The following is a 72,089-nucleotide window of genomic DNA, read 5'->3' on the forward strand; positions in this document are numbered from 1 at the left end:
CTGTCTGCCCCTTTGTCAGCGGGAGGAAAGGGGAAGGAACAGGACTGGCTATTTGGAAGACAAGTCTCAGCTCAGGTCTGGGGCTCCCCGGAGCCTCAGGATGAAGGCAGCAGTGGATCTGGGTTTGAGCCCCAGCTGTCTCCTCCTCTCTGCCAAGTTGGTGTTGCAGAGGCTCTAAACCAGGCGTCCTCAAACTATGACCCGCGGGCCACATGCGGCCCGCTGAGGACATTTATCCGGCCCGCCAGGTGTTTTTGCGCCGTTTTGTTTTTTCACTTCAAAATAAGATATGTGCAGTGTGCATAGGAATCTGTTCATAGTTTTTTTTTAAGGTATAGTCCCGCCCTCCAACGGGTCTGAGGGACAGTGAACTGGCCCCCTGTTTAAAAAGTTTGAGGACCCCTGCTCTAAACCTATGAAAAACAAAAGTTCCCAAACTTACGTGGCATACTCTCCCCTTTTCAGGGAAGGGGGTGGGGGTGGGAAGAAGTTTATTCAATGTCCCCTGACAATTAAAATATTTTGTACTGTAGCCCGTATTCCAGGATCAAGTGCAGGTATCTGCTTTCACAGACACCGTGGATCACTCTGGTGGCCCCCAGGACATGGTCTTGCCTACTTAGGAAAATATTGCAGTGTAAACCTTTATGGAAGCAAAGAGCCTTAACTTTCTCCCAAGTAGCAGCTGGTGGGCTTGAACTGTCAAAACTGTAGTTAGCTACTCAATGGGACAGTGCAGCCAGAGAGATGGGCTCCCATTGCCCGGTAAACAAAAGTTGAGGAGCCAGCTCCACCCCCACCCCCATAAAGTCCATTGGGATTCCTAAGGACCCTACAGGATAGAGTGGAACTGCTTCATAGGGTTTTTGAGGCTGTAGATCAGTGGTTCCCAAAGTGGGCAATATTGCATCTGGGGGTGCACTGGATCAATTGGTGGGACGGGGTGCGGGGGAGGCTGCAAAAGCAAGCACCTAGTTTTATCCTGGATTATGGACTACAGTACAAACATTTTTAATTACCAGGGGGTGTTGAGCAATTTTTTTTTTTTGAAAAGGGGGCAATTTAGGAAGCTCAGCTGTTAGTTTTGAAAGGCGCAGACAGCCTTGCCTCCCACAGAAGTGCTGATGGCTTTGAACCATCAATGGCCTTATGATTAGCAGCCCACTGCTTAACTCACTGTGCTGCCCTGTAAAGCCTTTTTTTTTTTTTTGTGAATCAAAGTACATTTCTTAGTATCAAATGGTTCTTACTATCAAACGGGTATGATTTTACCACTCGCAGCATCAAAACATTATTATTTTTATTACCATATTATCATGTTAAAGATGTTTTAGTGTGTCTGGAAATGTTCCCGGAGTGCTTTTTTCATGCATAGAAAGGTACATTACATAAGAAGCCAAACATCTGACTAACTGACATTCGAGCCACAGCTAGCTTTTCTGACTTACATACAAACTCGACTTAAAGATTTAGAAACAACCAAACAGAAGCCAATTTGTCCCCCAGGGAATGCCTATAATTTACAGAGCTCAGACCCGGGACTGTGTGAGCAAGCAGAAACTCAACTGTGGTAAATACATCCTGGCCCCTGCTGAGACAGACCTGGCAACCTGGGATGGCTTGTCCACGTCTGGCTGAGACTCACTTGGTGAAGGCAGACCCTGGTTCCGGCGCTCTCCCAGCACACCAGTGCCCTTGCCCCATCTCAGATCTGGCCCCTGCCAGCCCGCACACTTCAGCTCCCAGGCTGACCAGCTAGCAATTCTGTTTCATGGTGACCCTACAGGACAGGGTAGAGAATTGCCCTAGTGGGTTTCCAGCACTGTAAATTTTCATGGGAGTGGAAAGTCTCGTCTCTCTCCTGAACAGTAGCTGGTAGTTTTGAACTAATGACCCTGAAGTTAGCAGCCTGACATGTAACCTAATCCACCACCAGGGCTCCTGGGTGGCCAGGCCCAAATGAACCAAACTCTCTGTCATCGACTCAATGTTGACCCACAGTGACCTTTAGGACAGGGTAAAACTGCCCTGTGGGTTTCTGAGGCTTTTTAGAGAGTCACATCTTTTTCCCTCATAACTGGCTTGTGGTTTCAAACCGCCGACCTTACAGTTAGGGCCGCTAGAGCTCCTGGCAGGCAGGGTGTCCCATAGACAGCTCAGTAGCCATGGTGCCCAGCACCCAGCTCAACCCTTGTTTTCTGACTGCACTGGTTTGCTCCAGCTCAGCCCACTCTCTGGACCAAAGCCCAAACATAAGGGCCACTGGCTGCAAGCTTGGCACAACCCTATGGGCATCCAGGGCACCTGCCAGGGGTCCAACTGTGCAGTGAGCTCTAGGCAGGTACTTCCCTCATCCCCTCCAGTGTCTGCATCCCACAGCCTTCCCAAGATGATCCCTCAAGGCAGCAAAACAGTTTGGGGGAAATGGGATTCCCAGAGGCCTGCCGCCACAGCCCCACAGCCTACTTTCCGGCCTGCCTGGTCAAGGTGCCCAGCAGCTACCATCCAAGGGGAGACAGGGGGAGGGAAAACCTCACCTTTCTAGCGCCAAATATTGTGCTACCTGCAGGCCTTTAATACCAAAAGGGAGCGTTGGAAAGATAGCTCACCTGGGATGCAGCTCTAAACAAGAGGAAATAAAGGACCTTACAACCAAGTTGGTTTTCCCGCAGAGCCTGAGGGTGAGCGTGGGTAGCAGCCTTGCTGCAGCCCAGCCTCAGGGTCACGTCCAGCCAAAGCAATGAGGGTCAAATAGGGGGTGAGGGGTGGTGAATGGTGGGCTTTTTCTAAGAGGTTTTTCTAAATAGAACTCCCAGAAAGCTTGCCTTTCTTCCTTCCCTGTGTGTATCTTGCCACCCCTGCCCCTTCTTGGTTTTACATTTTAAAAGATTTTAGTATGTCTACGGGTGGGGATAGGTATCTATCCTATCTCATTGTCTAAATGCTCATTCGTCATGTGGCCTTCTGCACTGAGAATTGCCTCTTCACAGTGCGGCTCCTTGCTTTTCAGCAAAAGCACAAGGAAATACAATGGAAGATGACAGAGGGGCGCAGAGAGACCCCTGCACGGGGCCAAGGCTGGGCTGTGAGTGAGCCGGTGAGGAGACAACGACCCGGGACTGATTACTGCTAGTCCACGCCGCATGCTGCTTAGCATGAGGGAATCATTTGGGGAGAGAGATTCAGTTTCATAAAAATGATTTCCAAGAGCTGTTTGGTGCATACTCAAATGCGGAGTCTTTAAAAAAAAAATTGTTGGGCCTTTTATTTGCATTTTTTCATTTCCCCAAAATGAAAAAAACAAACAAAATCAAAACCAAAAACCCTCACAACTTTATGTTTAGTGCGGTACTTAGGTATTGGTTTTGTTAATTTCTTAAAACAAATTGGCTCCCTAGTAAATCCCAAACTTGGACAGCCGCATTAAGCTAGCAGTGGGGAGGCAATATGAGCGTGATTATCCGGCACGAGAATTCCCAGAATTTCATCCAAACTGTGATTTGTTCTGTTATAAAATGCCTATAAAACCCGGTATAGAAATTCCTGCAGGAAACGCGGGTGTTTAAATATTGGCAATTACTCTCCCATGATTAAAGAAAGATATGAAGGACAGGACATTAGCACACACAGAAAGTGCAAGGTGTGGCGAGTGCGATAAATCAGGGAGCGGCCACGGTGCCACAGCGGACTTCGGGCCCGTTCACAAATCAGCTGGAGGCTCTGAGAGGCTCATAAATGGTGGGGTGGGGGGTAAGTCCTGGAGCCGCGAAGCCTGCCCCAGGCATCACCATCGGGTCGACTGGCCAGCAGAGCCCCTGCGAAAAGCTGCAGGCTGTCTGAGGCCATCATGTTGCTTGTGGCTCAAGCAGCATGTGTGGCAACCACCGCGCACAGACCTGTCACCCGGAGTCCGCTACAGCATTCACACACAGCCCCGCCTGGAGTCCCAGGTGCTGGCCCACAGGCCCAGATGCCGCTTTGGTTTCTTTGGCCCTTCTAGGCCCTGGATAGTACGCTTCTGAGCAAAACGAAAAACCACACCCTGCACTTCAGTGATTCTGACTGAGAGAAGCTATAGAACGAGCCAGATTGGCTCTTGTGGGTGTCTGAGGCTGTCCATCATTCAGCAGAATCGTTCTTCAGAGCAGCTCGTGCCTTAGAACAGCTGCTGGCCTAGTGGTTACAGTTGGGCTGATAACCACAAAGTCAGCAGTTCAAAACCAGCAGCCACCCTGAGGGAGAAAGACAGGCTTTCTACTCCAAGATTTATAGTCTTGGAAACTCACAAGTCAGTTTTTTGTGCCAACATGGCGCCTAGAAGAAGCTATGGGTGGAGTTTAGCCTGTCAATCAGGTCGCAGCTTAATGACCTCCCTTGTAGGTGTGACTATGATAAATAGCTTGCTGGAGGCTTCCTCCCACCCCACTAACCCTCTCCCTGGTAGTGGGATCGACTTGCTGCCTGATTAAGCTGCCCTGCCTCACCATGTGTGCCGGGCAACCTGTGGGCCATGCAGTGCTCTGCTCCACCTGGCTGAGTCAGCCACGGACCACAGTTGACTGCATTGTTGTGCTGTGCTGTTCCATGCCACCCCGCCACCCGGCCACCATGTCTGCTGCTTCCAGACCAACTCCGCTCACCTTGCCACACCTGCCACCAGCCACCTCACATCACTATACTGTGAGGCCCCACCCCTACCTGCTTCGTCTCACGGTGCTGTGCTCCACCTCACTGCTTCAGCTCCCAATGCCTACTTCCTTGCCCTTGGGCTAGCGGCTGCCCGAGTTGGACGGCCTTCAGTACATTAACTATAGTTCCACAAAAGTGAGTTCGGCTGAGTTCTCTGTCGCGCTTGTGAACTCATTTGCTGTTATAGTCCTTTTTGCTATATAAACTTATCCTTTTACAGATCTATAAAATCATAAGTGTCCTGGTCTTGCTTCTTTAGAGAATGCTGCCTAACACACAGGGTCAGTTCTGCCCTGTCCTGTAGGGTAGCTGTGAGTCAGTGCTGACTTGATGCTAGGGAGTTTGGTTTGAGTTTTGGCCTTGCCATAAGCAGCCCACCTCGTCTTCACCCACCCGACCACCAAGGCTCCTTCTGGAGATTGTCTGTCCATGAAGCTCCTTGTTCTAACGTACTCACTGCCAGCGAGTCCATGCCAACTCATAGTGACCCTTTAGGACAAGGTAGAACTGCCTCTATGAGTTTCTGAGACTGTACCTCTAAATGGGAGCAGAAAGCTCCCCGTTTCTTCCACGGAGAAACCGGTGGTTGCAAACTGCCGACCTTGCTATTAGTCCTTTCCGTCAAACTGCTGAGAAGCCCGTTGTAACTGCTACGCTACCAGGATTCCCCTGTCCTACGTGATGAGCTTTACAAAACCCTAATCAACGATAACATCTCACTTTAGTGCTCAGTCCCTTCTGTGGGCCCATATTAAAAATGAGGAAGCTGAGCGTGTTTGACTAAGAGGCTTCCCCTAGTCTATGCCTGGAGCAGCCAGGGCCTTGCCTCCTGTATTAGTCTGGGTACTTTAGAGAACCTAAAATTCACAGAAACTCATGTATAAGAGAGAGTTTTATATAAAGGTTAGGTGCACATCAAGAAAACATCCCAACCCAGTGCTGCCCAAACCCACAAGTCCAACATTAGCCCATATGTCCAACACCAAACCACAAAGTCCTCCTCCATCTCACAAAACAGATGCAATGATGCCAACTGCAGGAGGAAAGCCAAGTCAGTGAATGTGTAAGCATCTCAGCTCTGACAGGGGTCTCCACATGGGTGCTCCAGCACCCGGGGCTGCATTGGGGTAGGTCCATGTGGCTCCTCCTCAGGGACATCCTGCAGGAAGTGAGCCTTGCCAGCTAAAGCAGGGAACTGGCTAAGGCAGCTGTACCCTGGTCCAACCATCAGAAAGCAAGAGACCCGAGAACTTGAAAGGCGAGGCTCACTGAGCCCTTTCTCCCTTTGCCCTTCCACTAACCCCACATGTGTTTATCGGCCAGGTTGGCACAATAAACTAACTTCCTCACCTCCACTTCATTTGGTAGCTGTCTTCTGGAGAGCTACCAGCTAGGACAATGAGGGACTTCCCTCAAAGCTGGGACTTTCTTCCCTCCTCATCACTCTCTACCTTGCTGTCCTGAGGCTCTCAAACTAACTGGCCATCTACAGGTGGACCTGAGAACCTCTCTCTGCAGTGATGATACATCCACCAAGGGCTGCATCACCTCCCTGGCTCTAGGAGTCTCCTGGAAACACTTGCCTCCATGGCTCCAGCATGTGGGGGCAGCCCCTGCCCCTTGACCCCCAGAAGCACCACCTCCTCCCACATTTCTTCCAGCTGTAGGGTATAGGTAAAAGCAGAGTTAACCCAAACCCAGTGCCTTCACTCCTATACCATGTGGATGACCTCCTGCAATTGCCAATACTGAATTCTTTTGCTGTGCCCTGCTTACTCTTTGTAAGACCTCATCACTAGTCCTTGTATTGCACTAAAGTTCTGACTGGTAGAATGGGAGCCCGAGTGGGAGGCAGGGATGGCTGCTTCTCTCAGGATCACTGCTCAGGCACTGCACGGTGGTGACCTGCAGTGGACATGCACAGGAGATTACTTTTTACTTTTGTTTTGCGTGGACACGCTGTTGAGCTTGGACTTTACCCTGTTGTTGAATATGATGAACTCCCTCCTTCTTTTCCTCGTCATTGGCTTTCAGAGAAGCATGGCAGGGCCTTGGCAGGGCTCCCTTTGAAGGAGGCTATCTCCCTGGGGAATGCAGCCTGCTTCCCTGGGGGCCAGTGCAGGGTATCTGCTACCTGAGTGACCTCAGGGAGGCTACTGAGATGTTATTTACACAGGCGTCCAAAACCAGTTGGCCAGAGCAAGCATTTTCGGAAATGCTCTCTCTCTGGCTTCTCTCTCTCTTTTCCAACATCCAGCCTCCCAGAACTTGAAACAACACTTGGAGGGGTCAGTGTGGAGGGTAGCCAGAGACCATGGAAACACACGTAGGCTGGGTTAATGTACGCCCCAGAATGCCGGCGTAGGTCAGAGATGACAAATGGCAGAGCCCTGAAGGTGTGCAATCCATTTATTGATTCCAGGCCCTCCTCTTCTTGTTCGGTGGCCTCCAGGGAGTGAATGTCACAGATTCTTAGGGCTGAAATTGTGCAGGAAGCACACGGGTTTCCTATTGGCTAGACATCTGAGGCCGCTTGGCCAAAATATGGAGCCCATTATAGGGAAATGTGGTTCATGTTTCCGACAGAGCCAAATAACCTCGCTGGGCAGACTGCCTGGGTCTGGGTGTCGCTGGCACAGGCTGACGGCAGAGGCAGCCTCTCCCCTCCTGGCCTTATGCCATTCAGATTCGAGGGTCATGGAATCATAAAAACAAGGGGAGCAATCGTGCCTAACAGGGATGGAGGACTTACTGTCCACTGAAAGTGGCTGACCTTCACCAACTCATTTAACTGCCACTGGCCCTGTGCAGAGTGGAGCTTGGGCTTCTCTGCCCAGCTCTGCCACTGACTTCCTGTGTGGCCCCCAACAGGTCACTTAACTTCTCTGAGGCCCAGTTTTCATTATCTGTGAAATAAGGATCCTTTCACTTTTCCTTTTTTGGCTGAAGTAAAGGTACAACTCTTCCTTTGAAAATGTCAGAAGGTTCAAGCCATTCATTCTGTCCAGAAACATTTACACTAAGGTCCAGGAGCAAAGGAGGAGGTGAATGAAGGTTGGTTTGAAACCCTAACAATTCCAGAGAGGGCCGGGCACTCTCTGTGATACAGACTAAAGATCCAAGCAGCCAGGGACAGATAATACCAAGACGAATGGGTGTGGCTGGGTCCCAATAAATTGTTGTTTATTGAAATGGGTCAAGGTGGGGTGTGGGGAGTGGAGAGAATGCAGCTCACTGCTACAGCTTAATGCCATCTCTACATAAGCTAACAAGACACACTTCCCCTGCCTGTTCAAGGTCTTGCAATGAAGGGATTCATAGACAGTGGTTCTGAGACAGAGAAATCCAGTGCCGTGTCTTCTCGTCACTGGCTCTCATCTCCTTGGTGGTGCTCAGGAATGTGTACACAAAATAAGATGAGGCGAGACACAATGGTTGCCGGGCAGAGAATGGAAGATTTCTAATCCACCCCAGTGAAAATAATTACTTACAATTTAGTCAAACCAGCAACAGCAAAGATATATTAAGATGAGCACAAGTGATCAATTTTCCCCGGAAGCACCATGCAGGATCACTCCGTGCGTCCACCTCTGGTCGCAAGCTTCCCTTTGACAGGTTTAGATCTTCCGCAGTAAGTGGTGGGATTCCTTGCACTACTTTGTGGAGATGGTACCATGTTTCAAAGTTATTCAGAACCTGATCGGCCGTGTTCCAGCAATACATTTTCCTAACCTCAAGATAAAGATCCATGCATCTCTTTACCCTTTAAACAAAAAAGCTATTGTAATAGCATGTAGTCAGAGGCATGGTCTGAATACCAAAAACGTGTACATGCACTGCTAAACTGTTTAAGTATGGAAGAAGTAGTGTCTAATAGCATCAGGAAATTGAAATTTAAAAATTTTTCTCACTCACTTATTTGATGAGAACTGGGTATGCTGACAGGTGAAGCAGAAAGCCATTTTTCAAGTTAAATGCCAAGTGGTTATATAGCATAATATTCAGTCAAAATTAACCACCTCACTGCTGCACTGACACCCAGCGTATTTAATGCCAACTGTTCCTGCAAAGAAAACGGCAGACCTCTGGGAGTACTGGCAGAGGGGAAAGAAACTGTTACTAATACTCCAATTATTGAGTAGCTGCCCCAACTCTCTGAGTGGGAACAATGGACTGGCTGCCTTAACAGACTTCAGCATCCCTACAGTGCACCTGAACTTGCTCAGTGCCTGCCGTTCTCAAGGCTTTCCAGGTACATCCCAGAAATACCAGTGGCCCCAGGTGGTGTCTCTGCAGGTTTTTGGGAAAAGCAGATGGACATCTGACTGCTGATACAGGTGCCCGGGTGGTATGGGAGACTGCTGTCCATGAGGCTCTCCTAGAGCCTGTGGTGCAAGATCTGCCAGCCTCAGGTGCACAACTGATACACCTGCCCATGGCAGCAGGCTGAAGAGGCTTCCTTGGCTAGTGGCATGTAGATTCAGCTCTGGTTTGGAGACTCATAATTGTGGTAGGAAGGAGGGCAAACTTTCCCTCATTGAAAATGCTAGCAGTTGTCTTGGTGGATTGATTTGATTAGTAGGTATGCTCTGATGCTCTAGCTAATGGCCCAGGAAGTATATCCCTCAAATCTCAACCACAAATAAAAACAGACTGTGTGATCTACCCACAGCTTCAAATCTTCCATGACTACTTAACTGTAGGAACATGTCTTTCCTACGTCAATGGTGGGGCCATTCATCTATAAAATACAACGGACTGTGTGGCCCTTGGGCCCCTGGGACCTGCCAGGAACTAGAGGACTGCCTGCCAGATCCTGGTCCATGGGAGTTTATGGAATCCTGGCTTGGAGAAGAATCCTCTTAGAGCATGACCCTTCTCAACCCCCCGCCCCCGCAAGTTATGATTCATTGGCTTCTCAGAACAACTCAAAAGGCAGGGAGGTATCCGGTCCCCAATTACCTGCAGGAGAAACAGGCCTAGAAAGGGACGGTAGTTACCTGAAGCCATAGCATCTATTTGTTGATGGACCAGGCCCAGGATATAGATCTCTTGCTTCTAATTTCATGTCCCTTCTGTGTATGATATAATTGGCATCAAATACATTGTTTTACAGTGAAGCTAACTAATACAAACCTTTCTTCTTGTTAGTGTTTATTTTGGAGAACAAGAAAAATACAGAAAATTTTAAAATATAAAAGAAATAATCTAATCTGAATACTAACACCTACCAACTTGTTTCTTTCTATGTGTGTGTTTAACAGAGAATTTTTTCCCTCACGCTATTTAAAATCACTGACATTGTACGATAGAATTTTGGTAGACTAATTCATTAAAAGTACCCTTTCTCAACAACATTAACAGTGACTATGCATGTGGATCCACATGTATACCGGCATACAATGTAATACATCTGTAGAAACAGTCAATGGAAAAAACAGAAATAGTCCATGGAGAAACCCTGTGCCTTCAGTATGAGCAAAGCCAGGACTGGCTGTGAGATGGACTGCCAGTTAGTTGCTCATCTGCAAGTACAAGTTGAAGTTGAAGAAAATTAAAGCAAGTTCACAAGAGCTAAATGTGAATGTATTCCCCCTGAATTTGGAGACCATCTCACGAGTAGACTTGACACATTAAACCTTAGTGAGTGTCAATACCAGATGAGTTGGGAGATGACGTGAAGGACATCATTCATGAAGAAAGCAAACATGTTTTTAAAAGACAGGAAAAAGCAAAAGACCCAAATGAGTGTCAGAAGAGAGTCTGAAACTTGCTCTTCCATGTAGTAGAATGTGCTTCATTGAAAGGAAGAAATGACTAAAAGAGCCAAATAGGTTTTTTCAAAGGCAGCTTGAGAAGCCACAGTGAAGGAACCGAGAACCAAATGGGAAGAAACATTCAGAGTTTCTCAAGTTGAAAAAAAACTAAAGCAAATGCAAGCGTTTAGTTTCACTACTGAAGGATTCTATGATCAAATCATCGAACTATAGAGGAAGTGTCAAAATAAGAAGGAAGGAATACAGAGTCACTGCATCAAAGAGAATTGGTCAAAAGCCAAATATTTCAGTAACTATCATCTTATCAAGACCGGATGGCACTGAAGCAGGGAGTCCGTGCTGTGGGGAAAGCATCGATGAAAAGGAAATGCCTGGGAGTTGCTGGAATAGAAGCTCTGATGTTTCAATAAATGAATGTAGTGCCAAGAAATTTGGAAAATAGCTACATAGCCATTCCAATGGAAGAGATCCATACCCATCACAAAGAAAGGTGACCCAGCCAAAAGAAGACAGTATTGAACAATATCATCCACATCTGCAAGTGGATGTTGCAGGTAAGGACAGCCTTGAGAAGGTCGGAATTCCAGAGTATTTCATTGTGCACCTGCAGAACTTGCACATGGCAATTGTGTGAACAGAACAAAGGAATCCTGTTCGATTTACAATCAGCACAGCTGTGCCTTAGAGTTGTATCCTCTCACCATGCTTATTCAACCTCCATGTTGAACAAATAATCCGAGAAGCTGCATTATTTGAAGAAGAATGTGGCATCAGGATTGGCAGAGGGCTTATTAATAACCTGTGATATGCAAATGACACAATCTTGTTTACTGGAAGGGAGGAGGACTTGAAACACTTGCTGGTGAAGATCAAAGATTGTAACCTTCAGTGTGGACTGCAATGTATGGAAAGCAAAATCCTCAAACCTGGACCAATGGGTAATACCAGGAGAAATGGAAATAAGATTGAAGTTATCAAGGATTTCATCTTGCTTGGATCCACATTCAATACTCACAGAAGCAATGGTCAAGAAATTAAAGGACACCGTGTACTGATAAATCTTCTGAACAAGGTCTCTTTAAAGAGTTAGAAAGCAAGGATATTCCTCTGAGATGTAAGGTGACCCAAGCCATGGCCTGTTCAGTGGCCTCATCTGCATGTAAAAGTTGAACATTGAATAAGGAAACTAGAAGAAAAATTGGTGAACTTGAGAAATGGTCTTGGGAAATAAAATTGAAAGTACCACGGACTGCCCTAGAACAAACAGATACGTCTTGGATGAAGTGCAACCAGAATGCCCCTTAGAGGCAAGGATGATGAAATGTCGTCTCATGTGCTCTGACATGCTGTCGGGAGAGACAGTCACTGGAGAAGGACGTCATGCCTGGTGAAGTGGAAAGGCAGTGAGAAAGAGGAAGGCCCTGGACACGTGAATTGACGAAGGCAGAAGGTGGGGCAGTGTTTCACTCCATTGTTCATAGGGTCATTTGGGGTCAGCGCTGACTCCAAGGCACCTAAAGACAACTACAGCATCATGATTGAATCACATGCAAGTAAAAGCTTACTGAAGATAACTCAGAAAAGCAGCTGCAGCAATACTTGAATAGGTAGCGGTCAGAAATTCAAGTAGGATTCAGACAAGGGTATGAAAGGAGGGCTATCATTGCTGATGTTAGATGGGTCTTGGCTGATCAGCAGAGAATAAGAGAAAGATGTTTACTTGTGTTTTATTGACTCTGCAAAAGTATTTGACTGTGTGGATCATAACAAATTATGGATAACATTGTTCAGGATGGGAATTCCAGAACATTCCATTGTACTCATATGGAATCTGAAGATAGACCAGAAGCAGTTGTTCAAACAGAGCAAGGGAATACTGTGTGCTTTAAAATCAGAGGACCCCGGACAGGGGATCCCTTTGTAAATAATGAATTCATGAGTAAGGATACCTTTCCGTGAGACAAGGGGTTCTCATCCTTGCCACAGATGACAGGTGGGCTTGGATAACAGTTGTAGGGGATATCTTGTGCAATACAAGATGCATAGCTTTGACCTCTACACATGAGTTGTCAGCTGAACATCTATTTGAACACCTAAAAACAATTACAACAACATCATCATTGATATCACATGCAAGTAAATTTTACTGAAGATAACTCAAAAACTGTTCCAGTGTTTGACAAATATTATCTAGAGTACAAAAGTGGTCCAGACCCATTGAGGTACATTCTAGTCTGAACACCACCATCACAAAAGAGAGTTAACATCCTACTGATGGAAGAAAAATTTGGTTCCAAGACAAAGCCAGTTAAGTTTTTCAAATTAAACCATATGTTTTATAGATAGATATACATAGACACCAAAGAGCCACCCCTCTACAAAATTCGATCTTCTTGTCTCCAGTATGGGATCTATACCTCCATGCTCCTTAGCACACCACAAAGGAGGCATGCTTTGGGCTGCTAACCACAATGTCAGAGGTTTAAACTCACCAGCTGTGCCATGGTAGAGAGGCGAGGCTGTCCGCTCCCATAAAGATGGATAGTCTTGTAAACCACAAGGAACTGTTCTCCTCTGTCCGATAGGGTTGTGATGACTCAGAAGTGACTCAACGGCAGTAGAGTTCTTTTCGACTATTCTCCATGCATCTCAAAGCAGAGCAGGTCTTATTGTGGTCTTGGCCTTTGGCATCTAGCATGGTGCTTCCCATACAGTAGTGCTTAGCATACACTATGACAGTTCCGAGGTGTCTGAATGCATATAAAATGAGAGCTCCTGCACACCACGCGTGCACATAGGCAGGTCCACACAAGCACCACAGTGGCTAAGGAGAAAAGCAACATTGCTGTTGCATTTGAACCGATATTTTCTGGTGGCAAGATTTCTCTATGTAATCACTAAAATTTTCCTAAATCTACAAAGAATAACATGTGGAGAGTCAGAAGCAATGTTTTCTTCCAGTGAGGTAGAGCCCCTTACTTTTAAATAAGGGTACTTAAAGTTGTCAAGGACAGTAAAACTTTCTCTATTGCTTTAAGAGCAAAGTTACTGCATTGTTAATGCCTGTCATTTAGTGGGAAGTACTGTTATTTTTGGAGGAAGAAATGCATATTCCTCGCTAAATATAATAACAACATAAACCTTTCGTAAATAATTGTAACAGTTTATAAATATTTAAATAGTAAATTTAAAAGTCCTGAGGGAATGACAAAGGCAAGGAGGGAGGATCTGACCTCTAAAGCAGTAAAACTATGTTGTGACAACACACTTACAGACTTCTTTTGTAGGCAGAGGAACATACATTAGGGCACCGTCCCCAGACACAATGTTGGCGAAAAGTGACCATTCTAGGGTTGTGAAGGAACTTTTTCATGGTGAAAATTCATCAAAGGGCTAAGCAAAGGTTAAGAAAACCCCAAACCTACTATCTTTTTTGTCCTTCCATCTTGCCTTTCCTATCGACACTTGGAAAGTTCACATTGAACATGATCCAAACCAAAACCCAAATTCACCGCCAGTGAATACAATTCTGACTCGGAGTGACCCTGTAAGACAGAGTAGAACTACCTCTTTGGGTTTCTGAGTCTGCAACTATTTACTGGAACAAAAAGCCCCGTCTTTCTCCCATGGACAGCTGATGGCTTCTATGTAAGTCACCATGCCAACAGGGTTCCTTGTTGTTGGCATGTGCTACCATGTCCGTTCCAACTCATGGGGACCCTGTGCCAAACCGAACACAACCCTGTCTGATCCTGCGCCACCCTCACCGTGATTATCATGTCTGAACCATTGCGGCAGCCACTGTGTCGATCCATCTCATGGAATGTCTTCCTGTTTTCACTGTCCCTCAGGTTTACTAAGCTCGGGGTCTTTTTCTAGTGCCTGGTATCTCCTGATAGTCTGTCCCAAGTATAGGAGACAAAGTCTCTCCATCCTCCCTTCTAAGATCATTCCGGCTGTACGTCTTCCAAGACAGATGTGTTTGTTCCTCTGGAGTCCACGGGACTGTCAATATTCTTCAACAACACTAATCCAAATGCATGGGTTCTTCTGTAGGTCTTACTAATTTTCAACTTTCCCATATGAGGTCTTTGAAACATCATGGCTTGGGTCAGGTGCACCTTGTCTTCAAAGTGACATCCTTGCTCTTCAACATTATAAAGAGATCTGGTGCAGCAGATTTTCAATACAGTGTTTGATTTTTTGACTGAAGTTTCCATGAGCATCAATTGTGCATCCAAGCAAAATGAAATCCTTGACAGCTTCAATCTTTTCTCTATTTATCATGATTTTTACCTACTGGTCCAGTTGGAAATATTGGAATTTTCTTTCCTTTGAGTCATAATCAATACTGAAGGCTTTAGTCATTCTGAACAGTATAAGTAAAGAAACTACAATTCAGAACATACACATGCAACCACGCCAGCAAAGTCATATAACCTCCCCCCACTTTTCTTAGAATTCCTGTTGATATTGAATGTCTCATAGAAATCATTTCACTGATATCCACACATTTTTATCATTTGGAGATTATTACTGTAGATTTGATTAGGTAGATGATAGATAAGTACTGTCCAGTCAAATCTGAGACAATTTTGTCCCCTGAGCTCAAAATATACATTAATCACGATCATTTCACCATTTCACACGGGAATAACCAAACACTACAACCAATGAAAAGAATCAAAACTTTAACTTCCATGTTCTTTCCAGAAAACATCCCAGTAAACCTCATGGACATATCTGACCTCTGGTTAGCCAAAGAAGAAACATTTCCATTAGGCAAGAGTCAAATAAACATCCACTTTCCTTCTTTATTATTTGTTTCTCTAGTACCCCACTTCCAAGGTACCATAATGTGTTAGTCTGGATTGACTAGAGAAACAAATCCAGAGAGGCACTCATGTGTACAGGAAAGAGTTTTATATACAAGAGCAATTGAATATGAAGTCCAGTCCCAGTTCAAACCAAGTCCATATGTCCGATATTAGCCCATATGTCCCATACCAGTCTATAAGTTCCTCTTCAGACTCACATAACACATGCAATCATGCTGAATGCAGGAAGATCACAGGCCAGTGGGTGGAAAGTCTTGTGGATCCAGTGACAGTGGAAGTATCTTAGTACTGGGAGGGGTCTCCACGTGGCTCCTCCAGCTCCAGGGCTCTGGCTCCATCAGTGTGCCTCCATGTGGCTCATCATCAGTAATGTCCTGCAGGGAGTGAGCATGTGTCTCACCTCCAGTGAGCTATTGATCTCCGTAGCACCTCCAAATGAGCTCATCAAGCTGTGACCTGATGGACAGGCTAAACTCCACCCCTTCACTCTTAAGTTTCAAACTGACAACAGATCCTATAACTCCCATGAACAGAATAAAACAAAATATTACCTGATAATGGATAATCCCCATCACTGATAATTATGTTTATGTCCATCATTGAATCTACTATGCTAATTCCTCTCAATGGTTTCCCTCACCCTCTTTGGCCATTTCCTTCATCATTCCTCCTGATGATGGAAATTAGTATGGCAGTTACATAATCTCCTCTCAAGTTGTAAAAGGGTGAAGTCTAGCCTGTCAATCAGGTCACAGCTTGATGACCTCATTTGGAGCCACGAAGGACATAAATAGTGCACTGGAGGTGGGACACAGACATTCCCTGCGAGACATTCCTGTTGACAAGACACATGGAGCTCCGCTGATAGAGCCAGGGCACTGGAGTGGGAGGAGCCACATGGAGACCCACACCAGTGCTGAGATGCTTCCACCACCATTGGATCCCCAAGGGTTTCTACCCACTGGTCTGTGATCTTCCTGCATTCAGCTTCACTGCATGGTTGTATGAGTCTAAAGAGGAATTTATGGACTAATATGGACATATGGAGTAATATTGGACTTATTGACTTGATCTGGCCTGGGCTGGGATGTTTTCTTAATGTACAATTGCTCTTTGATATAAAGTTTTCTATTACACATATATGAGTGTCTCCCTGGATTTGTTTCATTAGTCAACCCCGACTAACATAGTTAGATAATGTTCTGTTGTGATCCATAGGGTTTTTCAGTGGCTAAGTGTAAGTTAACCAATCCTTTCCTCTCCATCTGTGTTAGTCTGAAAACTCCATTGAAACCATGGACATACCTACCACAGTTCCTAGTATCACAACCACATGCAAGGCAACAGAGTATAACATAATGACAGGTGGATGATAAAAATGATATCCAAAGAATTTAAGATTCTCTGCCTCAAGTGCCTGAACAGGAGCACTCTGAGTGTCAGTAAATGGGTTCTTCTCCTGAACTGCTTCCTATGTAAGAGCATCTACATTTACGCACCTCAGATCAGATAGGAAGGTCATCCCTTTATACAGTTAGGTGCAGTAGTGGCCATGACATTGAACTTCTAACATCCATTTCATCCATCGTATTTTACAAATCTAATTCAACCATATGTGTCTTCTAGTTCTGGCTAATGAAATGTGAAGAGAAGTACACTATTGAGAACCTTATTTTTCTTGTGCTGTTGTATCAACAATACCATGGTGGGTAGCTTTAAAGAAGTCATTTATTTTCTTATAGTTCTAGAGACTAAAAGTCCAAAATCAGGGTATCAACTTTATCCATTTCTTTTGTGGGCTTCACTATCAATTTGTGGTGAGTCCCCTTAATCCTTGGCAATCTTTTGCTGCTTATAGACACAACTGCCTCTACTGTCACATGTGCCACCCACACGTGCATATATCTTTGCCTCGTCTACTTTTTTTATAAGGCACTTCTCAGAATGGATTAGATTTAGAGCCCACCTCCCTCCAGAATGACATCATTAAGATTAAAACAGAAACCCCCTTATTTCAAAACATGGTCTTATTATAGACAAATTGATTAGAACTTCAAAATAACTTTTGGAGAGACATAAGTGTATTGATATAGTGAGAATGGTGCTTTAGAGAAAATGTCCTCTTTCATAAGAGAAACTATTTAAAGGAATGGGTTTCTTCTTGGGCTTCTGTATTTTCATGTCTGATATGTTGTCTGTAGCTGAAGCAACCACCCAATAAACACAAGAAGTCGTTTTTGGGTGAAGTGAACGCTGAGGACAGAGGAGAGAAAGAACAAGCCTGGGTCTCTGATGACCATTGACCTGCTCATAGAGCCATTTTCCTTTATTATTTAAGACAAGAGCTATTAATACTGTCTCTTGTGGCTAGACTTTCTTTTATTTAGTTAAGTCAGTTAGATCTTAACTTATTTTTGAATATATACAATGGACCAATAATGATTGACTACAAGTGGTACTTCAGAAATGATAGGTTGATTGGTGATTATTATTCAACATAAAGTCAAAACCTGGCAAGGGAGAGCTAGCACTTGATTACCACTTGCAGTCTTCCTTTGAGCCACCACCACCCCACCTTTTTTTTTTTTACAGAGAATTCCCTCTGCTCTGTAGAATTCTCTTTCCTTCATCCTGTAATAAACAATTTCTGAAAATTGACCAATCTTTCATCTCCTGCGAGGGGGAAGGGTTGATTGTTAAGATTTCGACCAAGCCAAACAGCCTAGTTAAAGTGATCCATTCAGAAATGGTCTCAGACCCCATTTTGAACCCATGGACGATGAAAAGCACTTTCCTTAGAGTTCTTATAAGAGGAATGTACTCATTCTTCTAAAACAGTAATCTTTCTCTCTTGTTTTCCCCAGGTTTGTAAAGAAAACATACCACCCAGGATTGATTGGGCAACATGTTTTCTCAAAGAAGTAGATAGTTATAAGACAAGGCTAAGACCAAAAAAGCAGAATGGAGACACATAAAGGAAGGCATCAAACTAATGAATCAAACCAAACCTGAAGTCCTTTCTACATTTGGATTTTCCAGTTCCATGAGCCAATATATCCCATTTATTTTTCTTATCAGGATGGCATAGAATTCCAGATCTTTGGAAACAAATGCACACACCATCCACACACCGTCCATCTTCCCAGTCTTCCAACAGAACCACCAAGGCAGACATTTGGAGATTTGCTCCCAAATATCTCGGCTGGGTTGTGACCAGATTGATAGATATTCATGAGAAACTTTGACAGCCTCAATGCACAATTGAAAAAGAGGATTCTGGTGGTACAAATTGGAAGGTTAAGCATCTAACCCTATTCACAGTCAAGAAAGAAGAAGAATCCCAGTGACAGAGTCTAAGAGTCTCTTTCCTGATTCTGAAGATTATTGCATACTGCACTCAACCACAGGTGGCACTTGTCAAACAGTCTTACTGAGCAGTCATTGACAGAAGTATGGAATTCATGGTGTGGGACTCATAAATCAACAGAAGCACCAAGTTAGGGGAAGGGAGCAGATAGTTTTATTCTATGTTTCCATGTCTGTTGATTCTGGCATCTTTATTGTTAACAGCAATCCTAATTTGGGCAAGCATCCAACAATTTTGGTTCTTAAAATTAGTTAAACAATCACCCTGTCATCTATAGAATCTCACTGTTTCCTGCCACATAACAATAAAAGAAAAGCTTTTCTAAGATTGTCCATCCAGAAATATTAATTTCTGATAAAATACACTTTAAGGGAAAATCAGAAAAAGTGTCAAGGAAGGACATTACACAATGATTAAAGAGTCAATTGAACATAATAAATGTGTATGTACCCAATGAAAGAGTGAAAATACATGTCAAATTTTAACAGATTGAAGAGAGAAATAGAAAAATCCACCATAATAGTAGGAAACATCAATAACCACTTTTGGAAAACTTAAACCAGAAAGATATTCAACAGAGACACAAAAGAATTAACAAAAATTATCAACACAATTCTAGCTAAAAGAAACCAGCAACGTATCAAATGTATGATACATCATGAGTAAATGGGACTCACTCTAGGCATGCGCGGATGGTTCAACATTCAAAAAACAGGAGGGAGTCAAGATGGCATCCAGGTAGAATCACCCACCCAGTACTCCTGCTGCCAGACAAGAAAATTAAGAGGTAAGAAGGCCAATACTCGGAGGCTGGGTGCTAAAAAGAGACTCCATGTACTGAGGTCCGGCTCAGACCTTCCACTTTGATTTTCACCCACAGAGTGATTTCAGAATGCACTGGAATGCTCTAAGTTCACCGCCTCTGCCTGCAGCTCTGCTAACCCCTCATCAGGTCGAGGACAGTGTCAGCCACCTCTTCCTGTACCCTAGTTCTGCAGTGATTGGCAATTTCCCCAGACCGCTGTCTAAAAGTGGTCATAATCCCAGGCTTGCATAATCCCAATCTCTGAGAGGTAACCACAAGAACTCACACTCAAGTCCCCCATGTCACTAACTGCCCCACACTTGCAGTTTAGGGCTGTGCCACTCTGCTCCCCAACAAGTAACCATGCGACTACATCAGCCATCCCCTTCCCACTTCTCCCCAGCTTAATGCCTGCCGGCATGGGTAGTGATAGGTACTTCAACTATCATCTGCAGCTATTGAAGAGTCCCTGTGGTAGTTACCTGTGACAGAATGTAGTTCCACTGAGCACAGCCAGAGCGAGGAAAAGACACCAGATGGCAGTCAGTGGGTGAATGCAGATCCAGCGGGCTCCAAAACCTTTCTGCTAAGCCGGTCCCCACTCCTTTGGCCCATTATAAAAAGGGGAGAACCATTTTTTCCCTTATAAAAATACATTCAATTCCAGGATGTGGTCCTTTGTGAAACTTAGAATGTAAGCCTGCAGAACTCTGTCCATTAGCATCCATTAACAAAACAAGATAACCAGAGCTAAACTCCAGAGCACTGCCTAGGGTTTTTAAGATAATAAGACAGGAAAGACCAACAGGCCCTACCACTCTTTGAAAGGCTGACAGCCCAAACCAGACCCATGGTCAAGCTGCAGGCCTGCCCCAACTCCTCTCAGGAACAAACCTGTAGTCACCATTCTCAAACCAGTCTCTGAGGCCTCCCACCACCATTGGCCACTGAGTCGCTGCAGCACTGGGCCTACATAGTATTCTGACCCACCACCAAAGTAGGCCATAGGTAGCCCTCAAAAACAGTCTTACAAATCACACAGGGAAAGAGCTCAGGGCCCCTTGGTCTCCCAGAAACATGGTGCCCAGTTCTTCCAAAATGACACACAAACAGCAACACACCACAATAGCCTCAACAAGAAAACAAAAAAGACAAAACATAACAGCAGAGCTAATGACACTCACAGAAGAATCAGACATGAATCTGCCCCAAAAATAAATCTTCAGAAGGCTGCTTGGAGTAGTACAGGAGACGAGGGAAGCATAACAGAATACAGACACAATAAGTCCGCGATAGAGGGGATGAAGTCCACCCACAAAAGGGAGTTCATGGATGAGATGTCAGAGTCAAACACAAGATCACAGAGCTCACGAACAGACTAAAACAGACAGAGTAGCATACCAGTGACCTCAAGGACAATCAGGCAGACTATAGCAAATTGGAAAAACAGTCAAACAAGAAAATCAATAGGTGGAAGAAAACTAGCAATCAATGGCAGGTGCTATGAAAAGGAACAATATTCAAATAATTGGTCTACCAGAACAAGACACAATGAAGAAGTCAACAGCTAAATTAGGGAATTTATGGAAGCAAACTTCCCCACCTTAATGAACGAGAATTAGACATTCATACAGGAAGTGGAGAGGACACCAATTAGACTAAACCCCAGGAAGAACTCACCAAAGCATATTAAATTATCCAAATATGAGGGAAAAGAGAAAATTCTGAAACAACAAGAAGAAAAACAGGCATTCACATACAATGGTGCTCAGGTAAGAATATGCTCAAACATATCAGCAGAAACCATGAAGAGGAGGAGAGAGTGGAGTAACATCTTCTGAAAGCTGAAAGAAAAAAATGCTTGCCTGAGAATCTTCTACCCTGCCAAACCATCTATTAAGATAGATGGCGAGGAAAGTGTCTTCCAGGACAAGGAAAAACCCAAAGAATATGCCATAAGACACTCAACCCTGTGGAAGATCTTTGCCAACTCACTATGGTCAGATGACCAACATCCACCAAACACAAACAGGAGACCACCATATAGCCCATCTCCAACCAGAAGTCGATATGCCGGTGACAATTACCAAGATAACATGGCTTCAGAGGGGAAAGAAGGCCAGAAGGAAGCCCCACACACAAATGCAGCACAACGGTATGAAGGGAGCTAGGAAAACACCCAATACAAAGGGTACAAGATGACAGCAGTGAATCCACAGATCATGTTAACTCTGAATGTCAATGGACTCAATTAATCCATTAAAAAACAAAGGCTAGCAGTCTGGCTCAGAAAACATAACCCATCAATAAGTTGCCTGCAAGAGACACATCTTAAGATCATAAACAACAATTGGTTAAGAATAAAAGGCTGGTGGAAAATATACCAGGCAAATGGCAGCTTAAGAAAAGCAGGGGTTGCCATCCTAATCTCTGACCAAATTGACCTCAAGGTGCAAACCATAACAAGGGACAAGGAGGGGCACTATATAATGCTCAAGGATCAGTAAACCAGGATCAGTGTGTAGTGAGCATAATAAATATATACATGCCTAACAAGAGACCCAAGAAATGTGTTAAACAAACTGTTCAAAAGATGGGAAAACAAATCAGACACAGCAAACATAGTAGGGGACTTTAATACACCTCTATCAAAGAAAGGTAGATCACTGGAAAAGAAGCTCAGCAAGGAGGCTAAATAGCTAAACGTTACAATGGACCTGATAGACATTTATAGAACCTTCTACCAAATGCAAAAAAAAAAAATCACATTCTTTTCAAAGGCACATGGCTCATTTTCAGAAATAGACCACATACTGGGGCAAAATTTGAGCCTGTGTAAATTCAAATACATAGAGATTAATCAGATGTTCTTCTTGGATCACCACATCATAAAGCTGGAGATCAATAAAAGGACAACCAGAATAACAAAGGCAAACAACTGGAGGATGAACAACAATCTTCTGCAACACGAATGGGCACTGGCCCAGACTAGAGAGGAGCTTAGGAAGTTTCTAAAACCTAATGACAATGAGAACACAACATCACAAACCTTATGAGATACAGCAAAAGCAGTTATCAGAGGTAGTTTGATAGTAATAAGTGCATATATCAAAGAGGAAGAGAGACTTATAACTGATACGTGACCACAAAACCTCCAGCAACTAGAACAGAGTAAACAGAATCACCCCTACAATAGCAAGAGAAAAGAAATAATAAAAATCAGGGCAGAGTTAAACCAGTGGGAAAACAAGAGAAGAACCCCAAAAATTCATACAGGGAAAAAAGATGGTTCTCTGAAAGGATCAACAGAATTGACAGATTGCTGGCTGGCAAGTCCAACCAAGGAAAGGAAAGAGCAAACAGCAATAGCCAGAATGAGGGATGAAACAGGGGGAATCACAACAGACCCCACTGAGATTAAAATAATCATAAAGTACTATGAAAATCTGTATTCTAATGAATTTAACAACATGGAAGTCATGGACAAATACATGGAAAAGCAATCTCTGCCTAGATTATCCCAGATAGAGGTCAAGATCTTCAACAGACCCATATCAAAGGAAGAAATAGATATGGCTATCAAGAAATTACCAACAAAAAAAGCTCCCGGACCAGACGGCTTCACAGGAGACTTCTACGAAACATTCAGGGAAGAGCTGACAAGAAGAGCTGACATTGATCCTCCACAAATTATGCCAGAGCATAGAAAAGGATGGCAAACTCCAAAATTCATTCTACAAAGCCAGTATAATTTTGATAACCAAACAGGGCAAGGATCCCACACGACTAGAGAACAACAGACTCATATCTCTAATGAACATAGATGCAAAAATCCTGAACAAAATATTGGCCAATAGAGTACAAAAGTATATAAACTATATCATCCATTATGATCAGGTAGGATTCGTCCCAAGGATGCAGGCATGGTTTAACATCTGGAAATCTGTCAATATTATATACCACATTGAGAAGAAAAAGTATAAGAATCACATGATAGTATCAATAGATGCAGAAAAAGCATTTGACAACATTCAACACCCATTCCCAAATAAGACACTCAAGAAGATAGGAATGGAAGGAAAATGCCTCAAGTTAATACAAGCTATCTACAAAAACCAACAACCAGCATCATTGTCAATGGAGAAAAGACAAAAACAATCCCAATAAAAAGGGGGACCAGACAAGGATGGCCCTTGTCCCCACTTCTTTTCAACATCATAAGATAGCAGAAGGGCATTAAAGGTAACTAAATGGGAGAGTAGGAGATGAAGCTATCAGTATTTGCAGATGACGTGATTCCATACATTGAAAATTCCAAAAGCTTCACAACAGGAGTACTGATAGTGATAGAGGAATATGGAAGAGTGACAGGATACAAGATCAACAAACAGAAGTCTATTTGGTTGTTATATACATAAGACAAGACCGTGGAAGAGGAGATCAAGAAGGCAGTACCCTTCCCAATAGCCAAGATCAAATTGAAATACCTAGGGATATATTTAACTAAAAAAAAAAAAACAAAACAAAAGATTATACAAGGAAAACTATAGGACCCTACTACAGGAAACCAAAAGCGACCTTCACAAATAGAAGACTATCCCATGCTTGTGAATTGGAAGATGTTAATCTTAGCCATGGTACTATATAAGTTTAACACTATCCCAATTCAAATACCAACAACCTTCTTCAAAGAATTGGAAAACTGACCACCAATTTCATATGGAGAGGGAAGAAGCTCAGAATTAACAGAGAACTCCTCAAGGACAAAGTTGGAGGGCTTGTTTTACCTGACTTTAACACCTACTACACAGTCACAGTGGTCAAAACAGCACGGACAGATACTCCGACCAATGGAAAAGAACCAAAAACCCAGAAATAAAACGACCAACATATAGACAACAGATTTCACAAGCACCCCCGAAGCATCAAGTAGGATGTGGATGCCCTCTTTAACAAGTGATGCTGGAAGCAATGGATAGCCTCCTATAGGAAAATGAAAATAGATATGTACCTCACTCATACACCGGAACAAACCCAGGTGGATCACCTAGAAGTCAAATCCCAAACTATCAGGATCATCAATGAAGGAATCTGGACAAACCTAAGAAGCTTGGCTTAGGGAATACATAGGCTAACTAAAATAGGGAAGGGTACATGCACAGGTTAACCTGAAATCAACAAGCGGGACATACTAAGGATAAAACACCTGTGTGCATCAAAAGTCTTCACCAAGAGGTTGGCAAGAGAACTCACAGACTGGGAGAGGATTTTTATCAATTACACAGCAGCAAAGGGCTTATTGCTAAAATGTATAATACACTCATAACCTGAAAAAAGAGGAAAGCAGTTAATCCCCTGAAGAAGTGGGCAAAAGACCTGAACAAAAGTTTCGTTAGGGAGGAGACTCAAATGGCCAACAAACATATGAGAAATGCAAATTAAAACTACCATGGGATACCATCTAACATCCTTGAGGATAGCCCAAATCAGAAAATCAGAGAGCAACAAATGGAAGAAATGTGGTGAGATAGAAACTCTCATCCACTGCTGGTGGTCATGTAGATACGCACAGCTTCTGTGGAAAGAAATCACAATATTAAAGCAAATGAAGATTGAGCTACCTTGAGACCCAGCTATCCATCTACTGGGTATATACCCAGAAGAGGTAAGAAATGGACCACCACCCATCATTTGGGTTCCTTGTTTATTACAGCACAATTCATAATCACAAAGAATTGGAAATAACCTAAATTTCCATCAACCGATGAATGGATCAGTAAACTCTGGCACATACACAAAATGGAGAACTACTCATCACTAGAAAGCAACGATGATTACATGAAGCACATCGTTTCATGGGAAGTTTTGGAGGAAAATATGCTAAGTGAAGTTCACCAATCACAAAAGGACAGGTACAACATGAGTCACCTGAAGTAAGTATAATCAGAACAGTAGGTACAGAAGAAAAGCCACTTTTCTTACACTATATGGGTTGAGGCAGTTGGGAGGAGGTTGGACCAAACCCAAGGAGAAACATGTAATTCCAACACAAAGAAGGGGAAAGGGGGGAAGGGAGAGGGAGAAAATGGAGGGAGGTTGGGGGAGAACGGGAGATGATGGCAGAGGGGGAGCAGGACAGTAGGCCACCCAGGGGGAGCGTATTGTTTATGTCTCCACAGAATTGGGAGTGTGCCTACAGACCCCACCACCATGAAGCACCGAACCTTGAGGACAACATAACCACATGGAGAAATGCATGAAAAGATTGAGTTAAAGGGGCAGTCCCAATCAGAGCCAAACTAACCCCCCTCCCTAATTGAATGTGTGACAGAGAACAACACTAAACCTACAGGTTGGGGAAAGAGAGAATGGGACAATCTAAGCCCCATATGGGCATACCAATCCTGGAGGACAACTTCCATGCATGGAGCTGCTAAGGCACAGAGAGGATGGTAGGGCCAACCACAGCTGGATTCATGATGTCCCCTCACTGGATCCTAGCACTGTAGAGGACAATACTGGGGACACATGGCAGACCAGCAACAGGAGCAAACCAAAGCAACAAAATCCCCAAAGAATCACAAGAATACACTTCAGGCTAGGTGGGGCAGCTCCCAGAATTCCCCTAGGACCAGTGGGGAGACTATTATAAAGGCCAGCAGACAGACCTGGAATCATGCTTTTGTTTTTCTCTCTCAATCTTTTGTTTTCTTCTTGTTTGTTCTCTGTTAATGCTGCGTTGCCTGCTTACATGAGATCGACATGGGAAGCAAGGTCGAGGAGAAAGCAATGGGACCGATGGTCCTGCAGGGACTTGGGGGAGAAGGAGGTGGGGGAAAGGAGCCAGGAGCAAACTACGCAATAGATAGGGAGCAACAGGGAATTAAAATCAACAACAAGGAGCATGTAGAGATCCTGGGGGTGTTGGAGCAACAGCAATCTAGCTGAGAGGAATTACTAAGAGGTGGAAGTTGGACAAGCATGATGGTGGGGCAGGAGGAAGGTGAAAGGAAACAGAGGAACAATCTAGGAAGCAAAACTATGGATAGAGGTATAAGCATAGGTGTGTACATATGTAAATACATTAGTTCATAAAAATAGAGGTATTGCCAAAAATAGACTTTGAGGACAGAGCTTGGCACCCCATCAGACTCAACTGGAAAACACTCCTAAAGGCCAACAAATAGTCCTTGAACTAACTACAGGCTTTTCTTTTTTGTTGTTGGTTTTTGTTTTGTTTTTTTTGTCATTGGCTTTTTGGTGTTGTTGTTTTGTTTTGCTCTGTCTTGTTTTTGTGCATGTTATTATCTCCATAGATCTATTTAAATAAGATAAGCTGGATGAATAATCTGGAGGAGAAAACAATGGGACCAATGGTTCCGGCGGGATATGGGAGAGGGGGATGTGGGGGGAAAGGAAGTGGGTGTTAACAAACCCAGGGACAACAAGTGATCCAAATCAGTGGTCAGGAGGGTCTAGGAGGCCTGGTAGGGCATGATCAAAGGTAATATAACTGAAAGGAATTAATGAAATCCAAATGAAGGCCGAGCATGACAGTGGGACAAGAGGAAAGTACAAGGAAATAGAGGAAAGGACTAGGAGGCAAAGGGCACTTATAGAGGTCTAAATAAAGGCATGTACATATGTAAATATATTTATACACGAGGATGGGAAAATAGATCTATGTGCACATATTTATAATTTTAGTATTAAGGTAGTAGATGGACATTGGGCTTCCACTCAAGTACTCCCTCAATGTGAGAATACTTTGTTCTATTAAACTGGCATTCCATGATGCTCACCCTCCTGACACGATCACTGAAGACAAAGTGGGTGCATAAGCAAATGTGGTGAAGAAAGCGGATGGTGCCTGGCTAGCAAAAGATACAGCGTCTGGGGTTTTAAAGGCTTGAAGGTAAACAAGGGTTCATCTAGCTCAGAAGCAACAAAGCCCACATGGAAGAAACACACCAGCCTGTGTAATCACGAGGTGTCCAAGGGATCAGGTATCAGATCAAAGAACAAAAAATCCTATCATTGTGTGCTCACCTCCCCGAAACGATTGCTGAAGACAAATGGTGGCATAAGCAAAAGTGATGAAGAAAACTGATGGTGCCCAGGTGTCAAAAGATATAGTTTCTGGGGTTTTAAAGGCTTGAAGGTAAACAAGCAGCCATCTAGCTCAGAAGCAGCAAAGCCCACATGGAAGAAGCACACCAGCCTGTTTAATCACGAAGTGTCGAAGGAATCAGGTATCAGGCATCAAAGAACAAAAAATCAAATCATTGTGAATGGGGGGGAGTGAAGAGGGGGGACCCAAGACCCATATGTAGGCAACAGAACATCCCCTTACAGAAGGGTCATGGGGAAGAGACGAGCTAGTCAGTGTGAAGTGTAGCAACAATGAAACATACAACTTCCCTCTAGTTCCTAAATACTTCCTACCCTACCCCCACCTACCCACTATCATGATCCCTGTTCTACCTTGCAAATCTGGCCTGACCAGAGGATGTACACCGGTACAGATAGGAATTGGAAACACTGGGAATCCAGGACAGATGATCCCTTCAGGACAAGTGGTGAGTGTGGCGATACTGGGAGGGTGGGGTGGAAACGGAAACCAATTACAAGGCTCTACATATAGCCTCCTCCCTGGGGGATGGAGAACAGAAAAGTGGGTGAAGGGAGACGTTGGACAGTGTAAGATACCACAAAATAATATTAATAAGTAAATTATCAAAGGTTCATGAAGGAGGAGGAAGCAGGGAGGGAGGGGAAAAAATAAAAAGCTGACACCAAGGGCTCAAGCAGAAAGCAAATGTTTTGAGAATGATGATGGCAACAAATGTGCAAATGTGCTTGATACAATGGATGTATGTATGGATTGTGATAAGAGTTGTGCGATCCCCCAATAAAATGATTATACAATAATTAGAGGTATTGACCTAAGTACATATATTTATATGGCAATACACTAAGGGAGTGGAAGGATTTTGAGCCTCTGCTCATGCCCTCTCTCAATGCATTAACACTTTGTTCTAACAACCTGGCAGCTGTGATGCTCACCCTCCCGGCACAATTGCTGAAGACCAAATGGGTGCACAAGCAAATGTGGCAAAGAAAGTGATGGTGCCCAGCAATCAAAGGATATAGCATCTGGGGTCTTAAAGGCTTGAAGTTAAACAAGCGGCCCTCTAGCAGAAAAGCAACAGGCTCACAAGGAAGTAGCACATCAGCCTGTGCAATTATGAGGTGTCACTGGGACCAGGTGATAGGCATCAGAAGACCCTAAACAAACAAAGAAATAGCCATATTGTTGAGAAAGAGGGGTCGGACAGAGGCCCAAAGCCTATCTGTCAACACAGGGACATCCCCTCACAGAGGGGTCACAGGGAAGGGATCAGTCAATCAGGGTGCAGTAAAGTACCGATGAAACACACAATACTCTTCTGGTTCCTTGAGGCCCCCTCACCAGGCACTATCATGACCCTAATACTGCCTTTCACTGTGGGCTAGACCAGAGCATGAGCATAGGTACAGCGAAGAGATAAGAGCCCATGACATACAGAATCCAGGAACAGCAATGGGGGTAGCTATACCAAGAAGGTAGGGAGATGGTGGGGAGAGGAAGAGGGAACTGATCACTATGATTGACCCTTAACTCCCCCATGGCCAGGGGGACAAACGACAGAAACTGCGGAGGAAGGGAGACAGTGGTTGGTGTAAGCTATTAAAATAATAATAATTTATAATTTATGAAGGGGTCATGAAGGTGGGGGTGGGGAGGGAGGGGAAAAAGGAGCTGATACCAAGGGCTCAATAGAAAGTAAATGTCTAGAAAATTATGATGGTAACATATGTACAAATATGCTTGATACAATTGATGTATGGATTGTTATAAGAGCTGTAAGAGCCCCTAATAAAATGATCTTTAAATGAAAATAAATAGATAAATAAAGCATAGGTTAAAAATAAAGAAAAGCAGTCATTTTAATGCACCACATAAATAAAAAAAAGGAAAAGAGCCACATGATTAAACCAATCAGCAAAATCCAACATCTATTCCCGATAAAAATGTTGAACAAATTAATGAAACGGAAATTCCTCAACATAGAACATATTTTAGGTGGTTCACTGGCAAAGCAAAACCCAGCGATTTTATATATATATATATATATATAGTGAATCCAAGGTCAGTAGGCTAGGCTTTTGACCGCAGAGGTGAATGAATGCAAGGTCACCAGATCATAAGGAAGGCCAATTTGGAATTGGTCAAAAATGAAATGGAATGCTTAAAGATCAATATCCTAAGTGTTGGTGAGATAAATGGAACTGGTATTGGCCAATTGAAGTCAAACTTGTATATGGTTTTCTTTTTTTAATCGTTTTATTAGGGGCTCATACAACTCTTACCACAATCCATACATACATCAATTGTGTAAAGCACATTTGTACATTCATTGCCCTCATCATTCTCAAAACATTTCCTCTCCACTTAAGCCCCTGGCATCAGCTCCTCATGTTTTCCCCTCCCTCCCTGCTCCCCCCTCCCTCATGAATTGCATATGGTTTTCTATGCCTGGAATGACAGATTCAAGAGGCTTGGCATTGTATTATTATCAAAAAGATCATTTCAAGATATGTTTTGAAGCAAACTGTTGTCTCTGGTATGATAGTAGCTAGTCAAATACAAGAAAATCCATCATTGCAACTATTATTCAAATCTCTGTACCAACCACTAAAACTTCAAAACCAAATTCAGGGACTGAGTCATTTCAGACTCAATGACAATCCTTTAAGATAGGGGTAGAATGGCTCTTGTGGCTTTCTGAGACTGCAATTCTTTACAGGGGTTGAAAACCACATGCCCCCTCCCCCCACCCAAGAAGCAATTTTCAAACCACTAAAACTAGTGATGCAGAAATTGAAGAATTTGACCAATGTCTTCAGTATGAAATTGACCAAGTATGGAGTCAAAATGTATTGATAGTTATTTGTGATTTCAGTGCAAATGTTGGGAACAAAAAGAAATGAAGAGCAGTTGGAAAATAATGGCCTTGGTGATGGAAATAAAGTTGGGGGTTTCATTGTAAACTTTTGCAAGACCAATGACTTCTTCCTTGCAAATATCTTTTTCAACAACACAAAAAGTCCCCATTATGTGGATTTCCTCAGATGGAATCAAATTGACTACAACTGTGGGAAGAAACAATGGAGAAACTCGAAGTCAGCAGCTAAAACAGGGCAGAAGGCAACTGTGGAACAGACCATCAGTTGCTCCTATGTAAGTTCAGCTGTCAGAAGAGGACTCTGAAACATGCTCTTCAATGTAGAGCAGCTAAGGTAATTAGAAGAAATTATGAAGTCAAAGAACTGAACAGAAAATTTCAAAGAGAAGATAGAGAAGACAAAGTCAAGTATGATGAAGACATGTGCAAAGACCTAGAGCTAGAAAATAAAAAATGAAGGACACGCTCAGCATATCTTAAACTGAAAGAACTCGAGAAAAAATTCAAGCCTCAAATTGCAATATTGAAAGATTCTATGGGGAAAAGATTGAAAGCTTCAGGATACCAAAGATGGAAAAAAATAATACAGAATCATAGTACCAACAAGCATTTCAAGAGGTAGCATCTGATCAAGAAACAATGGTACTGAAGGAAGAAGTCAAAGTTGCTCTGAAAGCATTACCCATAACCAAGGCTCTAGGAATTGATGAAATACTAATAGAAATATTTTAAGAAGATGATGAAGCACCAGAAGTTCTTACTCATCTATGCCAGGAAATTTGGAAGGCAGGTACTTTGCCAACTGACTAAGTTAGAGCCATGTTTGTACCCATTCCACAGAAAGATGACCCAAGAGAATGCTCGAATTAAAGAGCAATATCATGAATACACATGCAAGTAAAATTTTGCTGAAGACCATCCAACAATGGTTATAGCAGTGCATTGACAGGGAACTAACAGAAACCAGGCTAGATTCAGAAGACGATGGGGAACAAGGGATATCATTAATGATGCCAGATGTATCTTGGCTGAAAGCAGAGACTGAGAAATATGTTTACTTGTCTTTTATTGACTATGCAAAGGAATTTGACTGTGTAGAACATAACAAACTATAGCTAGCCTTAAGAAGAATGGAAATTCTAGAAAGCTCATTGTGTGTATGTAGAGGCAGTTGTACAAATAGAACAAGAGATACTGCATAGTTTAAAATCAAGAAAGAGGTGAATCAGGGTTGTACCTTCTCACCATATTTATTCGATCTGTATGCTGAGCGAATAATCAAAGAAGGTGAATTATACAAAGAAGACAACAGTAGCAGGATTGGAGGAAAACTTACTAACCAACTGTAATATGCAGATGATATAATCTTGCTTGCTGAAAGGGAGGAGGCCTTGAAGCACTTGCTGATGAAGATTGTGGATTGCAGCCTTCAAAATGGATTATAATTCAATGTAAAAACAAAACACAAATCCTTACAACCAGACCAAAATGATAAACAGAGAAAAGACTGAACTTGTCAAGGATTTTCCCTTGCTTGGATCCACAATCAGTGCTCCTAGGAGTAATATAGTCAAGAGATCAAACGATGAGTCACATTGGGTAAATCTGCTGCCCATGACCTCTTTAAATTGTTGGAAAGCAAAGATGTTACTTTGAGAACTGGCGTGCACCTTTCCCAAGCCATGGTATTTTCATTTGCTTCATATGCATGTGACCATCAAATAAGGAAGACCGAAGAAGAATCAATGCATCTGAATCATTGTGTTAGTTAAGAATATTGAATGCACCATCAGCTACTAAGAAAACAAATAAATACAGCCAGAATGGCTCCTTAGAAGCAAAGATGTACTTTGGACATGTCATTAGCAGAGAGCTATCCCTGGGAAAGTACATCATGCTTGGCAAGGTAGATGGACAACAACAAAGAGGAGCATCCTCAACAAGAGGAATAGCACAGTGGCTGCAACAGTGGGCCCAAACATGAGAACCACTGTGGGGATGGCTCAGGACAGGCTAGTTGCACATGTCATCATTATGACCAGGAATAGACTCGATGTCACGTAACAGCAACAGCAACAACGCAGTAGTAGACTACTGCAAGTTTTAGACAGCGCAATAAAAAAGAAAGGGAAATAATATTATCCTATTCATAGAAATCTCAAAGACTCCATAAGAAAATTACTTGAACTAATTGAAAGATGCAGCAAAATGGCAGAGTAGAAGATTAACATAAAAAAGAAGTCAAATTCTTTTATATTAATGAGAACGCTGAAAAGAAAATCAGGAAAACAATATCAAGGTAAAAGCAAACCAAAAGGTGGAATGCTTAGGAATAAATTTAGGAATTAAAAGAATTAAAGAAAACGACATAAAAATTTTATAAGAAAAATATCTACATATAAGGGATTTTTTAAAAGTTCAATGAAAATTCCATTATCTTTTAATTCCATTTTCATACAAACTTCCTGAAGTCCCCCTGTAAATAGAAGAATATATCCTGCTCATAGAGAGAAAAACTTAAATTTGTGAAAATGTCAATGCTACCTAAAATGACCTACAGGTATAATTCAATCCTGAGGCAGATTCCATGATCATCCTTTAGAAAGATGGAAAAACTAATCATTAAATTTATATGGAAAGGAAAGAGACCTCAGATAAGCAAAGCAATCCTAAATAAGGAGAATAAAATAGGAGCTCTCAAATCCTATTTTACAATCATGGTAGTCAAAACACTCTGGTACAATGACAGGCACGTGACCCAATGGAGCAGAATCGAGGACTCAGAAGTCAGTCATTCCAGCGAACTGACACAGATCTTTGACAACGGGGAAAGCACATTAAATGGGGGTGGGAGTAGGGTGGGGTGGAGATAATCTCTACCAAATGGTACTGGTAAAACTGGCTATTCATTTACAGGCAAATGAAAACAAGATCTGTATCTCACACTGTATGCAAATCAAACTCAATCTAGAATGAAGACCTAATATTACAAAGCCCGTCAAAGAATAAACAGAGATAAATTTAAAGGGCCCGAGCACGGCATAAATACACTACTGCACATGACAGAACACGAGCAGCAGATGACAAACTAGAGACCTCCTAAAACTAGACACGTGAATGCATTGGAAGATCTCACAAAAAAGAAACCGTAGACTGGGAAAAAGTGATATCGGCATACTGGACAAGGTATTTATCTCTAAAATTTATAGACTACTTCACTATCTCAACAACAAAAAGACAAATGATCCAATTTTAAATTTGGCAGAGGGCATGAACCAATACTTCACCAAAGCCGGAATTTATGCAGCTAACGCACAGAGAAGCGCACATGAGCATTAGCCATCTGAGCGATGCAAAGCAAAGCAACAATGAGATATCATCTCACGGCTGCATTCATAGCAAGGTTCAAATCCCCAGGAATCCACAAATGCTGGTGCAGTTGAAGAAGGACTGGAACCCCCACACGCTGCGGGTGGGATTGTAAAATGAAACAACCACTATGCACGTCCGCATGGCATTTTTCTTTTTAATTGGAAGTAGAAATGCAATAGGATCCTGCCGTGGCACTACTAGTTTATATTATAGAGAAATAAGAGCTATGACACAAATAGACATATGTTCATGTTTATCACCACACCATTCACAAGACCAAAATGATGGAAACAATCTAGGTGTCCATCAGTTGTAGGATTAATAAGTAAACTATGATACAAGCAGACAATGGAATGCTAAACAGTGTTAAGGGAAAATGATGAATTTGTGAAACACCTTATAACATGGATGAACCTACAAGACATTATACTGAATGAAATAAGTAAATTACAAAAGGACAAATATTGTACAATACTATTACTATGAAAATTCAAGAAAAAGTTTTTACACAAAAGGAACTTTCTTTGATGGTTACCAGGGCAGATGAGGGAAGAAAGAGTAAACTGAAAACTTGAGGATTGACAGAGATTAACTTTGAATGAAAAAAGACAAGCAAACTCATTTGCATCAAGCCAATTCTGATTCATAGTGATCCTGTAGGACAGAACAGAACTGCCTTTGTGGATCTCCAAAACAGTAAATCTTTATGGGACTGAAAAACCCCATTTTTCTCCTGCAGAGTAGCTGGTTATTTCGAACTGTTGACCCTCCAGTTATCAGGCCAATGCATAGCCCACTATGCCATCTGGTCTACTAATTGGGATGAAAAGGAAGGAAATATCTAACATTAGAGAGGAGAATAGCAACTGATGGCAAAGGAAGACATTGGGGAGAGTACAAGATGTAAAGGCAACATGTGTAAATACAATTATGGATAAAATTATGCAATAATAGTAATATATGAATGGATGCATAAGAAGATATGTAAGCTAAACAGGTGTGGGAAGGAGAAGGTGACTGTACCCAGGAAAATATATACCTTGTAGATTTGATAGAGGATATTTCTATGTATTTATCTCTGCTGCAAATATGTGTATACCTGTGGATATAGTAGAGCAATTGATTGTAGTGATGACCATACAATTCTTCTTACTATGATGGAACTATTGAATTGTGTGATATACAAATTTGATGCCTGTAAAACAATTAAATAAAAAAGGCAGTATTTGCCCAAAGACAAGTTTCAGAAAGCAGGAAAGGTTAGGAACAAAGAAGGAATGAAAATGGACAATGGAGAAATTATGTCATATTTTGGAAATGGAAATCAACAACATGAAAAAAATGTGTATAAATTATTGAATGGAAAACTGATCTGGTCTATAAACCTTAACTCAATCCACAATAAATATTTAAAAACAAACAGACACATTAAGCTAATTTACTGTTTATTATTATGGAAATGTAAATATATGTATGTTAGTGCATCATTCTATTAGAACCCCGGGTCTACATTGATTATTTTAGAATGGGCTGAAAAAGTATACTTGTGTGTTAGTCTGGGTACTTTAGAGAAACAAATCCACAGAAACTCATGTATAAGAGAGATTTTATATAAAGGTTAAGTGTGCATCAAGAAAACATCCCAACCCAGTGCTGCCCAAGCCCACAAGTCCAACATTAACCCATATGTCCGACACCAATCCACAAAGTCCTCCTCCATCTCACAAAACAGATGCAATAATGCTGACTGCAGGAGGAAAGCCGAGTCAGTGAGTGTGTAAGCATCTCAGCACTGGCAGGGGTCTCCACAAGGCTGCTCCAGCACCCAGGGCTGCATCAGGGTAGCTTCTCCTCAGGGATGTCTTGCAGGAAGTGATCCTTGCCAATTGAAGCAGGGAACTGGCAAAGGCAGCTACACCCTGGTTTGACCATCACAAAGCAAGAGACCTGAGAACTAGAAAGGTGAGGCTCACCGAGTCATTTATCCCTCCACCCTTTTATTAGCCCCACATGTGTTTATCGGCCAGGTTGGCACAATAAACTAACTACCTCAACTTGTTTTAAAGAGAAACTTGCATGTCCCTTTTCCCACTCTGCAAATTTTACTGCTCCAGGGACATAATTGCCTCCAATTAACTGTTTCTGAGACTAAAGCACTGGGTTTCCTTTTTGGCTCGCTCACGTTCAGGGTCACTCATGCCACCAGGTCTGATGGCTATTTGTTGGGGCGAGGGAGGGGGGTGGAGCTTAAGCAAATTCATAGGCTTAGAAGCAGTGGCTAAAAACTTCTCAGGGCGGTACTACTGGGGACCCATATAAAGATGACAGTGTCTGTGATGTTATCAAGTTCCAATCATATTCCAAGGTTCATTTTCTAAATTATTTTCTTTAAGAAATTTCAGAGGCTTTCCACTGCCTGCATGAGAGGGGAGCCCGACCACACTGGGCTGTTAGACTGTTGTTGTCTGCAGTCACTGCGTCACCATGTTTTCCCATTGTTTCTGCCTACCTCAGCGAGGAAAGCGCTTCACTGACACCAAATATGCCACATACCGTTTCCCACCATCGTGTTCGGACCACCCTCCTGTATATCCAACTTTCTGAGTTACAGCACCCTCCACGGGTGGTGCAAACTGCTAACGTGTTTAATTTCCAATTGAATAGTTGGTGGTTCGAACACATCTGGAGACACATTTGGAGAGAAGTCTGGAGATCCACATCCAAAAATCATCAGGTATCTCAAACTCAGTGGAGCCCAGTTCTACTCTGACATACGTGGGGTGGCATTGCCATGGGTGACTGACACACTTGGGATGGCATTGCCATGGGTAACTACAGCTCTTTTCGAGACCTTGCTTGTGTTCTCCCTGTTCCATGGAGTCTTCCTGATCATAAGCACTCAATGAAGCTCCTTCCAGGATCTCCCTAAACATCTGTCAACCTTCAATGCCCAGCAAATATTGTATGTGGCCAATATTGCCTATGCTCAGGATGGGCTTCTTTCCCCATCTAGAATGCATATTCCCAAGAGGAACGAAACCACATCTCTTTTTCCCACAACACTCACCCCAATGATTTACATGGAGAGTTGTGTTCTGGTGGAGCCCCTGACTGGTTCCGCTCTCATCTCTTAGCAAACCAGGCGAACAAAAGCACCTATCTAACCTGAATGGCCTTGGGGATGGTGACCCGGTGGGCCTTGCCTTCATGAGGAACCAGAGGGTGCCGGCTCAGCGCGATGATGAGAGCCAGATAGCCCACAGTCAGATGAAGTGCACGCTCAAGGCTGCTGTCCTCAACGTCCGTCAGCAAGGGCTTCAAGGCCTGTTCGTTTTCAGCAAGTGAGGTCGTGTCGTCTGCATTCCTCAGGCTGTTAATAACGCTTCCTGGTCTCCTTTTAACTAGTTCTGTCCAGTGGGATGCCTTTAAAGACGCGTTCTTCGAGTTTTCAGAGGGCTGATGTGAAGATTATGGTAATACGTTGGAGAAATGATGAACCAAGATTTTAAATGACTTTTATTTTTGATTCAGGACATCGAAGAACTTTAAACATGCTAATCCAAGAGGGAAATGTTATATGGAACACTTCCCAAATTTAACTGATTCTAAAATTCTTTCTTATGGATCATCTTGAAAACATTGAGACATTAATGTGATGGAACATACAGCTTGGAAAATGTGAGCGAATATTAATTTTTAATGAATGAAGGCTCACCCTCTCCAGTGTGAACATTCCACATCTATATGACTGTAGGCAACTGCACGCTGGATAGAAACATCCACCAACCCCAGGAAGCCTCAGAGTTTGTCTGCTTAGAGAGCTACAGGCTGTCACTCCCCCAATTTATGAGTGGAGGGTGTTTTGTGAAACTCTAAATTAAAATGAGAACAACAATCACAACAACATAAAACTAAAAACTAACATTAAAATTTTAAGACGTGTCCATTCCAAAGTATCTATAATGTGCAGCCGCCTCAGAGCCATTGAACACATGGATGGGCACGTCACCAGTTCAAAGATGGGTCCTTCTGAGACGCCTGATGGCCCCCTGCACAGTCGTTGGAGGCAGAACGGCACCAAGGAGACCTCAATTGTGCAACGGACGCATCAGATTAACTCCCTGGTTGGCTGTGGCACAAGTTATCTTAAGAAAAGGCATTATCATTATTGTGCCTTACCACATATTTCCAATTGAGTTATCACAAGGGTATTACAAAAAAAAATCATAAGAGTTGGCAGTAACTCAGCAAATAAAATCACCACTTTAATTGCTCCAGTGTAACAGGTCGATCATTATCAAGAAAGGTTTTGATATATTTTTTAATTAAACGGTGACTCTCTTGATCGATTTCACTGATAATCAAGCAATTCTCTTCTCTTTCTCCACCTTCCAAAACAGTTTTGCTTTATGTCCATTTAGATGGCAGAGATGAGTTGTGGGGGGGGTGCTATGTGGGTGGGGGGTAAGCTTGGCTCTACTGGAATCGGTTGTTTAGTCCTGGGCAACTTATTCCCTTTCTCTGCAGCTCAGTCCCCCAGTTTGGAAGAGGATGAGAAAGGAATACATATTTTCCAAAGTCCCTTCCAATTCTGGAATTCTATCATGCATGGTATTACCATGAAAATATTCTCCAGCAATGCATTGTCGGAGAACATTTTCACAGTAGTGGAACCTTTCAGTTTCATCTTTTATTTAAAGATCTCCAAGAAACTCAAGGATGTTAGTGTTCACTGTGAAATCTGCCCCTCATCTCCACTCGTTCCTTCAAGCTGTGGGCAGCGCCCTGATCTCCTTCCTGATGTACAGAGGGCAGGTGATGCTTTTGGCTTACTTGCAAAATGCACATATCTGGCTGGACCACTGGATGGAGCAAAGCTGAATTGCAGAGCCACATATGAGGGTGATGAGAAGCCCTTCTTGGGCTATTTCTCTGTCTTCCTTCTACTGATCCCTTCCCTGGGTGGCAGGACTGTGGCCCAGTGGTTGAGCTGGGATGCTCTGTCAATAGGCTGCCATGGCTAAAATCGAACTCCACCTCCGTTTACTAGTTGTGTGACCACAGCCCCGTTCTATAGGTGGAGATGTTAAGGAGTCATAACGGTACTATCATCGGGTTATAAAACCCAAAACCAAACTCACTGCCTTTGAGTTGATTCCCACTCATAGTAACACCATAGGACGAGGTGGAACTGCCCCTGTCGGTTTCCAAGACTGTAACTCTTTATGGGAGTACAAAGTTCCACCTTGCTCCAACATACAGAGTTATAGTGACAATAAACTATGATAACACACATAAAGTGCATAAGACAAGACTTAGAATGTGGTAAACACACCATTACATTTTAGCTATAGTTCCTGCTGTCTTTATTCTTCCTTACAATGATGTCCAGAAACCCAAGAAATTCACAGATTGTCCCTTTAATGAAGGCGGGGAGTAGCTCTGTGGACATCAACCTCTTACTCTGGCCTGCTCATCAGCATGGCTTGCCCTCCAAGCATGCGGTTCCTCCCCTTTGTGTGAGGCCTGCAGTGGCCCAGTGCTTCAGTCGATGAGGAGGTACGATGGCTGGGCCACCTGTATCAATTTGCTAGCATTTCTGGAGGGCTTTGCCAGTTCCAGGGCTCCCCATGGGACCTGTCTGTGCTAGCTTTGAGGTCAGCCCTCTGCAATTCCTCTTGTTCACCCCTGCCTCCCTTTCCCCACCCCCTCCTTACCTAGAGGACTCTCCAAAGAGCTCTCCCCAATAAACCTCTGTCTGCAGATCTGCACCCGAGTGCATTCCAGGGAGCCCTAGCCTGAGACAGAAACTCAGCTCCAAAGATTTGTCCCTCTCTGCCCTTCCCACAACGGGGGTGGAAGCACACAAGAATAGCACATCAGGGTTGGGAGGAAGTCCCCAGAGACTCTGCTGAGCTGGTACCTGGAGCAAAGGGACCAAGAGGTGGAATTCACAGCTAAGAGCACAGCCCAAGTGTCCCGACTGGGCAGGCTGAACAGTGCCTACCTGCTGGGAGGAGGCATCCTCTTCTGAAGGCCTCAAGGGACCCAGAACTTAGAGGAGCAAGATTTTCCTCCATCTGGGCCCTAGGGTCCTAGCAGTATCCCTGGGGTCTGCAAGCACTAGAGCTCCCTGTGTGCCTGGCCTGTTCCCCACCCCCCTCCATTCCCCCACATCCCACTCACTACTACCGATATGCTCCTGTTGGCCGCCACATCACAAGCATGTAAAAGGGCGCTTTGATCTTCCCTTGGGTCACTGGGGAGAGGGCTAAATTTAGATGTAGCCAGGGATGAAATGGAAGGGGAGGAGAAAAAGAGGCAGGGCTCAGGCTGGGTGTTATAAGGCGTGTGTCGGGGCACAGAGCTTCTTCCGAGCTGCCTGGAACATCTGTGGAGGAAGCCCCCACTTAAACTCATCCATTTTGTTATTAGCCTTTTTGGACACGGCGAGGAGCTTTCTAGAGAACGGGAGACCAAAGCAATCCTTCATTCTAGTGGGAAGTAAAAACTTTCCCCAACTACAGAAAAATGATCTCAGAAAAGCGCTGAGGCGGCCTGGGTGCCCGCAAATTGTTTCCAGGTCAAACGCTCCGGAAAGGAGCAGGCACAGACTCTCCCAGAAAAGCCTGCTCAGAGCAAGCTTTTCTGCCCTTTCTGCAGCCTCCTCCTCCTCCTCCAAGGAGGCAGATTTCACAGAAGGAAGGAGACAGAGGAGAGAAAGGGCAGGTTTCTCAGCTCAGGCTGTCTTGGCATTTGTGGTGGCTCAGGGGTTAAGCAAGCAACTGCTAACTGAAAGGTCAGCTAGTCGAACCCACCCGTGCTCTGCGGGAGAAAGAGGTGACATTGCCCTTCCGTAAAGACGACAGCCTTGGTGAAATTCAGTGGGGCAGATCCTCTGCTCTGTCCTACGGGCCCAACAGAGTGGAGTGTGTTGCTGGGGGCTGGTCTCCGCACCGTGGGATGTGGAACAGCATCCCTGGTCTCTACCCACGAAGGCAGGGGCTCCCTCTTTCCAAGTTGTGGCAGCCACAAGGGTCTCTAGACACTGTCACATGTGCGCCGGGGAGACATTTCAATGCAAAGAAAATGAACGCCCTCACAACTGGACCAGTAGAGCCACCCAGAAACGATGGAAGTTGTCAGGGATTTCATTTTGCTTGGATCCACAGTCAAAGTCATGGAAGGTGTAATCATTAGGGGGTGTGATAAAATGCGTTAATTGTTGAATAGAAAATTGATCCTCTGAAATGCAAGCTGATACTTAATTCACAATAGAAAATATTTTTTTTTAAATCACCCCCTCCAGATTCCTTGTCGCTCAGAGCTGAAAATTGGCCTGAGTGGAGAAAACAGGAGGAAAAGTAAAGCTGACGGGCACTTGGGGTCTCTAATGAGCTGCAAGTTCATTTCAAACATCGAAAATATGTATATATTTTATGATTGCAAGCCTTTTGGTGTGTAATTATATATATCATACTATGTTCTTAAAAAAAAAATCAAATGATGCGTTGCTTTGGGCAGGTCTGCTGCACAGAACCTCTTTCAAGTGTTGCTGAGCAAGGATGTCACTTTGAGGACTAAGGTGTGTGTCTGACCCAAACCATGATATTTTCCATTGTCTCACATGCACGTGGAAGCTGGACGATGAATAAGAGAGTCTGAGGAATTGATACAAGAACAAGCAAATCTGCGTTGAAAGAAATAAAGTCATGGAATTCCTTAGAATTGAAAATAGAGAGACTTCATCTCACCTGCTTTTTCTATACTATCAGGCGAGACCAGTCGCTGGAAAAGGACATCATGCTTGGTACAGTCGAGGGCCATCAGAAAGAGGTAGACCTTCACCTTGGCAGATTGACACAGGGACTGCAACAAAGGGCTGAAACACAGCACTTGTGAGGATAGCAAAGGACTAGGCGGTGTTTCTCTCAATTGTCTGTGTGCTTGCTTTTAGTTAGAACTGACTCTGACCCTAACTCTGGTTAGGGCAGTAACCACACTCCCCCACCCGTGTTGAGAACTGCTGCCCTCGTAGTACCAGGGAGTGCCTCCACAGCACATGGCAACCTGGAGCAGAGTGGCCGTGGTTTGTCATTCACAGAGCAGGGTGCCTACCAGTGTACACTGTTTTCACTGGCCTTGGCATTAAGGATGCAAACTGGAGTTCCCTTCTAGAACGTGGTACATCCTGGTGCCCAGGCATTTAGCCCTTCAGGGTAGGGGACCAGACAAGAAACCTGATGACCCAAAGACGTTCATGCAGCCTCTTAACAGTTATCAACATAGATCTAGTATAGGCAGAGAGATTTTTTTCTGTTGAGAGAAATTGCAAGCTTTTCCCTTTCTGATCAAATTAAAGGGCATGGTATCCACTTGGAATGTAGCATTTTAATTTATCTGGAATTATCGCTTTTCCGGTTTTGTTTTGTGTTTTTGTCACAAATCTGGGTACTATTTACCACTTACATTTACTGAGTCAATTTCCATAGCCGGGATAAAAATGCTTTGTTAAAAATGTTCAAATTTTTTTTTTCTGGCTTTTATTTTCGGGTGAAAAATATCTCCCTTTCCTCTTGTCTATTTTTGCTTTGCTTTTATTTGCTCGTTTCAATTTTCAGAGCATCTTTGGGGGCCTAATTCAGGTTTGGAATTTCATAAATCACTTGTCCTTGGTTCACAGCCCAGCAGTGTGCGTTATTTGCTTTAATGTTTCAGTGGCTGTACCACTCACGTCAAGGGACAGGTAGACCACAGGCCTTAAGGACAGAAGATGTGTAGCAGTCCTGTGCAACTTACATGGTGAAAATATGACCCAGAATATGTTCTTGACGGTGAGAGCCTTCGAGAACGTCTATTGTGAGGAAATCCTTTGTTTCTGTCTGAGTAGGATGAAGCCCCACTTGGCTTCTTGGCCAGAAGAGCTGTGGCCTGCGTAACTGGTATTCATCCAGGAATAACCCCACAGCATGAGGGGAAGGTGAGCAGGTAACTGCCTGTCTGCTCCTCCCTTAACCTGGCTCTGCTGCTGTGACCAAATTCAGCTCCGAACCGCACGTGACATCCTCAAGTTCTTCCTAAGATTGCATGGCCCGCTCAAAGCACTGAGCTGATACAGAGACCCGATGTATACACCTAACTGCTTCTCCTCACACCCATATTTTATAGCATTCTTGGCAAAGGGGACTTTAAAAAAAATCAGGAGCAAGTGAGATTCACTAAAATTCCACTACCATGATATTTTTGCATGTACAATATGTCCTATGTTTTGTTGCTTAGAGTTAAAAAATGGCTAACACTAATAGGCAAATGAACTATCTTTAGGATTTGTGGTGTTTGGGAAAGAAAGCAGAGCGTATCATAGATGTGTGTGTGTGTATGTGTGTGTGTGTGTGTGTGTGTGTGCATGTTTGTTTGTTTTTTCCCCCTGCTAGAAATGATGTATGGGGCTGGCACTAGCTCTAAGGTGAGGAAAAGCCATGAAATTCTTCATGGTATTATATGAAAATTGTCAAGCCACTAGGATATCCTCATTGCCCATGAGCCAGCCTCAAACAAAGTATATTTATCCTCAAATTTTTCACTTTCCTTGGACAATAGGTTTAGCTTGTGCAGTTGTAAAGTCCCACAAAAGAGTATTTACTTTATCTTGTCTGGGAGCAGACTCATAAAAGAATCACAAATGCTCGTGTTTATCAGGTGGTCTCAGAACACTGGCTGCCACTGGAGACTCGGCTTCTCTTTCTCCCCCATCCCCCCAAAACGAAACGTCTCATCACTCTCCTCAGGAAAAATACCAGAAATCCTAAGTTCTCACAGAGAGGCTGGCTTCCCATTAGTACTACGTGAGTGATAAACAATGTTTTATGCCCCATAATTAAGGTACAGGTAATGAGCAATTATGCAGATCATGAATTAATTATATTTAAAACAGAGGCCATTACAATCAATATTCCCCACATTCCAACGGCATTCTGGAATTAATAAATCTAATTAAAACTTTCAATTGGCAGTAGTCTGTTTATGCCACCGTGGTGAACATCGTGTAACAGCTGCGCGTGAGTCACTACATGGGATATAAATTTAGCATGGAATTTTGGGGTGTGGGGGTGTCATCTTTGCTGAGGAAAATTAATTAAGGCACATTTTGTTGAAGTGATTCCTGTTCTCACCAGCTAGGGCCTGTGCAGTCTGTGAAGCAGGCTCGGTAGGGCAGCCCCGCTCTTGAGAGGGGGACCCCGGCCCGACTTTCCGATTCCCTCCGACAGGTAGCCCCATCGGCACAATGACGCACTAGTGCTGTGCAGTGAACAGTGGTGCGAACCACGTGGAATGGTTCACGCTAGGTTAGTAAGTTTGCACCAGTAAGCCCAGCCCGCGCTTGCTTTACTCACTGGGTCATCTGTCCTTGTCAGGGTTTACTCACTGGACAAAAGGCCTTGGTCCTATTGCCAGACGCTGTGGGGCTGCGAGAGAGACAGACGTCAGGCAGACCTAGAGTCAGAATTGTGGATGTGGTGAATAAGACGTAAAAGTGTTCACGGTAGATTTGTAAATAGGCGTAACTACGTTCATGCTGACCTGGTGTATAGGACAATCTGACAGTGGGCTCACAGAAATTGCTTCAAAGCCAAGCTGTAAGCGACAGCCACTGGTTGGTTCAGGTGACCCCCAATTTATGACAAGTACAGTGATTGCGCAATCCGTCAGTTGGAGGGTTTTCTTTCTTTGGTTTTCATAGTACTTTTATTATCAATTATATCAATCTAACGTTTATTCATCTTTGAGTGCAAGAAATAGTACATACATACGTACAGATTTATTTTAATACATGCATATTACTAATGCTGAGCTATGAATATGTGCAAAATAAATGTGGTTCATTCTTTTCTGAAATTTGGAGTTGGGAATAAGAGATCGTAGTCTTATTCTGATTGGTTTCCTGTGTAAAAAAGTTGTAAATTAAGGAGAGGTAGGGGCCCATTTTCATTCCTTTGGACTGGGGAGGGAAGAAATCCAGCAAGATGCTCACAAAGAGAAGGAGGAAATAGTGCCTGAAGACAATGGCTCCTGGAACCATATTGTCCCTAATCCCATCATCCTGTACAATGATCATTCATATACCATAACATTACTTTTTATAAGTACAGGTTTAAATGTGTTTTAGTATATTCACAGACTTGTACATCTACAAAATGGTGATTGCCATCACCGCTGTCTGATTTTAAACCACTTCATCAACTCCAAAATGCACCTATGGGCTTCCCGGTGGTGTGGTATGAGTCAGACCAAGATCCCAAAGTCAGCAGTTAGAAACCACTAGCCACTCCGAGAGAGAAAGACAATGGTTTCTATTCCCATAAAGAGGTACAGCCTCAGAAACATACAGTGGCAGTTCGACCATGCGCTATCAGGTCACTGTGAGTCAGAACTGACTGGATGGCCGTGAGAAAGTGCGAGAGAGATGCGTAACAGGCATTTTCCAATCACACCTGCCACTCTGGTCCTTAGAAATCACTAATTGACTTTCCATCTCTTTTGTTGCTTATTCTAGACCTTTCGTATAAATGGAATAATGCAAAATGTGGTCTTTAGTGAAAGGCCTTGTTCAATTAACCAACTCTTTTCAAGATCTATACATGTTGTAACATGTATCTGTCATTTGATAAATGAATAATATTCCATTGTGTTGAAATTCCACTCTGTTTATCCATTCATCTCATCAATGTTTGAACCCTGGGACTATATTTCTCCTGTACTTCCCAAAGATGCCTTATGAATTCATTCCTCTGTATATGCGCTTTGTTTTTTATTTTGCTTTGTGTTTTTGGCATAGGTTCATAGGAATCAACGACTTTGATTTCTTCCATGAGTTCTAGCTTGCATAGTGATTTCATAAGTCCTACCTTATTTAATGATTCTCTTGATTTAATAGAATATTAAACGTTTTATTAGAATATCTTTCACATAAAATACGATAGCTCGATCATAGTAAGAACAGTTGTGCAATCAACACATCACCATCAAGATTTTTCTTGCACTCATTGTTGTTAGCGCCCCATTTCTCCCACCCTTCCCTGCCATCTCCCTGCGTCATTGTTAGTCCAGTTGCTGTCTATATAGATTTACCTATCCTGTATTTTGTATACAGAAGATCACACAAAACAGAAATAAGAAGTAAATAAACAAAACCCAACAACAACGATAAAACAAAACAGAGGAAAGCATCAATTTTAAAAAGCCAAAAATAATAAAATATGGAAACAACTTTAAAATAGGGTAAAAGGGAGATCTAATGATAAGGCATTAACCTAGCTGCAGCTGTCACATGGGCTTTACAATGTTCTCTGAGAGCAAGGCTATTCATATCCCCAGACTATGTTCGGACGGGATTTGCCAGAGCTCCATGCAGGGACCCTGCAAATGAATTGTGGGTTTCTACCGTCATTAATAACCTTCTGTAAATCAGGTGTTCAGAATTTAAGCTCTGATACCTGGCCCTCCCCCTGATTTAGATTTTATCATTTACAATCCTTAGATTATACAGGCTGGTGGGCTTAGTTGATGACTCACTTAGAAGGCTGCTTTTTTAAACACAAGACTTTCAGACCCCACATTCTTTTTTTTTTTGATAGCTGGGCACCATTTCATTTCTTCACCACACTTTGCTATAGCACCCATACATTCAGTGGTCTCTTCTTGAGGACAAGTGTGTAGTAGAGGCGTGTCATAAGGCCTAATTGTTCCTAGATTAGGGCTACAGTAAAGTGCAAGCCCCAAATCCACTCAATATCTATGGTTTATATATGATTCTGATTTGCTTTAAAGACATCATTATCATTTTATAATGGAGAACATTATAAATCATCTCCATGGGGCATAAGGTAATTCTATTGATAGTATCATTAATTTACCAAGTGGTATAGGATTTAAAACACTGTTGAGAAAAGAAAATTATACATGTCTAGGCTGGCTCTTCAGACTGTGGTGCATGAATTGTTGACTTGTACAGATTAAAAGCTTAAATTACTAGACACTATTTACATGAACAGTGAGGGTTGAGATAGGGCAAGACTTCCAATAACACTCATTCACAAAGGCAGAATCATGCCTGCCAGATGTCATAAAGCACATATCATAGGGGGAAAAGCAAAGAGAGTATAAAAATAGTAACTATATGGTAGTTCCAGGCCACCATTCATGGGGCACCCTCAAAGCAAGAAATCCAGACCAAAACCCAAGCACCTCCAATTCCATGACCTTGGTACAGTGGTCATCTGCTTCTTCTCACTCTAAGGCATGTCAGCCTGAAGTCCAAGTCCAAGTTCCTTAAATCTGCTACAGGTGAGTTTAAGGATAATGATTCTTGAAGGAGGCAATGTCTTGTGTAGGGCCTGGAAAGAAGGCAAGGGTTTGACAGACATTAAGGAGGAGGCATGGGATAGAGAGAGTCATCCAGAAAGGATAGACAGTGATAGCCAAGATGCAGTCATGAGCATGGCAGTTCCTCAGATGCCAGAACCTGGCTGAAGTAGGTGGAAGGTAGAATCAGACAACAAATGCAGAGAGACATGGCCTGGATAATGAGACAAGATGAGATTTACAAAGTAATGGACTAGACAGTGGACAAATGTTAACTTGGGTGAAGGGGAATGTAATATACAATGAGAGGGAGGAGAGGAAACATGATGGAGGCAGGGTAAGACACTGGAGGTTTGCAAGAGGTAAAGGCAGCAGAGGCAAGTAGAATTGTATACTTAATCTTATAATAGTGGTATGTAATATACTTACAAGTAGGTTCTTGGGTAGACACAAAAGCTAAATAGGTATGGAAAGGAGCATGGGATATATACTAACAAAAATATATAGGTCTGACAGAGGATATTTGTATATGGATATATTTACTGCAAATATATCCACAAATGTGGTAGAGGATACAGGGAGCAAAGTTATAAAAGCATCTTTAACATAACCTAGTACTTTACGGAAATGAGTCACTGGGATTGAAGAATGCAAGACCATGGTCTTTGGGGACACCAAGGTCAAATAGCATCTCAACCTTCACAAAGACAATGTTCTCCATCCTGCTTTGATGAGCAGTGGCTCGAAGCTTGAAAAGCTTGTGAGTGGACATCTAAGGTGCAAATATTGGCATCTCTCTGTCTGAGGTGACATTTTGATGACACTGAAAAATATAGTGGAAGTCACTGTTTTCTGAGATTTCATCCCCACCAGCAGGCTGGACCATACATTTCAACTAATCCAGTTTCTTGTCCCCCTAAAATGCAAGCTATGGGGAAATGGGGACGATTACTCCCATTACTAGTTAACCCATTCAGGGGCACTGCCCTGGAGGTGGGGTCAGAGAGACATCCTTATAAGCTACCCCAGCAGGTCAGATGCAGAAGTCTGACTAGTAGCTCTGAGCCCTTTCTGTTATGATACAACTCAGTTATTTGCTCTCTTTGAACTTCATCCTCCATTCATTTGGTTTGGTTTCAGCTAGCTCCAGCCTCAAATCTGGCCTGGAGGAAGTACTGTCAGAATGCTCCTTAGAGGCAAGGATAGCAAGACTTCATCTCATGTACTTTGGACATGTTGGCAGGGGAGACCAGTCCCTGGAGAAGGACCCCATGTCTAGGAAAGCAGAGGGGTAGTGAAGGAATGAGTGAGTCAGGGGCTTTAAAGCTAAACCCCTTCTTTGACGAGATGGATTGACACAGTGGTTGTAACCATGGACACAAATATAAGAACAACTGTGAGGATGGCCCCAAACTGGGCAGTGTTGGGTTCTTGGTCCACGGGTTCTCTGTGAGTCGCAACGGACTCAACAGCACATAACAACAACAACACACCTCACTGGGTGGGGGTAGAATTGAGGGAATGTTTGCGTTGTCTATGAATGGACTTTGCAGAAGCAATTGCATGTCTCTATTGGCCACAGATACTTATTGAACACTCATGTGCCAAGCAGGGAATTGTGGTTCATGAGCAGGAAAATAAAAATCCACATTTTTGACCAAATGGCACACTGTTCCTACAGCTATCATGAATGCTTATTGAACACTCATGTGCAAAGCAGGGAATTGGGGTTCATGAGCAGGAAAATAAAAATCCACATTTGTGACCGAATGGCACACTGTGCCTACAGCTATCATGACTCTGTTCTGAAAGGGGATCAGTGATTTGTAGATAAAGTATGGCAGGCCTTCCCTTGCCCATCCATCCACCTGCACCAACGGGGGCTGTCATGACCACCTTTCAGACCAAGGTGGCATCTGCCCTCCCTCCCCTAGTCAGTTTGGGTCTGGGTACAGTTGTTGAGCTGAAAGTCTCGGGTCGCGTTCCACCCCCAGCTTGCCATGCTGGTTGCCTTCCTCTTGCCTTCCATTTAAGTGAAACACTGAACAGCGCAGGAATACTCCAAAGTACTTGCGGGACCATGACACATGGCATGGACATTGTCCACAGCTACCCTGGCAATTGCCCGGTTCAGGCTTGAGGTTCTAACACTGGAGTTTGCTGTATTTGGCAGTTCTCAGTTCCACGTCAGCAGCTCACTCCACAGCTGAATACCCGTCCTATTTAAATCTGCAGGGAAATAGCCGCAGGTGACATAACCTTTCGTGTCGCACCACTGTGTACATACACAAATAATTGGGACTCTTGACCCTGTCTGGGCCCATACAACTGTAAGTACAAACTTGACATTTTGATACTGCTGCTAGCCTTTCTCATTGTTATTTTCTGTTTCAATAATCCATTGCAGGTAGAAAAATGAAAGAAGGAAGCATGAATGATTAATGCTGTCAAGCTAAAATAATGTATTTAGAAAAATCTATAAATCTGTTATTTGTGGCATTTTAAAACTGAACACGACACTCCTTGGTGCCACGCAGCCTGTTTCCCGACAGATGAATGTTTGTGCTCGGCAGCACAGTGTGGCACGAGTGCTTTGGAGGCTGGCCCGAGCTGGACTGAGGTCCTGTGCAGAGCCTGGGGCTCTTTGGGTTATCGAGGTCAGGCATAGAGACCCACCGGCCTCTGTTGTGTGTTTCGTGCTGGGTGGGGCTGAGAGACTGGGCTTTGCTTTTAAGCCCCTGACTCATCACTCTCTGGAGGCCACAGCCCAGAGGGCGCAGGCAGCCAGCTGCCTCTTGCTCCAACCCAATCACTATTGGATTTAGTTGAAGCACAGGTTGCCAGTTGATCAAGTTAGGCTCATAGGCGCCTCTGCATAGCTCCAGGCAGTCGGCTGAATTCTGATCCCAGCACAGAGCCCTGTGGTCTCCCAGAGTCCAGTCTCCTTGCTCAGAGGTCTCTGCTCACAAAGGCAGACAATCCTCCAGTCTGACCATTCCAGTCTGCCCAGAGCGAGCTCAGCTAAATCGAGTGAGGGACCCACAAAAGACAGTATAATAGCATGGAGTGACACTGCCAATTGGTAGCCCCAATTGATATAATAAACATTATTTCTTAGACTGGCTTGGAGAACTGCTCAGATTTCTACAGACGCTAAAATTGGACATTCATGTCAATGATGTGATTATTCGAAAATTCAGAAATGTTTAGCACCTGGTCAGAGCAGTTACAGACGCCACCTTCAGTGCTACTGGGGGCAAACAGAGTGAGAGTGTTGCCATCCAGGCAGTGTGTTCTTGAGGGGGTGGGGGGTGGGGAGAAGGGGATGAGGGTTATTAGGAGAGAAGAGAGACCTTCTGGGAGCACCAGTTACCTAACAGAGTACAGGTTCTCCAGGAATGAAGACTGTATTGGCAGGTTACTTGGGTCCCTTTTTATCTGGGACAATCTTGGCAGGGTGAGAGGCGGCTGATTCAGCTCCAGTGGCCAATATTCCTTCCAGTTCCTTTCCAATGGCTGAAAATATATCATTCAACCACCTAGAGGTGGGGACTGGCCCCTCAACCTTTCCAAGTATGGTATCGTGGACTGATCTCTCCTGCTTAACATGTCCAAAGCACGTGAGATGAAGTCTCACCATTCTTGTGTCTCAGGAGCTTTCTGGCTCTATGTCATCTAAGACTGATTTGTTTGGTTTTATTGGCAGTCCATGGTACTTTCAATAATCTTTAACAATGCCATAATTCAAATACATTGGTTTCTCTTTGGTCTTCCTTATTCCATGTACAACTTTCACATGTACATCAGGCAACTGAAAACACAAAGGGCTTTGTTTAGGTGTTACTAGGGTCATCAAAATAACATCCTTGCTTTTCAACGCTTGAAAGTGTTGTGAAGTAGAAGCACCTCGTGCGATACACTGTTGGGTTTGGGGATGGCTGCTTCCACAAACACTGATTGTGGATCCACACAAGATGAAACCCTTTGTGGATCCACAATCTATTGGTCCAGCTCTGAGGATGTGGGTATATTTTACCTTGAGTGATAATCCAAACTGAAGACTCCACCTCTTGATCTTCATTAGCAAGTGCTTCAAGTCCTCCTCCTCTGTAGCCTGTAAATTGTATCTTCTGCATATCTCAGGTTGTTAATAAGCCTTCCTCCAATCCCGATGCCGCCTTCTTCTTCACATAATACAGCTTCTCTAATTATTTTCTCAGCATACAGATTGAAAAAGTATAGCAAGATTGAATAAAGATGATGCACACTATGTTAGTCTGGGTAGACTAGAGAAACAAATTCATAGACACTCATATGTGTATAGGAAAGAGCTTTATATACAAGAGCAATTGAATATTGATAAAACATCCCAGTCCAGTTCAGATCAAGTCCACGAGTTCGATAGTAGCCCATAAGTCTGATACCAATCTATAAAGTTCTCTTCAGACTCATGAAACACTTGCAATGGCAGCAAATACAGGAAGATCACAGGCCAGTGGGTAGGAAGTCTTGTGGATCCGTTGTAAGCATCTTCGTGCTGGCAGGGGTCTCCACATGGCTTCTCCAGCTCCAAAGCTCGGACTGCCATCAGCCTGTCTCTATGTGGCTTGTCAACAGGGATGTTTCCCAGGGAGTCAGTGGGGAGAGAGAGTGTCTCCCGCCTCCAAGGAGGAATACTGGAGTTCCCAGAATCCTCAAGAGAACGCCATGCCCACACAGAAGCCTTGTTGGCTATGACTTGATTGAGAGGCTAGACTCCACCCCTTTTACTCTTAATCCTCACAAATTGACAAACTATTATATAACTACCACACACACCTTTGCAGATTTTAAATCATGCAGTATTCCCTTGTTCTGTTTGCACAATTGTCTTTTGAACCATGCACAGGTTCCAAATGAGCACAATGAAGCTTTCTGGAATTTCCATTCTTCTCGTAGCTATTCACAGTTTGTTAAGATCCACACAATCAGATATCTTTGCATAGTTAATAAAACACAGTCAACGTTTTTCTGGAATTCTCTTCTTACAGTCAAGATCTATCTGGTATCAGCAATGCTATCCCTTGTTCCACATTCTCTTCTGAATCCAGCCTGAACCTCTGACGACTCCCTGTCAATGTACCACAGCACCTATTGTTTTATGATCTTCAGCAAAATTTTACTTGCATGTGAGGTCAATGATATAATTCCATAGTTTGAGCATTCTGTTGGGTCAGATTTCTTTGGAAGGGGTACAAGTATGGATCTCTTCCAGTCAGTTGGCCAAGTCGCTGTCTTCCACAAAGCAGATAGCTGCTCTCATGTGGTCTCTGACCCCTTGTGGCACTATGTACAGCAGAATGGAGCACTGCCCAGTCCTGCGCTGTCCTCAAGATCATCAGCACAGTCAGGTCCATTGTGCTGGTTACTGGGTTCACCCACCTCACGAAGGTTCCACTGCCCTCTCTGACTTCCACAGCACCAGCAATGGCACCCTCCTTCTGTGAGCGAGTCCTCCTGAAGACCCACCCAAAGCAGCTGACACAGACAACATTCTGATGTGATCTGTCCATTTCACAAGTAGCCACAGGAATGTTCTTCATGACTTGACTTGGTCTGGACATTCTAAGGAAACCTAGCTACCATGAGTGACCCTAGGGAGATTTGAAATATCAGTGGCAGAGCTTCCAGTATCACAACAGCAGGCCAGCCACCAGAGGGTGCTGAACTGGCAAACAGGTGACAAGGTGACCATACTTTAAAGGGCAGGTGGCTTTAAGAGATCACGAAAGCCTCTCCCTGAAACCAGTGGAGAGAGTCTGATGCTGTGTGGGCTGCTGGGGACAGGGTGTGGGCAGGGAACACAGCGAACAGCAGGCCCTTGGGTTCGTTCTCCCTTTTACCTCGAATGTGACTCTCAATACTCTCTTGTGTCTCTGCCTAGGACCACGGCTTGGAAAGAGCAAGGACTCGGGACAGGCAGGCTCACTCTCTAACTGGCTCTTTGGACACACATCCCCTGTCCGTCAGATTGCTGGTTACCTGAATGACTGAGTCCCTCTGGTGCAAGCTCAGACCCTGCTCTGCATCCATCGTATATCTGCATCTGGCCAGCAGAGGAAAGTGAATTTTAATCCAGTTTGTGTGTCTGCATTAGCCGAGCCACGGATGCTGGATTTGTTTGAAGATGCCTGCTTTACTCAGGTGCTAGGCCTCAATAATTTAAAATTAACTCAACTCTCTCAGCATAAAAAGTAATGGCTCTGTCAGAACCCAAGTGCCGAATGCCAAATTTAGGGTTTTACATGCTAATTCAGAATAAATGGAGGTGTCAGGAGAAGAAGGGTTCTCTTTTTAAGTGCATGAAGACTGACCATGAGTTAGTAGAGACCATTAAAGTTAAATCTTTAGTGTTCTGGGCTTTATGAGTGCCAGGCCGGGGGCAGTTCTGAAAGTCTGCCCCTATGGAGGACCTCCAGGACCTGTTGAAGAGACAGACAATATTTTCCTCCCAGAACCCACCGACTCGGCTCAGATTCCAGCCTTAATAAAAGCCAGCATCCCCGAAGAGCCTAGGTTCTTAGGACAGGAGTCAAAGAAACCCAGAGAAATCAGACTGCGGGCAGTTCACACAGAGGTGGCATCTAGGCATCGCTTTCCTGTTGGATGGTCCCTGGAAGGTTGACCTGGCATGAGGAGTACAGAGGGTGGCTTGGCACTTCCGTCAAGTCACTGGCTCTGGTGTGTGACTTCCGTGAAAATGGCAAGTGCTCCAAAGTGACCTGGTTCATTAAACTCCAAACTTACGGACATAGAGTCCATTCTGATTCAGTGACCCTGCCAAGGACCGGGTACGACCGCTCCTTTGGGTTTGACCCTGTAGCTTTGATGAGAAGAGAGAGCCTCCTCTTTCTCCCATGGAGTAGCTGGTGGTTTCGAACTGCTGTACTGGTGGTTAGCAGCCCAACACATCACTATTACTCCACCGGTAATGGTCCACTCCTGGTGACTTGGAAAGGACTTTTAGCCCAAACTCCTTTATTCCTTTCATGATGTGTCAGCTCACCCCAGGTCTGTGGGGGCTCTGAATGTGAATGGATGGTGCCAGGCCAGCAATAACTAAAACAGCTCAGTAGAGAGCAGGACTTACCCAGCTTCGCTGCACCCTAACCTGGGCTGTTTGGGACTGAGAAATGTGAAAATAAAGGATCAGTCCACCTTTGAGCTTCCAGGTGGAAGTCCAGGTGGCCTTGACCCTGCAGCAGGGTTGGCCGGCCTCTGAGCTCCAGGCCCAGTCTCCTCCTGTCTGAATCCTCTGGGGCCAGGCTAAGGCTGGGATGTGAAGCTAACCCGCTTGGCCCTGGGCCTGAAATGTAGCTTGAATTCAGGCTGGGCCCTTGTCTTTCTGAAGCACCAAGGAACAGTCTGTCTAGCTTGGTCCTCAAGGCCTGCTTTGTTGGGTGAGCTCTGATGAGGTCAACAGTGGGGCCCTTTGTACTGGGGTTTCACCTTCAGTGACCAGGCATGAACACAGTCCCCATGAAGGCCCAGCCCTCTAGTGTCTGAGTAAAGCCGTTTGTGCTAAGTAGATTGCCAGACTTTTCTTGCTAAGCACCTCTGGGTAGACTCAAACCACCTGCCTTTTCTTTAATAATTGAACTTGCAGCTACTTGGCCATGCAGGCGATCTAGCACATGCTTAGGGGCACCTGTCCCCTGCTGCCAAAGAGTCCAGTCTTGTGTGGTTCTAGGTCCATCTGGGGATAGGCTCCTTCATTCCACTGCTCTGGACCTTGCACTGACCCCATGTGAGACCTTGACCCAACCCGCATATGCAGTGCCTGTGAAGAAGAGGAGTTCTTCCTCACTTCCTGTCTCCTACTTGCCCTTGGGCGAGTCAGGACAAGGAAGAAATAAGGAGACTTACTCAGGGGCCTTGGAGAGGCCCAAGTCCTGTCCACAAATCACAGGTGTGGAGTGGCATGGCTGTATAGGACAGAGTTTCTAAGGCTGCAAATGTTTACAAGAGTAGAAAGCCTCATCTTTCTCCTGTAGAATGGCTGGTGGTTTCAAACTACTGAACTTGTGATCAGCAGCCAGTGCGTGACCCACTATGCCAGTCACCAGGGCTCCAGGTTCTCTCTCCAAAAACTATCCCTGCCATGGAATAGATGCCAACTCACAGAGACTCTACATGACAGGGTAGAGCTGCCCCTGTGACTTCCCGAGACCAAGTCTTTACAGGAGCAGAAAGCCTCGACTTTCTCCCAAGGGGTAAAGGCTGGTTTCAAACTGCTGACCCAAACAAAATTTCCCTCTGTTGTTGGGACCTTTTGTCTCCCAGTGGACGCTGAGTTATAGCAGCCCTGTAGGACCAAGTAGAACTGCCTGGACAAGCTTCTGAGGCTGTAAGCCTTTGTAGAAGCTGAAGGTCACACCTTTCTCCTAATTGGCTCAAAGGGTCAACCCTTTGGTTAGAAGCCCGATGCTTTACCCACTGTGCCACCAACACCCCAATTCCACCAAGTTGCTTCTGACTCACAGCCAGCCGATGGCACAGAATGGAACTGCTTTGCAGGGTTTCTGAGGCTCTAAATCTGTATGGGGGCCAGCAGCCTCCTCCTTCTTTCTCCCACCGAGCAGCTAATGGGTTCAGCTCTGCCAACCTTGTGGCTAGCACTCCACCGATGCACCACCAAGCTTCATTAAAGCTGGGCTATTGAACTGCTTTGAAAGCCCTCCGGTGCCTGTTGTCTGGCAGCGAGATTAACAGGGCAGGAGAGCAGTTTGCCCAGGCTGGGCCTTTTTCTTTGTGTTTACTTTAAAATGATAAAGTGCTGGTTCTTTTCAGAGTCCTTTGAACTCTCCCGAGATTCCAGGCCCTTGGACTCTAACTTCGGAGGCGGGGCCAGACAGGCTTGTTTGGGGGAGCAGACCAGCAGAAGCCTCTGGGAAGCATGTTCTGCTGGAGTTCATCTCTGCCTCTTCCTTTCCTTGCCGCTTCTGTGGATCTAGGACCTGCCCTTTGTCGTGGTTGCTGGAAGGGGCCTCCTTGAGAGGGGGCTGGGCTTTCATCTCCTCTCTCAGCTCCCTGAGTCTGGGACCCTGCCTGGTCCCTCTCTGTGTTCCCAAGGTCAGCACTGAGCCAGTGTACTGCCCCATACATTTCCAGCCTTGAAGTCTGGGCTAAACCAATCAGAAAGTCATATGGCTCCTGAGATGAAATGGATCAGGTCTGTTTTAACTTTGATGAGAAAAACAAATAGCGGGATGACTGCTCTGTCCACATTTCTAGCAGTTTTCTCTCTCAAAAGAAGGGGAGATCTGAAAATACCTTCTGGGGAGGCTGTTCCTCCTTTGGGGTAAACCCAGTCCTACGGCCCTACAGGAAGAGAATGCACAGCAGTCACCTTCCCAAGCGTGTGGAGAAAAGCAAAACTAGTGATGGTCTCGAATGCACGCGCTCAGCGTTTGGCCAGGAAAAGGGTGTTGGCAGATGGGATTGATCCAGCACTGGATCTTGAGTGGTTTTGCTGCTCTGCCAGGAAGACTGTTGCTTTTCTAGTTTAGTATTTGGACTCACAAGTGCTGAGGGGTTAGGAACAAGCAGTTGCGATTGGGTCAGTCCATTGTTTCCAAAATACAGGAAGGAGAGACAGGCAAAGAGGCTTCCTTCCCCAGCCAGGTAAAGGCCCACCTGCCATATGCTGTCGGTGCTGAAACGTGCAGACCATTGGTCCAAATCATGCTGCCTCTCCAGTTGCACGTGGTCACTCGAGTGCAGTTGGTCTCTTGTGACGATAACTCAAGACGGTAGGCGGTGGATCCTTTCTCCTGAAAGAACTGGACTTAACCTATTTTCAATCATGGTGGCAGAGAGGGTCCTGGAACAAGAACCAACAAGTCTGGTCTTACCCTAGGGATGTTCTTCCCTGGAGTGCTTTGCAGGCTGGGTCTGAACTCCAAGGAGATGCAGACACGTATGTGGGCACAGCCAGTGGTGTTCATGGAGACCCACTGGCAAAGAGTTAGCAGGGGGCACCAGGCCCTGCAGTGTCTCTCGCGGCTGGATATGGGACTGCCTCTGTGGACTTCGGAGCTGTCGTAGTCACTCCCACTGGTTCTAGGTTTCTTTCACTGACTGTCCCCAAGCTTTCAGTGGAGTCTTGCCAGAAGGCCTTAGCTGTGTTGGAAGCAACTCATGAAAGGGTCCCTTCTCCATTTCTGCCTGGTGGTCACCACAGTGGCTTGAGGAAGGTGGAGCTTCCACTGAAATCAATGAACTGAGTGGATACCATCTGCATGGAAACAGGTCACAACAGCAGAAAAGATGGGAGCATGGGTGCAGTGGTAGTGATGGAGAAACCTAGAAAAGGCCCTACCCAAATCCAGGAACCTCTCTGAACCCAAGAAAGCTTTGAAACAGGGACCATGAGCTGGAATATGAGCATAGGTGCGAAATATGAATCCATTTGTCAACTCTATGGGGCTTCCAGGCTGGTGAACCTTGTGGGTAGAGGTTGCCCCAATGATGGCCTGGATGGCTGCCTCTGGGGCCAGAACTGTTGCCCCACACTGATACAGGTTGTAACAGACGCGGGGTTTGTGAAACCAGAAGCTATACAAGGGCATCCCAAGGCTGTACATTCTCAAATTGCTACTGGATGGGTTAATTGCATTACTGAATACAGCCATACCCTTCCTTTGCTGCCCACTCCACCAATGATCATGCCTCACACTCCCAAGTTAACACACATGTAGCTCCCTCACCTGGTGGCACACACACACACACACCTCACCTAGCCAAGCCCTAACTCTCCCACTAACCTCCCCGGCACATACATTAAACTCTCAGCAGCCCCTTCCACAGGGAGTTTCCTGATATGGGGCTCCACCTTACATCCCCCGACCAGCCATGTTTTCTTGCTCAGTGCCAGGAGAGCAAAGTTCTGTATGGTACTTGTTGGAATCAATGCGGCAAGTTCCGGATGATGTATGCAGTAAAAAATCTCTGCCCTGCGCACAGAGAATACAAACCATTATGTGCTGAGAGCACGGCACCCGGCTGCCCATTTGTTGTTTGTTGACTGCTGTCAAATATAATAAAATGAAATAAATCTCAGGGAACAGGAAAATTAAGGCACCTAAATGTGCTATTGTTTTTGATTTTGTCCTGGACTCATAAAATGGTACTTTTCTTCCCTTCCCGAGTGGTCAGATAAATAAATTAACTATAAAATCTGAAAGAAAAACAGAGCCATAGAAAAGCGCTCTGCAGGGGCAAGGCTGGGAGCACACTGCCCCTCCACCCGCCCTCCCTGGCTGCCTTCCTCCACTGCTGCAGGCCCTGGGAGAGATGTGGAGAGACTCAATGAACCTCCTGGCTCCAGGACTCCCCTCCACCCCCACATCAGCCCCATCCCAAAGCCAGGCCCATTTCCCACAGACGCTTGGTGTCACAGCTCTGTGCAGATCACAGGACTGATCACCGGACCACAGCCTGTGCAGCCGACTCAGTGCATTGTCCTTTCCCCACAGCCAGCACCAGCAACTAATTTGGGGGGTCGGGGCGGAGGGGGGGGGAGTTGCTGCCTGAAGCCTGGAGACCTCATAAGGTTGGGAATGTGTTCTCCAACCCCCACACCCCTACAGAGCTGGGGCCCGGTCTACTCTTACCGGAAGCCTCATAGAGGTGAGAGCATGAGCCCTCCAGCCCCAAGGGAGGACTGCAAGTTCCAAGCAGTGTCTGACATGGAGCTCCATGGGTGGGGGGTCAGCCAGAGAGACCCTCTGAGGCCTCCACCTCCGAGTTCCACTTGCTCAAAGCCCCCCCCCCCCCCCTTCCTGCTCTGCTTACTCTAGCCTCACTTTCCCTTGAGGCATTTCCCAATTGATCCACTGCACATAAACTCTGGTCTCGGGAGACGCTTCTGGAGAAGTCATCTGAGAGGGTGGCCAAGCTGGCAGTGTGCGGGGGAGGCTGGGAAGGCAGGTGTCCGTCCTCTCCTCCCTCCCCCGGCCTCCACTGCCCTTGTTCCCATCAGAGGGTTCCCTGCCCAGGTACCGTGGCTCCCGCAGCTCCCTGGGTGTCAGAGGGACTTGTGCTCCAGGTGGTTTTCAAGGGATGCTTCTGCGGGAGCTTACCAGGCCTTTCAGGCAAGGGGCTGGTCGACGCGAATCTCCTCAAGCAAGTCACTCCCTCACTGCCAGTACTCATTGCAAGCTCAGACCACAGACTGGAACCGCCCCTGTAGGTTCTGAGACGTAAACATTTATGGGAGGTTTTAAAAAGCCTGTCTTTCTCCTACACAGTGGTTGATAGTTTTGAACTGCTGACCTTGTGGTTAGCAGCACAATACGAAGCCAGGGCTCCTTTCAATCAGTGTAGCTCTGCTCAAATCCATTTTCTATTATGGGATGGCATGTGAAATCCTTTTAAAGTTGTACATGGATCAAAGTACTTTTGAAAACCACTGACCAATTGACTCATTTTTCTTTTTGAAGGAAAAATAGATTCCGTTGTCATTCCCCCAAGAACCGGTGTGAGAGAAGGCGATCAAGATGGACCCAGGTTGCCTATAGGACAGAAAGGATGCCAGGGTCCTGCAAAGGAATACCAAGTCGTGTTGAGGGCAAGTCTGAGGGGAGCTCCTGAGACTGGAACCCCTCTTGGCCTGCCCTCTAGTGCTGTGTGGGGTTGGAGAATCTGTGGCCTGCAGGACAGACAACAAGGGGAGAGATATCGACAACCCCTTCCCCTCCTCTGCCCTTCCTGCAGCAGCGCAGGGCTCAGCATGAGCAGGTGCTCTAGCAAAGCAACACCAGGGACAGGAGGACCAAGTGTGGCTGCTGGGAGCCCAGGGACTTGCCCATCACACCTGACCTGTCAGTGAGGAGTGGCCCCTGCCCCCAGACAATTTAATGAACGAGAAGCTTCAAGAGGGAGATCATTCAGTACCCTGTTCATGTGGGAACTCAAGTCACTCACTAAAAAGCTAAAGATGTGATCAATGTTTGTGCCCTAAATTGGCAGACCTGATCAAGTCATGGTGGCACTTTGGGTTAGGCACTGGGCTGTTAACCACAAGGCTGGCAGCATGAATCCACCAGCCTCTCCTGAGGGCGTGCTATAAGGCTACCTGCTCCCATAAAGAGTTTTAGTTATAGAATCGCATACATAAATATCCAGAACGTTTGTGAGAGTTGAATGGAAAGAAAATTCTGTTTTTTCTTTAATTTTTTTTGAAGCTTTTCATACATACGTGTGTGTTCACATAGATGAGTTGGTTTCTCCCCCCCCCCCCACAAAAAAAAAACACCAAAACAACAGATTGTTTTTCAAAGCTATGTGAGCTAGTTAACTGTGCCAACCTGGCCGATAAAAACATGTGGGTTAATTGAAGAGTGGAGGGATAAATGGCTCAGTGAGCCTCGCCTTTCTAGTTTTGGGTCTCTTGCTTTCTGATGGTCGGACCAGGGTGCAGCTGCCTTAGCAGTTCCCTGCTTCAGCTTGCAAGGCTGACTTCCTGCAAGACATCCTCAAGGAGAAGCCACATGGACCGGCCCTGATGCAGCCCTGGGTGCTGGAGCACCCATGTGGAGATCCCTGCCAGCACTGAGATGTTATCTTACACATTCACTGACTCAGCTTTCCTCCTGTAGTCAGCATCATTGCATGTGTTTTTTGAGATGGAGGAGGACTGTGGATTGGTGTTGGACATATGGGTGAATAGGTTAATGTTGGACTTGTGGGCTTGGGCAGCACTGGGTTGGGATGTTTTCTTGATGCTCACTTAACCTTTATATAAAATCTCTATTATACATGAGTTTCTGTGGATTTGTTTCTCTAAAGTACCCAGACTAATGCTGTGTATTTAAATTGTATTACAAAACAATCTTATCACTTTAAAAGTACTCTCCATTACTCTTAAAACATTTGTCAAATCTGCGATTCCATTCTTTGAAACATTTTTCAAACTCATCTGTTTCGACGGCTGACAGCACCTGCCTCATTTTTTTCTTCAACTCTTCTAAATCATCAAATCACTGTCCTTGCATGTCTCTCTTCATTTGAGGAAACACAAAGAAGTTGCCCAGAGTGAGCTCAGGTGAGTAAGGTGTGTGGGGCAAGAGGCATGCTGCTTTTTGCCCAAAACTGGCACATTGAGATGGCTATGTGAGCAGGTGCACTGTGGTGGTGGCAAAACCAGTCCCCCATCTGTCACAAATCAGGCCTTTTTTGGGTCCCACTCTGTTATGCAATTCTTTTAAGAATCTCTAAATAGAAAGATTGATTAGGAGTCTGACCTAGTGGAACGAACTCCAAATGCACGATCCCCCTCACATTCAAAAAACAAATGAGTATCGTCTTAATCTTTGATTTTACTTGACAAGCTTCTTTGAGGTGAGGTGGCATTGGTGTCTTCCACTGGCTTGATTGATGCTTGCTTTCAGGGTCTTAAGAATAGCACCATGTCTCATCGCCAGTAATGACCTTGGGGAAAAAGTCTGGGTCACTTCTTAGCTGTTCTTTCAAAGCACGGCATGTTTCCACTTGACGCTCTTTTTCCTGGTCAGTAAGAACCTGAGGCAAAAATTCCACAGAGACCCTTCTAATTCCCAAATTTTCCATTAAAATTCACTGATGGATGTCTGGAACAAGGTTTGTCATCAATTGATATTTCACCTTTTTTGAAATGAGAAAACCACTTGTACACTTGAGTTTTTCCCATAATGCTATCCTTGGAAGCTGTGTTAAACATCACAACCATTTCTGTGGCATTCTTCCTGAGCGGGGAACAAAATTTCACAATCACAGGCTGTTCTCTTAAATCGACCATTACAAAAAACGAGATTTGAGCAAAACTGTTTTTATGAAAAAATTCACTGTGACCAGTGAGAATCTTCCCAGGAGATGCCATTGGGTGCACTAACTCAGAGCAAGTTTCTCGATGCTGGCCTAGTGGAATAAAATGTATACTATGAAGGCGCCACCAAGTGGAGCGTCCTATCTGTATATAGATCACTGTTTGTCTGACTCTGTTCTAAGTGTGTTACATATGATCATTTATTTAATACTCATAACATTTATTTAGTCCTCCAAACAAGACAATGGAATGAGTGCTATTGTTATTCCCGCATTACCTGCCGTCAGTTTGTCATACTGCAGCAGTGGTGTGTATATCACTACATTGCTGGAAGCTCTGTCATTGGTATTTCATATTCCAACAAAGTCTCCCACGCTGGACAGATTGCAAGAGAGCTCTCAGATGAAGGCAGACTACAAAAAAGACCTTGTGGTCTATTTTTAAAAGATAACCAATCAAAGCCGTATGGATCACAATAGAATCCTATCAGACATAGTGCTGGAAGGTGACCTTACCTAGCTTGGTTATACAACACGATGACTGCAACAGTGGAATCAAGAATGCCCACAATGGTACAGAACCAGGAAAGGAAAGCCGAGTGCCATGGGGCAGGAGGCTGGCTTACGGAGTATGGTAACTCTGGGCACTTAATTAGGGGAGCTGGGTTTACTGACCCATGGAGCTGAAGCCGATTGCCTTTGGGTTGAGGCTTACAGTGGAGTAGTACACCATTTGCACATTTATTGGAAGCCCTAAAGAGTTTTGTAGCATTGCCCAGGCAGGAAAGAAACTAGGTCAAGCGGCTTCAGGTGAGAGAAGTCTTCCTGTGAGAATGACAGAAAAGAAACTATCCAGACTGAACAATTGTATCCTGAGCATTTCTTACCTAAACTGTCACCCAGAAACTTCCCTAATGATGAAGCCCTGGTGGTGTAGTGATCACTAGTTGAGCTGTTACCTGCAAGGTCAGCAATTTGAAACCATCAGCCACTCCACAGGAAACAGAGGAGGGTTTCTACTCTTATAGAGTTTCTACTCTTGTAGAGTCTCAGCCACTCACAGGGGTAGCTATACTCTGTCCTATCAGGGTTTATGTGTTGCTATCAACTCAGTGGCAATGCGTTTGAACTTCCCTAATAAACCCCATAATCATGAGCATCCTCTGTGAGTTCTGTGTTGCCATTGTAATGAATTATTGAGCCACAGACATTGAGTGCCATAGGAGAGATGGTTGGTGTTAGTATTGGTAAGGAAGGCTGGAGGGTACGAATGTGTCTGACCTCTGCCTTGTGGCAATTATCCTTGAGGGTCAGAGGAGGTCAGATGTGGCAGTCCACACCATTTTTTCCCCATCAAATCAAGCTGGCATCCATTCTATGACTGCTGCTGAGTGGCTTCGGATGACTCAGGGCCTTGGGACTGTGTTTGGTGAGAAATGAGAAATGAGCAGAGAGCAAGGAAAGAAGTCTGCACCTAGAGAAGACAGGTGTAGAAATAGGCAGAGATGTGGGCAAAAGGGACACGAGGCAATGGCAGCATGGAGATTGTGACTATCTCATTTGGCTGAGATCACTAAAGCCAGAAGCTAGAGAATTTAAAAGTTTCAATTTTATTCTGATTTTGAGAGGAAGCCAGTGAAGGTTGTATCAGGCCTTCTGTAGTTGGGTCATTGTCCTGTGTACCTTCTAAGCATCAATCTTATTCCTGGTCAGACTTATTCCTTTGCTACCATAGTGTGAAAAATGAGTTTCTCAAAATAGATGAGGTGAGGGCAGTGCTGGAAAGATCCACAAGGGCTGCAAAAGCAGATGCCTACACTTTAATCTGAATTATGGGCAATAGTACAATTTTTTAATTACCAGAGGTGGAGGGGGACACTCAGTAATTTTTTTTTCTGAAAGGGGACAGTGGGACAAATAAGTTTGAGAACCTATGTATTTAAATTATACCCTCCACCTTAATAACACATTCCTCAGTTTCTCCATGCCATTTTCTCTTCCCTCTACTTGGATCTAGGAGAGGTGGGGATGGAACCAGATGCACCAAATCCATCCATGTAATGACCTTGTTAACATGAGGAGTTAAGGCTGTTTGTCTCTTCTTCCTCTATTTGTCCAATTTGGTTAAAGCAAGCATACACACAGGAAAAGAACCCAACCAATAGCCAGTCCCAACACAGCACAGTGTAAGCCACAAGGAGGAAGAGCAACCTTTTCCAAACTGTTTAATAATTTTCATAAAAATGATCTTACAGTCACATGTGTACCCCAGTCCCTCCCCTTCCTATTGCGTGTATACCCCTAGATTGTCCCCCTCTCGTTGCTGTATAACCTATAGTGCAATCCCTTCCTGTGACGTAAGATACATAAGCCTTGGTTAGCAATAAAGCTCTCCTCTGGCTCCCAGTCCTCTCACTTGCTCCTCCTTCCTCTCCTCCGGTCTCTTCCCCTGTTCCGTTTCCACTTGTCCTCATTCCCGCCCCCTCTCTCCTGCCCTCCGGTCTTCCATCTCTTTGAACATGGATTTGATGTCTGCCGTGGAGAAGGCCATCTTGTCACCAGGAGGCAAAAAAACACCCAGTGACACCCACCAAACTCTAGGTGATGGAGCAGGAAAAGGAAATGTGAGACCTTGATTGCATTGCTGAGCTGACTGCCAACATTGAGACTTCTTAGCCGTAAATGTCACTGAAGCTTACGGCATAGTTCATCTAGTTTTCTGTTACTCAGAGTGAAAATCATTCTCAACTGACAGATACCTCTTAAGGGTCTCTCTCCTATCTCTTCAAAGTCCACCAGAAGCTTTGAAATTACTCTTTATAAATAGTCTTTTAAATCAGCCAAAGGTCATCTTTATCTCTACTTTCTGTAAGGGGAAGACAAAGACAATCCCCTTGTATGCATATTCTGTCTCTTTCACCATATTCTTCAACAGGAACAATGCACTTTTTTGATTCTTGTGTCTCCTTAATAACACCCAAATATATATCTAGGCACATAGAAGATGTTTCAGAAACTCCTGATGAATTGTGCTGAACCAACCATTTGCTATTCTTTTAAATAATTGCAGTTGGTTTTCATTAGGTTGCTTTATATCTATGAACATGTCTCATTTTCCTATTATCTGAACCTGCTTACGGCAGAATCTAGGTCTATTCATTTTATCTATCTGGAAATGCTTAACACTCAGTAAATGACAGCTGAATAAAGAAAGAGTCAGATGGTTGGAGGATGGAGAGTGGGCTTATATATAAAGGCTGACTCCTCAATGCCAAATCCACCTCTATGTGACAAATCAATTCTGGTAATTTCACTTCACTTGCTAGTGGCGATTTCAGGTGAAAGCACGCCATTCAGTAATGGCCAATGAGGCTGGACTGGAGTGGGTGAACACTTGCTGGGGCATCTGGAAAGGGTTTTGTCATTCCTAAGAGGAAGACACAGAGCGAGATGAGTCCACTGCAAAGGGCCATGGGCTTCATGTGTGGTTGATTTTGAAGGTGGCAGGATGTAAAGTACCAGTGCCATGAGTAAGATTGTTAGACAGTCAATAACACCCCCCCCACACCCTCCGCCACCAATCCCCAAGACACACACAGCTCTGGATACTCAATTTTGTGAAATAATACATTTCTACACTTCAAAGCTACCACTTGACTGTTTTTCATAGTGCAGTAGCATGTGTGTTACTGGGATGCTGAAAGCTATGTTGCTGTTATTGTAACAACCAGCAGTGTCACACAAAGTGAACAGGCTTCAGCAGAGCTTCCAGACTAAGAGAGGATTATCAAGAAGGAATATTTTGTCCACTTCTGAGAAATTAGCCACTGAATACATTATGAGTAGTACCAAAACCTTGTCAGATACTGAAAGCTGAAATAATAGAAGCAGAACATTTTCAGAGATAGTGCATGTGTTAGTCTAGGTAGACTTAGAGAAACAAATCCAGGGGGACTCATATGTGAATAAGAAAGAGTTTTATATACAAGAGCAGTAGAATATTGAGAAAATATCTCAGTCCAGATCAAGTCCATACATTTGATATTAGCCCATATGTCCGATACCAGTCTATAAAGTCCTCTTCAGACTCATGAAACACATGCAATGACACTGAATGCAGAAAGATTACTGGCCAGTGGGTGGGTGGGAAGTCTTATGGATCCAGTGGCATTATAAGCATCTCCGCACTGGCATGGGTCTCCATGTGGCTTCTCTGGCTCCAGAGGTCTGGCTTCATCAGCCTCTCTCCATGTGTCTTCTCCACAGGATGACTCATAGGGAGTGAGCAGAGAGAGAGTGTGTGTCTCCCACCTCCAAGGAGGAATACAGGAAATCCCAGAATCCTCAGAAGGCCATGCCTACACAGAGACCTCATTGGCTATATCCTACTTGACAGGCTAGACCTCCACCCCTACACTCCTAATCCTCAAATTGACACCAAATTATGTAACTACCATAGTGCCAGATGAGGAGCCCTGTGTGTTAGTCTGGGTAGACTAAAGAAACAAATCCATGGACACACATATGTGCATAAGAAAAAGTTTTATATACAAGAGGAGTTGAACATGGAGAAAACATCCCAGCCTAGTCCAGATCAAGTCCATAAGTCCGATATTAGCCCATATGTCCGGTATCAATCTATAAAGTCCTCTTCAGACTCACGAAACACATGCAATGAAGCCAAATGCAGGATCATCACAGCCAGTGGATAGAAAGTCTTTGGGTCCAGTGGCATTGTAAGCATCTCAGTGCTGGTAGGGGTCTCTCTGTGGCTTTTCCAGCTTCTGAGGTCTAGTTACATCCATGTGGCTTGTCTTCTGCAATGTCTCCCAGGAAGTGGCAGAGAGAGAGAGGTGTCTTCTGCCTCCAAAGAGGAAGTACCAGACTTCCCAGAATTCTCAGGAGAAGGCCATGCCCACACAGAAGTCTTATTGGCTCTCTCCAGATTGACAGCCTAGACTCCACCCCTACACTCTTAATCCTTAAATGGACACCAGATTAGGTGACAACCACACCCCTCAAGTCAGAATACGACAGAAGAAAAGCTGTACTTCTCAAAGTATAGTTCACCATAATGATGTGAATGAAGTAAAGCCTGTGGGGGAAAAGACTTCAGGACCCTCATTTTCTGATGGGGCACAACTCAAAATGAAAAAGAACAGATGCAAATTCCTACTAACAATAGGAACTTACAATATACAACATCTGAATCTAGGAACATTGGAAGTCATCAAAAGTGAAATGCAGAAAGGTTCATATTCCAGGTGCTAGTGAGCTGAAATGAACTGGTATTGGCCATGCTGAATAAGAAAATCATATGGTTTACAATGCTGGGCATGACACCATCAAGAGGAATGATATTTCATTCATTGTCAAAAAGGGCACTTCAAGGTCTAACTTGAAGTACAATATTGTCTGTGATAGGATTATACTCATCCCCATACAAAAAATCCAATCAAGAGAACTATTATTAAATTGTATGCATCAACAACTAAAGCTAGGAATGAAGAAATCAAATAATTCTACCAACTCTATAGTCTGAAGCTGACCAAGCATGTGGTCAAGATGCATTGATAATTACTCATGAGAACAATAAGAAATGGAAACAAAGAGGAAGGTAAAGTAGTTGGACAATATAGTCTTGTGTGATAGAGACAATATTGATGGAATGATAGAATTTGGGGTGACCAACATCTTGTGCCACAAAATATATTTTTTCAACAACACAAACGGTGACGATACACATGAACTGCTTCAGGTGGAATATGCAGAAGCCAAACTGCCTACATCTGTGGGAAGAGGCCATAGAGAAGTTCAATACTAGCAACTAAAACCAGACCAAGGACTGAGTGTGGAACCCACCATCAATTGATCACATGTAGGTTCAAGTGGAAGCTGCAGAAAATTAAAACAAGTCCACAAGAGCCAAAATACAACTTTGAATACTGACCCCCTGAATTTCTAGAACATCTCAAGAACAGATTTATGCATTGCACACCAGTGACAGAAGAGTCAATGAGCTGTGGGATGACATCAAGAATATCATTCATGAAGAAAACAAAAGATCTTTTTTAAAAAATCATTTTATTGGGGGCTCATACATCTCTTATCACAATCCATATATCCATCCATTGTGTCAGGCACATTTGTAGATTGATTGCCATCATCATTCTCAAAACATTTGCTTTCTAATTGAGCCCTTAGTATCAGCTCCTCATTTTCCCCCTCCCTCCCAATCCCCCCTCCCTCATGAATCCTTGATAATTTGTAAATTATTATTTTGTCATATTTTACACTGCCCGACATCTCCCTTCACCCACTTTTCTGTTGTCCATCCCCCAGAGAGGAGGTTATATGCAGATCTTTATAATCAGTTCCCACTTTCTACCCCACCTTCCTTCCACCCTCCCGGTATCACCACTCTCACCACTGGTCCTGAAGGGATCCTCTGTCCTGGATTCCCTGTGTTTCCAATTCCTATCTGTACCAGTGTACATCCTCTGGTCTAGCCAGATTTGTAAGGTATAATTGGGAGTGTGATAGTGGTGGGGGAGGAAGCATTTAGGGACTAGAAGAAAGTTGTATGTTTCATCGTTGCTACACTGCACCTTGACTAGCTGGTCTCCTCCCTGAGACTCTTCCGTAAGGGGATGTCCAGTTGCCTACAGATGGGTCTTGGGTCCCCAATCTGCACTCCCCCTCATTCACAATGATTTGATGTTTTGTTCTTTGATGCCTGATACCTGGGTACCATCAGCTTTCTTTACCACTTTTGCTTATGCACCCATTTGTCTTCAGCAATCATATCGGCAAGGTGAGCACACAATGATATGATTTTTTGTTCTTTGATACCTGATACCTGCTCCCTTTGGCACCTTGTGATCACACAGGCTGGTGTGCTTCTTCCATGTGGGCTTTGTTGCTTCTCAACTAGATAACTGCTTGTGTATCTTTAAGCCTTCAAGACTCCAGATGCTATATCTTTTGATACCCGGGCACCATCATCTTTCTTCACCACATTTGCTTATGCACCCATTTTATCTGCAGCGATCATGTCGGGAAGGTGAGCATCACAGGATGCCAGTTTAATAGAACAAAGTATTCTCACACTGAGGGAGTACTTGAGTGGAGGCCCAATGTCCACCTGCTACCTTAATACTAAACCTATAAATATATGCACAGAGGTCTATTTCCCTATCCTCATAAATATATTTACAAATGTATATGCCTTTATTTAGATCTCTATAAATGCCGCCTGCCTTCTAGTTATTTCCTCTATTTCCTTTTACTTTCCTCTTGTCCCACTCTCATGCTCAGCCTTCATTTGGGTTTCAGTAATTCCTCTTGGTTACCTTGCCCTTGATCAAACCCTACCAGGCCTCCTACACCCTCCTCACCACCAATTTTGGATCACTTGTTGTTCCCACAAAAGATCATTAAGAAGATAAGAAAGAAAGCAAAAATCAAAGTGGATGTCAGAAGAGATTCTAATACTTGCTCTTAGTTGTAGAGCAGCTGAGGCAAATGGCAGAAATGATGAAGTAAAAAATCTGAACAGAACATATCAAAGAGCAAATAAAAAAGACAAATTAAATTAAAATATTATAATAAAATGTGCAAAGACCTAGAATTAGAAAACCAAAAGGAAAGCCATGCTCAACATATCTGAAATGGAAAGAACTCAAAAAAAATTCCAAGTCTCAATTTGCAATATTAAGATTCTATGGGCAAACTTTTGAATGATACAGGAAGCATCAACAGAAGATAGAAAGATTACAGTCACTCTACCAAAAAGAACTAGTCAACATTCCACCATTTCAGGAGGTAGCATATGAGCAAGAACCAATTGGACTGAAAGAAGACATTCAAGCTGCCCTGAACCCATTAGCCAAAAACAAGGCTCCAGGAATTGAGGAAACACCAAGTGAAATTTTTCAACAAGCTAATGAACTACTGTAAGCACTTACTCATCTATGCCAAGACAGCTACTTGACCAAATTACTAGAAGAGATCCATATTTGTACCCATTCAAAAGGTGACCCAACAGGAGCTCAAATTATAGAACAATGTCATTTATATCACACGCAATTAAAATTTTACTGAAGATCATCCAGCAATGTTGGCAGCAGTACATTGACAGGATGCTGCCAGAGGTTCCAGCCAGATCAAGAGGAGGATGTAGAAAAAGGGACATTACTGATGTTAGATGGACTGAAGGCATATAATACCAATTCTCAATGTAAATAAAACAATATACCCTCACTACTGAACCAATCATGATAAATAGAGATATGATTGGAGTTATGAAGAATTTCATTTGCTTGGATCCACAATCAATGCTCATAGAAGCCGCAGTCAATAGATCAAAGGACTCTTTGCATTAGGCCAAGCTGTTGCACAAGAGCTTTTTAAAGGATTGAAAAGCAAAAATGTTACTTTGAGGATGAAGGTGTGCCTGATCCAAGTAATAGTATTTTCAATTGCTTCATATGCATGTGCACGTGACAGTTGGACTTTAAACAAGGGAGACTGAAGAAGAATTCATGGGTTTGAGTTACCATGTTGGCCAAGAAGATTGAAAGTATTATGGACTACCAAAAGAACAAACACATCTGTCTTGGAAGAAATACATCCAGGGAGCTCCTTAAAAGCACTTAGTCTCATGTACTTGACATGTTGACCGGAAATACTAGTTACTGCAGAAAAAAACATGCTTGGTAAAGTAGAGGAATGGCTCTGGACAGGATGCCTGACCTAGTGGCTATAACAATGGATTCAAACCTAAGAGGAATTGGGAGCTTGTGCACAGGGTTGCTATGAGTTTGAACCACCTCAATGGCACCTAACAGCAACCACAAAGCCAGTATGAGTCAAAATTTCTGTTTCTTTGGTGGCTGAACTAGCATGAGGTTCTTTGATAATTACCTGAGATGTTTTTGTTGTTCATGCTAGTTCAGCCACCAAACCTACCTTATAGCCACATCTTTTGGGGATCCCCATGTAGTCAGTAGTTTCATTGACAATAAAGGAAAATCATGTGTTCAGGGTCCAAAGGCTGTAAGGCATGAGTGGGCCAGGCCTCTCTCTGCCAGGCTCTGATTTATTCTTGGTCTGCTTGTCATTCCCAAACAGGCCATAATTGCTTGACTTGCATCTTGAAAACCTCTAATGCTTTACAGCGGGACTAATCAATGAGCCACATGTGCTGATGCTTCTCCTAAATCCCTACCACTTGTATTTCTCGATGCTTCCAGCCTAAGGGAGCAACATCCCCCACCCCGCCCCCAAACAAAACTAAGCAAAAACAAAAACCTCACTGCCATTAGGATCAATTCTGACTCATGGCAACTCTATAAGACAGGGTAAAACTGCCCTGCCAGTGTCCCAGATTGTAACTCTTCCTGGAAGTAGAAAGTCTTGTCTTTCTCCTGCAGAGTGGCTGTGCTTTCACACAGCTCACCTTGAGTCGAGCAGCCCACTGTGTAACTACTATCCCACTAGAGCTCTTCGGCAAGGCCAAGGGCAGGAAAAATGAAGACCAAACGGGATCCTAGTCAGGGGCCTAGAAAGTCAAGGACTGACATAAGCTTGGCTAATAACCCTGTCTTCCACGGAACGTGGGTGTCCGTTAAAGGCATTCCTTTTTCCTAAGGCAGGACCACTGATGAAAAATAAAGGACACCTCCTCCCCCTAAACAAAATTTTAAAGCATATAAAGAAGCCCACCAGGTCTCGTACGCAGACTTCTGCAGGGAGCCACCAAAGACCTGGTTCTTACTGCCCCCGTCACGCTCTGTGTGAACTGGAACCTGCAAGCTTCAGATTTCAGCCCTGGTGAAATGAGAACTCCATGCCCCCCATCAGGAGTCCCTGGGTGGTGCACACAATGAACTTGCCAGGCTGCGGATTAAACGTTGGCCATTCAAGTCCAGTCGGAGCTGGCTTCAAGAAAGGCACAGCGATCTACGTCAGAACATTCGGTCATGATGACCTTGGGCACACCGCTGTATTCTGACACATATGGGG

The sequence above is a fragment of the Echinops telfairi genome, unplaced genomic scaffold (assembly GCF_000313985.2).
Source record: "Echinops telfairi isolate 266 unplaced genomic scaffold, ASM31398v2 ScPeMD7_2291;HRSCAF=2852, whole genome shotgun sequence".
Lineage (NCBI taxonomy): Eukaryota > Metazoa > Chordata > Mammalia > Afrosoricida > Tenrecidae > Echinops > Echinops telfairi.